This window comes from Falco peregrinus, chromosome 5, assembly GCF_023634155.1.
Source record: "Falco peregrinus isolate bFalPer1 chromosome 5, bFalPer1.pri, whole genome shotgun sequence".
Taxonomy (NCBI): Eukaryota; Metazoa; Chordata; class Aves; order Falconiformes; family Falconidae; genus Falco; species Falco peregrinus.
Window position 1 is genome coordinate 47686879 of NC_073725.1, and position 60948 is coordinate 47747826.

Below are 60948 nucleotides of genomic sequence, written 5' to 3' on the forward strand. Positions count from 1 at the left end.
AAGGTGCAGATGGCCAGTGTCCTGGGAGCTGCAGCAGAGAGGGAGTTGCACCAGGGCTGCACCCTGACCCCAGCTGCTGAACCACCCTTTCAGTCACGGTTGGGTCATTTTCTGGAAAAAGACTCTTTTGGTAGAGCTGAGAGCAGAGAGGATTCATTGCCCCCTGCAAACATGGCTCATACACTGCAAGGCTCAGCTGTCGGGACACTGCTCTGCAGTACCCTGGGGAAATGCATCAGTGAGCCGTGCATGTGCTGTTATCACCAGGTTGGTATCAGCATGGCTTTGGGTAAGGCTGGTGGTCACAGGTGACAGCCCCAACACTTGCTCTGGTTTTCCCCAGAAGTGGAAACCCAAACCACACAACCCCTCTACCCTCTGCCACTGTTCATAAGCCAGGTGTCTTTCATAAAACATGCTGTCGGATAATTTGAGATAGTTTTATGGGGTTTTCTGTTACCTTTTCTCATTTCTCTTGGCAACCCAAGTGTGTTAGCACCCACCAAGCATCTAATTGCGACATGGTTGAGCTCTGGAAATCCTGGAACATCACAGAAGCACATTTCTGTGTTTCTAAGGTGGTGTTATGGAAAGAGAATGAAACCACATTGTGTCCCTCCCAACACACTGATTAAACTGGTAACAGGAGCCAAAAGGCAGGGCCAGCCCACCAGGGGAGTGGGAAGAGGCACATCTTGGTGGCACAAGGGCTGGGTACGGTACAGAAGCCATTGATGGGGGGAGCATCAAGGAGGGCAAAGATGTGACAGAAAGTCACATCTGGTGTGGCTGCAAGGGCAGAGGGCTACCTCGAAAGGCAGGGGCTGGTGCACCAGAAATTCACCCACTGGCTGGGATGGGCTCCTGCCAGGCCAAGGGTGCTGCTGGGCACTCCCCATGGTTCCAGATGGTTGTCTGAGGGAAAGCCAGGATTGCACCACCTGCTTCTCCTACCAATGAAACCACTCACAAAGCCCTGCTTACCCTGACAGGGCTTCAGGCTGAGCTAGCAAGCAGTTTTCTGCCAAAACAAGGAGCTTGGGATCAAATGTCCCCCTCTCTGCACTGAGGCAAGGTCCTGATAGGGGGATTTCCCTGGGAATTCCTCCCTGAAGGACATGTGTACCTGGTAAAAAGGGGGAAGGAAATTCTCACAAGCTCCAAAGCTGTGTCTTGGCCATTCATAGTCAGTGTCACAGATTCACATTTAATCCCTGCATCTGGATGGGCAGTCTCCAGCCAGGCTGGAGGCAGTTAACCTGGCCTTTACCCCATGCCCTGCCAGAAATAACTGCAGCTGCACCAGCCTCCTCCCTTCAGGCTCCACTGAAAGCTCAGAGCAATCTGGGAAGTTCTAGCTTTCTTTTTTCTTTTTTTCTTTTCTTTTGGTAGTTCAAAGGAGTAAATGTAATTGTCTTTCTCCTGTCACCACTGTTTTCATGTGTGCTGAAGCTTCTGGTTTCCAGTTACCACCAAAAGCAGAAGTGAAAAACAGTAAGAAAAGCTGTTCTCAGGCTATTTTAGGTTCAAGCAAAGTCAGGAGGTTTTGGAAACAAAACAGGGGCAATATGAGATAATTTGGTTTGTGATTAGCTAAAGGAAAACCAAACTTTGACACTTGCCTATCCCTGTGAATCAGCCACATACTTTCTCCGCCCTGTTAAATACCCACTTGGTATCAGCATCCGCATCTCGGTTCCAGTTTTGCCTAGTAGAAAATCTTTATGAGAAATAGCGTTTTGCTGTTCAGACAGAATTCCTGTCTGAAGGTTTCAAAATAACTACAAAATTTTGATTTTGCCAAAGAGCTGAGGAACAACAGATTCTTTGAACACAAGGCCTTACCTGACTTGCCTAAACTTATGCTGTGTTTCTCGATTAGAGACCAACTATCTTGTTTCCTTAAGTATGTAATATTTCTTCATATTTTCCTTCATCAAGTGGCCGTAGTTTGATATAGGTAGTAACTGTCCCTTTTTTGTAGTCACTCTTTTGTACAGATTTGGTGTTAGTCATCCAGGGAGGCAGTGCAGAGCTGAGAAAGATGCTGGAGTCCCTTAACCTGAGGCACAGCCGTGCTTCTGCCCTTCACACACCTTTCCCAGGTGTCCTCCTGCTATGGACCAAGGATGCGTGGGGAGGGCCAGGTCTTGCTACTGCAAGCGCTTCATCCTGGAATAGGTCAGCACAGCTACAGCGGACAATGGAAGATGCTTCAAGTAAAGAAGTTTTAGGTGATGTCTGGTGGAGTTTTCTGGCCACAGAAACAGAGTACAAAGTCTGACTGTACAGTGGAAACAGAGATGTTTCAAGATTCTGTGCTATAAGGACAATCTGGGGGTGTGAGACCTCAGAGACGTTCACAGCATGAAATCTATATAACTGAAAGACTAGCCTTTAGGGGCTGGATCTGGCCCAGCTGATCCTAGCAGATACTTCAAGTTTAAAACAAAAAAAAGAAAAAAGGAAAGAAACCTTTGAAACAGATCTGGGCAGGGCAGTTCCTCTTGCAGCCTATGGTCAGAGCAACTTCCCATTCAGCTCCAAGTTTCAACTGTTGAAAAAGCTTTGTTTGCTGTGCCTAGTCTTACTAGACAGGAAGAGAAAAGTAAGATAGAGTAGAAGATACAAGAAGTCTAGTGGGCAGTAGAATATGCATCAAGGAGAAAGGAAGTAATCATGCTGATAAGGACAGTTAATAAGGAAACATTGCAGTAAATGAGAGAATTTTTCCTGTTTCCGCTAAGAAATATGGTGATGTCAGACAGAAAGACAAAATAAAAAACCTAGGAAATCGAGAGGAACATACATAAATGCCAGCAGCCCAGGCAATTAAATGAAGGGATATCTTAATCTTTCAGTGAAAGGCATGAAATTAGCTTGTACAGAGATAACAGCAGCAGGAATGTCACCCTGTGTTTTAGAGTTGATAGCAAGCAGTAAAGAGAACGGTACTGGGGAGGGGATGGAAAGATTTCCTCACTTTGGAAATGGGAAAGAAAACAATTCTGATCTGTGTAAAAATCAATCTGTTGAACCAGTCATAAAGAATTGCTAGCAGGGCAGTGTTGGGAACCTGTTATAAGTTCCTTAAGGTCAAATTTGCATTGTGATAGCACTCTCCGGAGAGGAGGGTAACAACGACAGTTCTGGAGACCAGCAGGTTTTTTCCTCATGGACTTGATGCACGTGGGTGCAGGGCCAGCATGTGGCGTCCCTCCTTGTGGCAGAACCAGACATGTGCCTGCCTCACAGCCATGGCACACTTGCCCACATCTTCCAGGTGTATGGATGGGCAGCTGTCCTGTGCCTAAGAGGTCTCCATTTGGTTGCATGACAGATGCACACAGGTCACATAGGAGACAAAAAACCACAGAGCCCTTGGTAGTCAAAGCAGGAGGAAATGGGCCGTGGGCTGGCAGGGCAATTGCCTGTCCAAGTGTAAGTGTTGACAAGCTTATGGGCTATATGTTATCCAAATCTCCACCAAGCAGAAGATGCAGAAGCTGTTTGGAGAAACACCCTTCAAGAGAAAGAAGAAAGTGTGGAAAGGCTCCATCCCTAATGGGGTGAGCTAGCAGCTGAGTAGGGGTTTCAGGTGTAAGCAGGAGCCTACAGAGGCTGGGAAAAGGGACTGAGCAGCCGAGGTCATGCCTTGAATGTCTCAGAGTGCAAGGGGAAAGCAAAAGCTGTCATGAGGCAAGTTGATTCAGTAAAAGGACATCAAAACAAACAGCAAAGTACGGGTTAAATGAAGTGGAGAAAGAACTCACCGCAGGAACTCTTCCTGTTTTGTGCAAGGTCTGCTGCACCCTGCAGCAGTGCCCGGGGCTGTTACGAAAACCAGCACGATTATATAGACATTTTCCCTGACAGTAGTTTTACTACATCCTCTTAGTTTCTTCTTAGTTCTAGTTTCCCCCCAGTTTCTAGGGAAGTCTAGGCATAAAGAAAAAATAAATAGCGAACCTTTAGACGTGATCAAGGGCTGGCATCAGCTGATCAGGTGCTGGACTTCAGTTCCTATGTCATTTTTAGGACATGGCTCCAGACATCTTCTTCCTTTAAGCTCTCAGGAAATCCCCAAGCTAGAAGGGCTGAAAATAAAACTAGCCTAGGCTTACCAGAGTACAAAAAGGCACCTAAAAATGTAACAGAAAAAGAGCTTTTCTCTGCATTCAGATAAGTCTGAAAGTGTTTTTTAAAGTAAGCTTTTACCAGTGCCAGCTCATTTCTGCACTGTTCTCGTGCATAAGGAAACATCAGGCTGAGACAGACTTTTCCAAGAAAGTTGTCAAGGGAATGCAAATTGGAAGCAGCTCCCCACTGGGGGATCACCTCCCTTTCCTTGCATTCACACGGGCTTGCAGTGCCCAAGGACGGTCAGAGGCTGTGACATGTGGGTCACGGGGAAGGTGGGCAGGGGAATACCAATGCTTCAGTGCCCATGGATGCTCCCAGGGTGACTCACCCAGAAGCAAGTACATGTAGCACCCTCTGGCTTCAGAGAGGGCACCAAAAACCATTGGGCACCAAGTGGCAGTCTGGGCAAGGAAGGGGGCAAAGTCTGGGGCTCGTTGGTCTGTGCAGGAGAAGGATGAGAGCAAAGTAGTCTGGGATCGCAAAGATGTGAAGACACTGGATGAGGCAGTTGAAGGCATAGGCAAGGATGTGGCTCCTAGGGTGGCTACCATCATGCTGGGGGCACAGGATGGACCAGAGCCAGTAGCCAGCTTGTGTCCTTCTGACATAGCACTTCCCACTGCCACCAGCAGAGACAGGAGAGGACTATCTGCTGCAGGTGTCCCAGCCCAGGGGTGCTCACAGTGCTCACACTGCCCGGCCCTGCTCAGCGGTCCTGCTGCGCTCCTCTGCTCACACCAGAAATCCACGTAGCTCATGTCTGTGAGGCCAGTTTTCACAGCTGGTATCACTCAGCCATGGCATTTGGGTCTTCTCATATTCCTAAAGTACTTCATCTACCACTCTCCACCCCTTCCGCTCCAGGGAGCAAGGCAGGGCAGAGGAGCTGGAGGAGTTTCTGCGAAGAGTCTTTTAGCTGGTGTTATGCAAAAAGTTAGACAAGATTATAATAATCCCTTTCAGTTTTAAGGTTTATGAGCCATTTCCTCTCTCTGTCTCATGTGTCTGCTCTGTTCATCTTGCCCCAAACTAGAGCTTTCTCCTCTGCTCGAGCTGGTCTGCATCAAGGTCTGATCTCCAGGGCATCTCCACCAGCCCTGCTGGGACTCCACAAAACCTCGCTGTGGAAAACACCTCAAAGGCTGGGGAACCACGGCGGAGGAAGGCACAAGACAGAGAGCATGCCATTGTCGAAATGCCCAGCCCAAACTGGGGGAGCTGCATTCCCTCCTGCAGTCCCAGGGGCCGTGGCTTTCCTCTGTGTGAGTGCGGCAGGCTGTGAGCTCTGCCTCACATGGGGCATGGGGACACACTGCTCTCCGGACATAAGCCTTTCCTTCCCACACCCTGTGAAAGGTGAGACAAGCTTCAGGTACAAAGAAATAAACGTTATATCATGCTTGGATCTCAACAGCAAGGAAATACACTGAGGGATCCAGCACACATGGCTGAGAAACCATTTACCAACCAGGACAAATGCAGGAAGATAGTCTGTCCCTGGCAGCGTGCCCGTACAGTCACTGGCGTGACACCGGGAGTCAGCTACGCACCAGGACTGAGTCCGTGGGAGTTGTGGAGGTTGTGAATAACCCTGCATGCACCACCCTGGGATGGAAAGCTATGCGAAGCTCATCACTAGCAGCAACATAGCTCCTTAAATATATGTGACTGCCTGTTGTCCTGGCAGATGCGGGACAGATGTGCTCCATATGGGGTTTCTACAGTGCATGTCTGGGACTACACTACTGGCTGCTTAGGAGGAGGTGGAGATAATTATAAGGACCCTGCCATAAATGAGTATTTCCGAGCTCAGGTGTCTGAGTGACAGGAGGCAACTCAGCTGCTGGGGCAGGAGCAGGCTCACTGTATGCAGGCAACTTTCCTGTTTTGCTGGCTAGATAGCTCCATATAGACTGTGTGAGTCTTGGGCAGACACCAGGCAAGGGGCACGAAAGCATCAGCCTAGCAAAGCTGCAAGTGTCTTAGGGTACCTGAGGGCAGGGTGACACAAATCAGACTGTTCAGAGGAGAGGAGAGATTTAAATTTGGAAACACAGCCTGCTCAGCAAGGTGCGGAGAGAGCACTTTTAGCTAGTGTCCTGCAAAACAGGGAGGCACGTATTAGATAAAAGTCTGGAAAAGACTTATTTCAGAGAACAGAGAAACGTGTGTGCTTGTTATGCATAAATGCACTAGGCAAATTAAATATGGTCAGACTACACCCCATGTCTCTGGTCAGCTTCTGCATCCCCAGTGCCCTTCTGGTGCATGCATCATTCTATGGCCTTGAGTCATGAGCTGGCAGTGGAATGGCTTTGGGTTTACTGTCTCGTGCCCTGAGAGGAGACGAGGTGGAGGCACTGACATCGCTCGGAAAGTAGAAATAATCTTTAAGCTTTCCACTCCGTATTATAGCAATACACTGGTGCTCCCACAGGAGACATGCTGGATGCCATGCTCAGCACCAGCTGGTGGGTGGCACAGGACCCGTTCCCATAGCCGTCAGGTTCCCAAAGTAGCTGACATCTAAGTCGGCCCAGGACTGCTAGCATGCTGGCTCAGACACACAGAGTACAGGCCACCTCTGCTCTTCAGCACATTTTGGTGACAGTACAGCTATGCCAAGTATTGTCCTCTGCTGAAGGGTTGAACCCTTCCAGGCTTTCTGCCTGGCTCCTCTCCCAGTAAAACCTTCCCTTGCAGAGGCTGGCAGAAGAGAGGAAAGCAACCCTCATATCACAGTGCTAGTGCTTAGGTGGACTTTTCTGCTCAGAAAGGCCCTGAGGTCCTGGTAGTCCCTCTCCCAGCAACCTTAGAGGAGAGGGGACAGAACTCTGAGAACTAGACTGAGACAGGCAGGGGGAAGCATGAGGGGACAGTGCCCCGCAGCACAATAAAAGTTGTCTGGATGGGTGAAACAAGGCTTCCTTCTGTAGTTTCTCCCAAGCACAAGGAATAACCTGGGAGAGCTGCAGGGACAGGGAGTAAAAGACACTGTGTCATAAGGAGGTGGACATTATAAAAGTTATTCCCAAGAGCTTGCAAGACTGGGAAGGGGAGAGCAGTAAGCAAGCAGGGCAAAAGGAAGGGTGCTATTGCTCTGGGACTTTCTCCTGCTGCTGCTGCCCCTCAAGGTTCAGGTCCACGTAGAGCAGGAGGTGTCTCTAGTCCAACACCTGCTCCACACAGGGCAGACTGCAAAGTCACACTCGGTTATTTGGGCTGTCCCATTCAAGCTCTGAAACTATGTCTCTCTCTCTCTGTAAAAAATACCAATTTACAAACTTAAGGCAATTGAACTTATAAATTAGACTTGAAATCGTGCATGCAGTCTTACGCACCCAGCTGGTTGTTTGTATTCTCAAAACTATGGTCTGAAACTGTTCTATCACTGCAAGTGCGTGACTTCAGCTGAATAATCACAGCTTCACGGGACTTGGAGGAGCACCCAGCAGGGAGTTTTACAAAGATGAGTCATCCTCAACAGGCCGATATTTAATAGCTGGACATGTTTCCCTGGTGTCTAACCTCTGCCTTGTTTCATAATCTTTCAGGGGCAGAGGTGATGTTGCCTGAGACTACATTTGCAAATACAACACTGACAATACCATTTTGGAGAAGGTGATCTGTCTTCATGGCTTCTGGTACTAATTGCTCCTGTAAGAAGCTTGACGCTATCACGATGACTTTTCACATAGTAGCACTATCCAGTTCACTAAAAACACTTCATAGATAAGACCTTTTCTGACTAAAAAGGCACAGTGAAGTACTGTAATCGTCACTATTGCAAAATCTAGAATAGTATCTACTGAAATATGAAGGCTGGGCATGCAAAACATTAAAGTCTAAGAGAAGGCAAATTCCAGCTTACAACAGCTGGAGTTAGCTGAAATTTCCAAGGAGCTGAAGTCTGCAATTTCCTAACACCGCATTTCCTAGCCTAAATCCATAATTTTCCTCTTTTCCTCATTGCTTTCCTACCATGCTGGTTTCATCTCCCATGTGTCCTAACAAGTGGTCTGGAGGCATGCATAAAAAAGTGGCTCTTGCCCAAGACCTGCTTATTCAGGGGTTTGCTGGGTGGTACCTCCTGTCCTCTGGCATGCCAGGACATGAGGTGTGCAGGGATGCTCGCTGACAGACACATGCACTAATTCTGGCTTCGGGTGTCTGAATATGCAACAGTGCCCGAGCGTCCACCTGATAAATTAGTGTTGGAAGTCACCCCCCCCTTCATCATGGAAGAAGGAATGCTTCTGGCCCCATTTACAAATTTCATGGGGTGCAGGAGGAAATACCACACCTCTTTTTAATATACGCACGCTCGGAGACACACCTTGAGGCCTCCTTCCAGGTAATTTCTGACTTCTTTATCAAATCTGCACTTGTTCATGTGCACTACAGGGAAGACTAAGAGAAGATGTCACAGTCAATACTGTGGTCTTGCTGCAAGGCTGGAAAATACAACCTTGCTGGGGTAGTAGTTGCATAAAACAGTGCAGAAAGGGAGCCAGACCTTCCAGAACATTTTTAACATTATTTGGGTCATTTCCCTTCCCTGAAATGTTGCTCTTTTGGCAAGATAACTTATTGACATGTTGCAGTCAAAGATGTTTCCCTATTTCTGGGGAAGAGCCAACTTAAATTCAAAGAGTACTCCTTGCTTGCTTGAAAAGATCTTTCCTTACACAGAAAATGGTTCCATTTCCCTTGAAATAACCAAGTGCGTACATGAAAACGGTGTTTGAATAACTCTGCCTGAGACAGCAAAACCTAGTTTTCTGTTCTTCCAAAACCACCTACACACAAACTCACATGGATGAAGCATACATGACCCTCTACAGCAGGTCTGTAGGGTCAGCAGGAAGCCAGTTAGATCAGACATCATTACATGGGGGTTTTGGACCAGTTTTCAAAGACATCCCTGAGTGGGAGCCTTTGCCAGCATCCCTGTGCCATGTCTGTATGCCAGAAAGTGCAGCCATGGTCCTCGCAGTGGCTGGCTCCAGTGTCCCAGCAGGGGCTCACCTGGTGGATGCTCCCAGGGGTCCAGGTTGTCCCTGGGCCAGGAGTACCTGGAGAATGGGAGCACAGTGCCTCTGGGCTGCTGCCATCCCCAGGGCATGGCCATGCTCCTGGTCCTGCCCAGGGCAGCAGCTGAAACCCACCACTTCCAGGTGCTGTAGCAGGAGCTCAGCAGGCAAAGGAGTCAGGGGTCCCCAAACAACTCCACCTGTGCCACTAGCAACAGTCAAGTCACCTCTAAGAAGCTGGTGACCCAGCACAGAGGCAGAGACGTGGTGCCAGCCTCCCCCAGCATCCCTCTGTGCCTGTGCCAGAAGGCCACCAGGCTGCTTGCCACCGCAGGATGTGCTGTGCACATGGTGACTCACAGGGACTAGTGGTGGTGTTGCAGAGGGAGGGCAAATGCTGTGGGATGGGAGGGAAGCTGGCACAGGTTATGGGGACACCAAGTTTGTCTTGGAAAATAGTATAATTTCAGTTTGTTGCGCACAAATCCAAGGCACAACAGCTCAGTGGGTGGAAGAGATCATACCACTGGTGGGTAAAGGCTCCTGAAGCAGCATCTGCACTGATGGCGTGATACAGGCATAGGCTCTGCTCCGGTCAGCTCCATCATGAGTTTATATGTACTGGGATCAAAAGCAGCAGCTCTTGCTCATCTTCAGTTTAGGCAGGTGAGAGTGGAGCTGACAAAGTGAAAAGACCTGCACTGGGAATTCACACACCAGTTTTGAAGACTTGCTTTTTGAGCAAATTATGGTTTTAATTTCTTTTGGCGGGGGGCAGGGGTGTGTGCGCAGAGGAAGAAGGATAGTTGACTTTGGCTTACTGTAAGTGAGAGTTACAGGGGAAGGCAACCCTTTGCACTGCCAGCAGCTTCAACAAGCCCCCAGGCTGCTCCCTGCTCCCTGGCACTTTGACTCCAGAGGTTTGATGGACACCTTCCTACCGCCCCCTCCTCTCTGGCTCACATATGCCCTGCCAAGTCCTTCCCTGCCCGTCTCTCATTTCCACCCCTCACCTTTCTCTAGTTGTGTGGTGCTTCAGCATATGACTTGCTATCAGCACGAGTAGGGACTTAAAACTTCTCAAACATTACCATTTAATTTGACTTTTTCACATTGGCAAAGCTATGCCAAGTGTCATAGCCTGCAAGTGGGCATTGTCCCTCTCTGCATGGACACTATAGTAGCATCCTTCCTCTGAAACTGGCTCCTGCTGAAATAAGGTTCACACTTGAGACCAGATTTATGTATGAGCATGATGCTGCTATTGCATATAGCTTTGATGAGAATCTGCTATGCACAGCTCTTTCCTCTCGCACACCTCACTCTGGAGCGTCCCTGGCTCCCCTCCCTCTGACAGCCTCTCTCTGGACAAACCCACCTTCTCCTGGACACACTCAGACTGACCCCATGGCCATGACACCCCACTGCTCAGGTGACATGAGGTGTGCGCGCAGGTGAGCAAAGGCTGTTGTGGCAGCTCACTCCTCCCTGGTGAGTCACTGTGCCCCAGTATCAGTCGCCAGGGCTATTTCTGGTGTCCAGCCTGAAGCAGCACGAGTGCATCCATGGGACTATAATGAGCCACTCCCAAGGTCCAGCTGTATGTTTTTGGGCGTTGCTCAGTTTGGCCAGCACACACCATTTATAAAGGACTTGTTTTCCCTTTGTCCAAATGATTGGCTTTGGATGGTGACAGTTTTAGAAATGGACCTTGCTGGCCCTTTCCTGTAAGGAAAAGAAAAGGATGCTTGGGCTCCAGATAGTGCTTTGGTACTCGTTTACTGGGAATTTGCAAAGTCCTTTCTCCCTGGGCACAGGATGCAAAGCAAAGTGTAGGAATCAAAGTTCTCGCCCATGGTGCCTGAACCTGCCCTGGAGGCAGCTAGTACAGTCCCAAGCCATACAAACCTTCCCAGTTTTGGCCACAGGGCACCCCGCAGCTCCCTATGCCCCAGCCCTTCCCAGCCGAGCCATTTGGTATTCCCAGCTGCTGCGGTGACACCTCCAGTGCCCCTTCCCCAGCTGCTTCTTTGCTTCTGCCATCTAGCCAGAAAAGCACCATACCATTTTCCCCAGGGTCCCAACAAAGGGACTAGTGCTTGGCCAAGGGCCTCTCACCCCATCCCCACCAGCATCACTCACTGGGAGGGCTTGGCAGAAGCTCCGTAATTCTACTGCAACTTCTCTCAAACTTCCATTTGGGTTAACAGGGAAGTTAATTTAACCTGCAGGCAAGAAACCCCTTATTTCTACTTCTTCCAGTTGCTCCTCCCAGTCTCTTCTGTCCACTGACACATGATTAGAAAAACAAGGGCCTGAATTTAGGACTAGTTAAGAAACCTCCGGAAACCAGGGAGCGAGTGAAACCCTCTTGCTTGCAGAACACATGGGAGACAGGACAGGGGGCAGTGGATGCAAAGAAGCAGCAGCTACAAGAAAATGGGAAAAAAGGGACTTAAGACTTCTTTCCCTCCCCCCATGCTGTTTCAAAGGCATGACCTAAACTCAAACCTTGTTCATGAACAGAGTGGGGAGCTCAGCATGTCTTCAAATGATCTCCATAACCACTGTATGCTGCTCATACCAGGAAGCCCTGCAGAGGTGCATGGTAGTGGGCTCAGTCTCAGGGTCACAGACTGATCTGAGGATGGAAAACCTGCTAAGCCCAGGGGTGGAGAAGGCACCTCTGGCTCCTTCATTTCATCAGTTACTGCAAGCGGTGGGTTTCTCCACACACTTGTATTTTCCTCTGCAGTTAGCATGAGTCTCAGTATTTCCCCCAAGAGAGAATGAAACTACGCACCAGAAGTCAACACAGAGGCAAACCATTTGCAAAATCCCACAGCTCAGTGTAGACCAGCCATCCCCTTGAGGCTTGGGCTGGCAGGGTTTTCCCACCACCCCTTTTTGTTCCCTCCCCCTCATATCCACCCTTGATTACTCCGAGACCACAGCTACTCAGGCAACCAGATGAGAGGAACTTTCTTCCCCCTCCCAGGTTATTTCTAATCCAGTTCATTTGCACAACCTTGTCCCCCAGGCAGTGGCACAAACAGGTGAAACTACACGACTCAGGGCTGAACCACTGTGGGATACATTTGAGAGATGTGATATGCTTGGGATATTGTTTATTGCTCCAGAGGGAAATCCCTGGTTAGCTGCAGCCTGAGGCTCACCTGAAAAATAGTCCTCAGCAATTAGAAAGCTCACAGAGCTAGCAGCAGAGCTTGGTGTTCACTATACCTTCAGTATACTTGTTGATTGTGTACCAGTCCTCTGAAGTGATGTTTATCATGAAGACTCATACTGTTTAGACTTGTGGATGTGCCTATAAAGAGCTATTGGTTCACTCAGCCAAACCTTACCACCTACATCCAGCAATACATAAACCATAACTACTTTGGATAACCTGGTCACTTATTACTTGTGTACTGTAAAGATATACAACAGCCATATCCTAGGAACGAGTATCTAATAGTGAGCTGTTCCCATATGCAGATTGCCATGCTAAATCATTTAACTGCATGGGGAAGAGGAGGATGGCATTAAAGAAAAAAAAATAGAAGAAAAATCAGTGTAATGTTTTTCAGGCAATAGTAAAAGCCCGTAATTCTGACATGGATCTCATTGTTGAAGGATCTAGGCACTTGATAAGCATCTGCATAACACCTAGCCACTATTTGGTGAGGATAAACGCCTTAAATTTATAGAAAGGAAACTGGGGAAGGGATTTTAAACCCACCTCCATTACCTGAAAAGCCGCTTCCTACTAATTCTATGAATCTCATTAAAGATCTAAAGCCACCAGCAGAAGATCAGAAAATTGAACCCAGGTCTCTGAAGGCAAAGATGAGCATCCAAACCATTAGGTCATGTTTTCTTTCAGTCAGCTACACTGAAAGTCTGATCCCTAAATACCCTGATCACTACAGCCACTATAAATATGAAGGCAGCTCCCCCGTACAGCTCTCCTCATAAATTTTGCACAAAGTACTGGAGCAGGTGGGTTATTCCCAACAGGATTTTTGGCAACAATTAACATCAGGACTGAAGAGCTGCATGTTGTACACAAACCACTGTGCAACATGCAGGCAGTCCGGAAGGAGTGCTGGGGTCTGAGAATGAGATTTTGTCAGAAACCCTCATCATCTGTTACCAAAGCCCAAAATCCATCAACAACGACCTTCACTCACCTCCCCAACAAGTGGAACAATACGTGTAGCGCACCGAGGCCACGGCAGGGGATGTTAGCCCAAATACAGTCACAGCCTCATGGTGTTTTCAAAAGGGAAAGAACAGAGTGACCACGTCTCAAGGCACTGAGCTGGATTTATTTGACCATATCAGTATCAAACTAGAAATCATCTGTTTAAGACCATGTGTTAGACAAGAGCAGCATTAAATATCAGATGTATGAAAAAGAGACTGTGCTTCAGGAAAGATTCAGTGTACAACATACATAGTATGCCATTTTAACGCAAATGCTTATAAAGAGTCATTCTAAGCATCAAAGAAAGTTTTATAAAAGTTTACGTTCTCATCCCATGGGATGTACAGAACTATGCAGTTTACATAGTTTTACTATCATCCAAAACATCATGTTTCAAATGTACGAGGCACAGCAAGAACAATAATACAATTCCATTTCCATAGGAACATAAACACAGCTTGTCACTTCTGACATGCTTTCCAAACCACAGCACTCACGACAATTACACGTGTACAATTTTTGAAGTATTAAGAAGCATGAGTCTGGAGCCTGCCCACTGTTACCGATTGGGAATAACATTTGATCGACCCTTGAAAACTACTCAAGATACCCTTGCAGTAGCTGTAACACAGGAAGCCACTGCCATGCTTTCTCAGGGCCAGCTTGCTGTGCTATTCCCGAAGATGACCAACACTGCCAGTGAAGGATTACCTCCACCCACAAAGGGGGACAGTGCCCTGATTAGCTCCGACAGTCCAGGGAAGATGCAAAGTTAAAACACATCTTTAATCAAGTGATGCTTTGGCTCCAGAGATAGCTGATAGAAATTAGCTCTGCTTAAGAGAGGCCCTGATTTCCATTAAGCATGACCAGAGACTGGTCAAGCCTCAAAGACAAAACAAGACTGAACCACTCTAACTGGTTAAATCAAGAACTTTTTTTTTTTTTTTAAGGTTTCCTCTAAGGACAGCTTAGAGAGACTGAATCTTACAGCCCACATGCTCAATTACTATTATTCTTTTTCATGGAAGTACTTGCAAGCAATATATATATTATAAGTTTTATAAAAGTGCAAGGCCCAGCACAGGAAGATATCCTGGATTAAGACATCCCAGCAGTGTTCTTTTTGCCATCTTCTTGTTGGTCAACCAACAAATGCACAAAGGTCATTGCTTGGGATCAGCTTATCAGAGCCCCTAAGGGTTTAGCTTAACCGTCTGTGCAATTAAACACTATTCACATTTGACAGCCTACAATGGCAATATTTTTATGTACAAATTTGAAAATCAAGTCTTAAAATCCATTTTTAAGAGGTAGAGGTCCATTTCTGACCTGCCAACATAAAATGTTACTGGGTCAGTTGTATTCTAAGGCTGGTGGTCCCCTAACAATATTGAAGTAACCAGCTAGAGCTCCAAGGTCTATGTAGAGTGATCTTTGCCTCTTTAGCAGGTCCGACTCTTCCATACTCCCAGTACACAACGAGGAATCTAAAAAGAAAAGAGAAAAAGCATGTCATTGTTGCACAAATAGCCACACTAGTTCTGTTTCATGGTTGTAGACACTACAACCAATATTTGCTTTTATCTATCTGTGGTTTAGAAAGCTTCATTTTTAAGGACAACATAACATAATGCTCATGTAAAATAAAATAAAATAAAAGACAACAAATCAATCCACAACACTAGTGCAAAGAAAATTAAGCAGTTTGCTACTGAAAACTCCAAGTGTGTTCAACTATTTAAAAAAAAAAACCTCCCTCAGCTGGGACAGCTAGGCAGAGCTTCCTCATCCATCGAGCTATAGTGCTAAGGGAGAGTTTGATGCAAGAAAAAACCCCAACTGCTAACTTTCTGCCAGCTGAGAATTCCCCTTCATTATAAAGCAATTTTAATCTAAACAGATAATATCCTCTTTAAGTCACTGGGTGTGACAATACTGAATAAATATGGGACCATCAGTCTCAAGATGATTTTTTTTCCTTTTAAATCAAGGTCTGAAGAAACCAGACCTAGTTTGCAACAGCAGAACTCCCCTGAATACTTGTATAATGACTGTCCTGGAATCTCAAACATCTAAAGTTTCAGTTTAATGCTCAAGTATTTTTTCATCTTCAAAAGAATTGATCCAGATGGCCTGAGCCAGTCAAAGGGTTATGCACCCACAAAGCAAAATCCAGAAGGAGCAATGCCATTCTAGATGCAAAGGCTGTGATCAATTTAAATTTAAATGCTAAGTGGATTTGTTGCAACAACTATGCATTACAGCACACAAAACTTTGCATAGGTATCTTTTCGAATACTTACCACAATCAAATAAACCACTTGTCTGGGGTCAGTTTTTAAATGCCCTTTGTTATGCCTCTCCTAACAGAAATGTTAGACAGAACAAAAGCATTTTGAAGTCTGTTAATAGGCTGCTGGCACTAAATCTCCCTTGGGCTTGGTATTATCTGAGGACACACCGAGTTTCCTAACTGGTTCATGTATTATCCTTCATAAAGCACTTATTAATGCACAAGAACTATGTTCTATTCTACAGTCATTTTTGGTTTTAAAACGAAAGGCTTGTACTGCTGACACTCAACAGTACTACAGTTATGGTTTTGTGTGTATCTTTTTCTTTGAGAAGGCAAAAAGCTTTGGATTTGGTGGTCGTGGTGGTTGTTGGACTTTTTATTTTGTTGTTGTTAACAAATCACTAGTGTCAATAAAACACCGCTACTACTGTGGCAAATTAAGGCAATTTAGGACAGCAACCTACACTTTGCAAAGTGCCCTGAACGACTGCCAGGGCTTTTTCATGAGCCAGCCTTTCTGGAGCTGCAGAATTCAGGCTGTTCTTCCCCTGCTGAAGTCAATGGGCGTTTTACGTAACACTTAATGAGCTCTGGGTCTGATCTCATCTGACTGGGATTTTTACTGGTCTCTTTCCAGCAGCTTTTTGAGTTTCGTTTGTTTCTAAACACTCACTCAAATCAAGTTTTGACACAAAGTAAAATCTACAAGGTGCAAGGTAAGTAAACCGGGTACCATTACCTGTAATGTTTTCTGGCAACTGCAGCTCCTTCCTCGCGAGTAGTCTTTTCCTTTCAAACAGTGCTGAGTCCAGGCTCTGGCACCGCGGCTGCTCTTCTGGGGGTGGGTGTAAGGCTCCGTGTTTCAGTAAGTCTGCTGCAGACAGCCTATGATTAGGATTCCTTTCTAGAGCTGCTTCTAGCAACTCTCTCATGGAAGTGCTGCAGTCTTCAGCTATGTCCTCTAAGGGGGGCGCTTGCTTGTGTATCTGTTGGAATAAAAAGAACGTTGAAACAGTTATTCCATAAAACAATGGAAGGGGAAGTCACAGATAACCACGAGTGGTCTGGGAATTCCCCACTTACAACTCATCACCTCCCTAAGCTGGGCTGGTCAGTTACAACAGAACATGTAACTGCACAAAAATCCACCTTTTCAAATTCAAATTTTACCATAAATTTAAAAACTCAAATCAACGCCAGGCAAGCCTAAAATCTGGTGCAATGTAAATTTACCAGATTTCTGTACACACTGGAAGAATCAGAGAATTAAATTTGTGAGACTCCAGTTTTTATCTGCAACTCCTAGGCAAAACAAACAAGTAGGGCTTGTTTCAATCAAGTTTCACACTGTTCTAACACCGTCCTTGCAGTACACCGAAGGCCTGTAAATGGTAACACAAACCACAGAGATGACACCAGCTCAGCCTCTGTCTTCCCCTAAACACTCAAACCCCCACTTCTTCCCTCCTTCCCCTGAAGCAAAAAGTATGATATCACCTCTCTGACAAAGATTTTGATAGTTTTTATATGACTGGAGCTTTCCAAACAAGGCTACCTTAAACCCTTCAACTGAAACTGAGCTATGGCTTTGCTAAGGACACTTACAATATAGAGGTAGGATGGATATGCAGAACGAGGATATCTGTTCACCCAGGGCGGGATGCCAGTTTGCATATGAATAATAGTAGCTCCCATACTGTAGATATCTGCTTTTGTTGTGTGGCCTCTGCAGAGGATAACTTCAGGGCTCATGTAAATCTGGGAAGAACAGTCAAAAAAAGATTAATCAATAGAGGGAAACAACAGGCAAAGACAAATTGTGACATTTTGTGATCCAGGAAACCCCCCTCTAAAGGGATGCACCCTACTAGCACCACTAGCACCTGCAGCCTAAAGACCAAGCACCACCTAGAAAATATGATTTTTTTCTGCTCTGCACATTACCACAATCACAGAGATTTTCTGGTCTGGCACCTGGACAAACTCATATTCCAGGTTTGCTCTCTCCAGACAGGCCACAGCTCAGTGGCTATGGGACTTCGCTCAGCTGTGAGAGGCTGAGGTTCAGGCCATAACTCTGCTTCGTTCAGTTGGGTAGCAGGAACCTCATCCTTCCACAGCAAAAGAAGCAAGGTGCCTGAATTGCCAGTTTATTTTGTGGGGCACTGCTGGGACCGCTCCATTCTGCCTGAACAACATAGGCGCGTGCTAGGCTAAAGAGAGAGGGTTGACCCCCACTGCTAGCCACCCCGCTGGGGGTAGGAGTCCATTCTCTCACATCCCTTGCATTGGATACTACACAACTCTTCTGAGAAGAACTGACAGATGCACACTTTCCTGCCTTACTTACTCTTCTCCTCTCAACCCTTTATCCAATAACCTGCATGTCGGGGCATCATCCTAAGAAATGGGATAGTGAGGAACAAGCCAGGTTTAAGGCAATGCATAAATTAAAAGTCAGGTCTCTTATGTCCTGCTGCATGCCCTTTCCACCTGGTTACCCCCAGAGCAGCTATTTTGAGGCAAGCATCCCTCTTCCACCCTGCGGGGTTTTTTTAACCAAAAATTCTAATCTCATCTAAACCAAAATACAGTCTCCACCCAAACATTTCACTGAAACATTTGGATTTGTAAAGACCCTGAAGAAGGATCTGGTGGGAAGCTCCTACCAGCTACAGGCAGCTGGGAACCAGACAGGCAGGATGGCGGTGGCACACCCCGCGGCTGGCAGGAGCTGCCAGCACAGCTCTGCCTCCGCCACTGGCCCAGCGAGCAGGTTTCAACACAGCGTGGGCACAGCCCAACACACCAGGTTAGCAAGCCACCCTATTTGCTGCTGGTTTCTACTTTTCCCTCACCCAATTTCCCTCTAAAGGAGCCAAACAGAACTTTAATTAGTTCAAGTCATCCTGCCACAAAGAATCACATTAAAAGCTATTAACTGACACAAGAGCAGGAAGTTAAGTCATCATCACATGGGTTTACTGCTTATTACCATAGATTGAGCACAGCTGTAGGGCTCAGGCAAATTCTGAGGAGTATTTCCCAGTAAATCACGTATGATACCTGCAAACAGAGCTTCCAACTGGAAGCATGTGCAAAGGTTCAGCAGGCATCTACAGGTGCTACTTACTCCTATCACTGCTTTCCTCAGGGCTAAGATAGAACAAGTACATCTGCACCTGCCACCTTTAAAGTCTCTTAAGGAGCAAAGAACAGAATTTCTACGTTTGTTAAAAAAAAAAAAAACCAACCAAAAAAACCCACAAAAAAAAAAAAAGGCATTAGCAAATACAGGCAACTTGAGTGAAAGTTGCATAAACAAAAAGCAGCTGCCTTGCTGAGGAAGAAAGAATGCTGGAACAAGAACCTGTCTGCAGTTATAGTCAAAGTGTAAAAATCGTCAAGATGCACCTCCACTGCACAAGGACAAAAAGCAAAAGTTAGATGTGCACCAATGCTATGATTTCAGACTGATTTAGACTAGCCTAAAACTACCAAAACAGGCAGCACAAGCTCTGAATACTTTCCCATTCTCACTCCTTCCTACTGCTGGGCTGGCACTTGTCTGCCATTCAGACCAGAGACATAACCCAGCTAAAAACCAGTCCTTTTCTTCATGCTATGCTACTTTTAGTTTAGCGTTCCTGCAAATTAATTACACCTTCCACATTTAATAAAACTTAACAGACAACTTTTTTCTCCCCTCAGATAGTTTTAACTGAAGCTTACATATTTTAACAGTGACAGAAACATAACAAAGCATAGCAAATACCTAGCAAATATATTTCCTGCAGAGCAGTTTCATCACAACCCTAGTATACTGTGTCGCATGCCTTATGCATACACTGTTCAGAAAAGCCAGGTTTGTCATGCTACACCAACTAAATAGAATTTAACTCTCTTTCAATCATTCTGCCCAGAATTGCAACTATTCATTTTCATAAACACAAAGAAGATTCACTACATTCAGATCACCTGTGCTATAGACACAAATAGAAATCCTACCCCCCCAAACAAGAACATGCACAGGAGAAAGGTAACTCCAACTGCCACTTCCTTTGTGGACACGAGTCCCTGCCAATACCAGATGTAAGAGAAATCAGTCAGTCCACAGGCACGACGCTGCATGGTGGTGATGATAGAGCCCTAACAAGGGGTTGCACAACCACATGCAGAAACAACACTCCTGGACAGCTGCACCACTTCTTAAGGCTGCTTTATAGAGGGTGAAAAACTCAGGAGGGCTTTGGAGAATCAAAATCTTACTTTGAAAAAAATCAAGAAAGCCAGCACAATAAAGACTGTAAAGCACATTTGTGGGTGACTGGATTCGGCACCCCACAAGGCTGAACAAAGGCACTGTGGACAGGAAGATGCCTAGGAGGAAGACTGTGAGCAGAAAAACCTATACGCTAGCATTCATGATGCTCCTGTAAGTCTGTCACTGGTATTCGAAAATCTCCTTTCCCAGTGCCCTCTCTGCAACCTTACTTCTGGCCTGTGATGCTGCGACAGAGCAGCAGGACTGCTGGTTCCAAGGACTGGCTACCTGTCCCCTGAGACAGCAAACACCAAGCACTGCCACGTTTCATGGTTGTGGGGATTATCCGCTTTCTGAAGACATAACTGCAGATGCTCAACAGTGTGGAATAATTTTCTCCCTACTAAATCAAGAACTAAGTGTTTTTCACAGTAGGTCAGTCCTCCAACTAGACGTGGATCATCACCAGTCCACTCCACAAACCTGGAAATTTCCTGTTTACACACATCTCCATCCTTGTGAAATACCTTACCACAGCCTTCAATTCATTCCCACCATTTTTCTTATTCTTATTAACATCACACAAAAGCCCCTTAAACAAACAAACAAAAAACTTCAAACTAAACCAAAACAACCCCCCCCACAAAGCATGTACATTAAATGCCAGAAAGCATGTTGCTTCCAGTACAGTAAGCATTTTAAGCTTTTAATTCCCCTGACTAGAAAGACAGTGAAAAAAAATGTTCAAGTATTTTCCCAAATATCTTGGAAAAAAATAAACAAACAAGCCTCATGTTCTGTGAAATCTTGGTTTATCCTACCCTTCCAAGGAGTTAAATACTTTTTGTCAGTTATACAAGTATCTCCTCTAAACACATGCCTATGCTGTGGAAGACTATCAAAATTGTAAGCACCAACGTTTCAGCTGAAGCGTTTCCTGTAAACAACTTCCTCCAGCAACACAGAGCACACAAACCCACATTTGCAGCAACTATCCAAGCTACTTGCTGCTGCCTGGTTGTTTGCTAAAGCACCAGCCCTGGGAACACCTTGGCATGATTGTAGCCCAAATGGTGTGCAGGACCTCAGTGCACGTTCAGAGTCAAAGTTATAGAGAACGTTTAAAAGGCCCCCACCTCCATCACTGTAATGTCTAAGCAAGTTTAATAGATAAATCAACTGTGCCATACGTAACCCCCAAAGGACAAGTGCATTACATGTAGATGGGGAAAAGGGCTTAGAAATGCTAAGGGACTAAACCCAGAGGTCTGTAATTTCTGCAGTTTCAAAGGAGGAATCAAACTACTGTGTTGGGCAGGTCACCCCAGTCCATAACTGGTATCTCAGAAGAAATCTTTGCTAGAGCAAAGAACAAATTCCTGTCTGAAGTGTCTCTAACCAGCAGCTGATCCACTGCAAACAACCTTCTTTTGACTTCAGTGAACCCTGATTTCTCTTTGACTTCATATTTAATAATCTAACAAACGGGACTGCAGAGAAAGTGACATGGCTTTCAAAGTGTAACACCTGATCCTCTATTCTGCAAGTTGAAATTAAAAATATAATTGAGATTATATTGATGTTTGTTTGTAACTTTTTGAGAAGTTATTACAAAACTCTTTTGCCCAAACTTCTACCCTCAAACTCCACATTTGAGCCTAAGCATCACAACCATGGCAGTAACACAGCATAAGGGCTTTTGTCCCTTCAGCTTCTTACCTCTGTTCCTCTAAGGTCTTTGGGGTAGTAAATGTCTCCAGTCATTTGAACACTTAGGCCAAAATCCACCAAAACAGCCTTAGTTGACATAAAGACAATGTTGCTTGCTAAAAGAAAAGCAAAAATAACAGCATGTAAGTTTCTAGCATGTTTGGCATTTATTCTACAGCATGCCTGTTTCATTTGGATGTTAGCCTGAAAAGGGAGATTAGCACAACCAGCCTCTATAGCTGACAGTCCCTCTCCTACCCAAAACGGGACTGCTAGTGATTGGGTCCAATTTTAAAATCACACCTTAAAAATCAAACTGGAATGGCTTATGTAAAAGAAGAATCAACATTTGGTCATTTTCCAGAGAGAGAGAGAGAGAGAGTGAGAGGCTGAGGGTAAGGGATGAGGGTGGAAGACTGGTAGGCACCTCAGCACAGTGAGGCTTGCCCTGAAGAAGTTTTATGGTCTCCAAGGTGAAGAGCATGCTGTGCAGGTCTGGCTATAAACAACATAACTGTTGGTCACCAAGAAGTTTCTCTACATTAATGATTTAAATGAAGACAGAAGCAGAAAGTAACTGAGGCCCCTCCACAGCAGCCACACCAGCCTCCTGCATGGGTCAGCAAGAGCAGCTCAGTGTGACAACAGAGCACAGACTATGGCTGCAAAAGTAATAAAAGACACAGTGTTCCAAAATCCCACTGAATCGCAGCAGTATCCAGGAGCTTTCCTTTCACTTTCCTTCATAACACTCGGCCTAAGGCACAACTTTGTACTCAAGAGGCTTTCTTTGCAGTTGTATTTCCAATCAAATATTTATGAAGGTAGTGCTCCGTGTAAGCCCTGAGAAATTCCTGTTTGCCGTTTCAGAAGACGTGGATGAATGAAGTCTCCAAGTTACACAACAGAAATGCATTTTTGCCCAGAGGAAACCGTGTGTCATTTTCTGTCCTGACAGTGCCCATCCTGACCCGCCAGTGGGAAGACGCAGGTCTGATTTCAGCAGCACTGACTCCTGAAGCAATACTTCACGCAGCTGCCTCCTTACCACTGCTATGAAACTACGTACATGAATCTGTAATTTTAGGGGTACCTTTGAAGATATGGATTTTAAACACCACATAAAGGACGGTGCAGAGGGCCAGACTACCACAGCGCAGCAGGCTCTGCTGCCTGTTCGGGACCACACCATCCCCAGCTTCGGCTGGTTTTGGACTGAAGTTCCACCCCCTACCAAATAGCCTCATGATTTAACCGCTTTCCAGCCAAGGGCTAAAATGAGTAGCAGCGCCAAAATGCTCCAGAGAGCCAACAGAAAGTCCTCCTCCCTTCCTGGCTCAGAGCAGTCTTTCTGTCAACGAAATCCTCTCCTGGGCCAGCAGGACAGACTCAATGGCAGCCCATGCAGCAAGGAAGAAATCGGGGATGGTCAGGAACGGCCCTTTCTATTGAATTCCGCCTGGTGAGGGAAGACACACACCTCGACTCTGCTAGAGTGGAGGGCACAGCTGCCATTAAGGGCCTGCCCCCCTCACACAAAGCGCAGGCTGCAGGCGGGTGCGTGGCCTGGCAGCCATCGGCCAGCTCCACCCCAGCTCCTGCCCTCCATCCCACAGGGCTGAAAAAGGCTGGGAGAAGCAAAACACACTCACATCCACCACATTCACAACAGGCTGGTTCTCCTATCCACTATCAAAGATGTAGTGGGATGGGTTTTGGCTGATTTGGTTTTTAAACCATTTTATCAATGTCACTGTTACTGCCAATTACGATAAACCCATCGGAAAGGCTCTTACCACAAGTGAGAAAGAACAACTAAGGGGAAAATAAAGCAGTTTTATAGTTGTCAGAATCTCAAAGGTTTACATCTAAAGTACTGACCTGTATCAACTACAAAAAATATGCAAAACAGATTTAAAAAAAATAGCAATTCCTGATAATCATCTTCTGTCAAACTATTTATTTTAACTCTTTGCTTTGAATAATTCCAGTTTAAACTCTCAAGTTTAGCAAAAATGAACTCACAGAAGAGATACATCTTCATTAGAAGTACTGTTACTAGAAAGGCAGAATTTATCTGTGGGGGAAGGTAATGCTGGGAGAAAGGGGGAAGGTAATGCTGGGAGAAATGGTATTTTAAATTAAATTTTAAAGCCATTTTATATTAATGTATTTAATTTAGGTTTAATATCAAAATATTTTGATTATTTATAAATGTTAATACCCAGAGCTTTTGAAAAGCAAATATATACTAAAATTTGGAGTAATTGTTTAAATTAAAAAAAACGCACCAGTACAAATTACGTATTTAGTTCTCAAGTGTCTCAAACTGAGTAACGGCCACGCAGAAACATAAAAACTAAAAGAAGGTGCAAGTGGAAGGTGGGCATGGAAGCACTCAAGATGAATTTACACAGAAAGAGGGAAGCTTCTAGCTTAACATAGACTGATAATTTCTCTCATTCTGTTCAGGTTTTTATTTCAAATTGAGTTGCTCAAGAAAGGCAAAGGAACTATGACTTTCAAATCATCCTCTCCACTGAGTGTATTAATGAAAAGCGTAAAGATCAATTATTTACGCTATTAATGAATAGCGTAAATAACAGGACCTGACCTTGTCCTTTTTTAAGATTATCCATCCCTCCCTCCTCGAGATGCAAGGCTACATGCCCCAGTGGAGTCCTAGGATCTCCACTGGAGTCCCAGTCCAGCCTGGACTAGAAAGCATCCCAAGGAATCACACATACGTACGTTTGATATCATGGTGGATAATCCGCTTGGAGTGGAGAAAGTCAAGTCCTTTCAGAATATGCTTTGTCACCCAAATGATTTCAAATTCTCTCATAGGACCACAACTCTCCAGCTTTTCCATGACAGATCCTCCCTCTCCAGCTTCCATGAAGAGATGGATCGTCTCATCCCACAAAATGGCACCATATAATTCAGCAATGTTTTCGTGACGGAAACATGCCTGTATTTCAACATCCGATGGTTTGAACTGTTCCACTGGAACCTAGAACATTGAAACAAAACCACAAAAAAGCAGCTCAAAAACCAAGTTATCCACACTAACACTAGCTGTCCTATAGATTAAAATGGAAGGAGGAAGCAAAGCACTCCTATGCACTTGTTAAAATACAGAGCTTTATTTTGATGCTGTGACTTGTTCTTCCTTTCTGGTTGAGATACATCCTGTTTAAAGCTGAGAGAGTTTCTGGAATCATGCCCAAATAAAAAGTGCAAACTTCCAGAAAAAGCAATGTAGCAAGAGTTATTCCTGTCAGAACCCAGTGGTTACGCAAAAGCTCTATGCAAACTTCCTGGTGAGGGAGATAAAAATCCACCGCTTTTTCCATTAGCTTTGCACAGTCTCATCTGCTCTACAAGAACTATACACCCACCTGACACATGGATCAGTGCTCAGCACAGTCTACAGACTAGCCATGCTCAGGGCCACCACTGACCTCAACTCAATCCTTATCAGCACTGTTTTACAGCTTACAAGAGATGAAACCTCTCTCAAAGCGAGCACCTGGCAAGCACTATATTTCTTGAAAAAAGTACTGACGGCAGATTGCTAAGCCAATAAAAGCAGTGTTTGCTTACACATGGAAAGGCTACTACCACTGCTTTTATTCTCCTCCCCTCAGACTTGTGGCTGTAAACCAAATAAGAGGCTAATATTTTCATTGCAATGAGAAATACTATTTATATTTTCAGAAGCATCAGGATGTTTTAATTCTGCAGCAGGTTATGCAATCTGTCCCCACGTGGATACGTTGGCTGCAAGGGAAGGACATACAACTGTCTTTCCAACTTTTTCACACACAGAAGTAATACAGGTACTTATTCACGAGCTGGTATACATAGAGCAGTGTCCCAGCTGAGCTTTTACTGGCCCTAAATATTTACCGCTCAATTCAGAATAGTATGTGGAAAAGTAAAGTTGAAAGAAAATGTTGGCTTGCATGAAAATAGGGAGGGTGCTTAACAGTTTTCTTGAAACATCTCACAGCCTTAAACTCAGTCAGTGCCCAAAACACAATGAGAGCTGCACATAAGCTGAGCCCTCTGGGACACTAATGGCATTGGGAGTGAAGAAAACTTAAGTCTCAGGATCACAGTTAAAGGATGAGATCCTAAAACCACCTGCAGCAATGGGGTTTTGCTATCATGTTCAGCAGGGATGTGATCTCACGCTGGTTATTTTACCACCATGAGTACAGCAGAAAGTTGTCTACCTCAGCACCACAGCTCATGTGGCAGTTACACAGGCTTCCAGATACTTTCAAAATGCAGAAACTTTTGCAGTCTCAGAGCCAAAAAATTAAAAGAAACTAACAATTAAAACCATGCATTTTTCCTACCTTGTGTAGCCCAGCAAAACCAAGATGATCATCAGCCTAACAGTAGAATTTGATGCAGACATATTTGAAAATATACTTTATGTACTGTGTCATAAAATATTTGCTCAGAGAGAAAAATACTCAACTAACATACCAGTTTGCATGCCATTCTTTTCTTGGTTTCTCTGTCTTGGGCTAAGTACACCTTCCCAAAAGCTCCCCGAGGAATAAAATCAGAGCCAATGTTCCTGTAAGTCAGCTTCCACGGAAACAGAAGAACATCCGAGTCAATTTGATAGCGCCCATTCTTGGGTGTGATCTGTGGAGTTGAAAAAACCACAATCAAACAAAAAGAACTCACAATGAAGTTAAAACTACTCCAAGCCTAATTAATTCTATACATGTAGTGAGAAAGAAAAAATTTCATATATACGTGCACGATGCATGCAATCTATTCAGCAGTCTTTATTTAGAAACACCAAATGGGAACAGCATGTGAGGTGTGGCATTCAATCACAGCCCAGGCATCCACGTTTCTCTCTAGTGACTAACTTACCAAGTGTAAGTTGCAATTAATTGTCTTGAAACAACAACAACAGCAGCTGGGTTAATGAAATTACCCACCTCTTCTTATTAGATTTACCTGCACATGTTTGTCCTTCCTGTAATCTGCTAACTTGTTATGCCACATACCTGTTACTCACAAGCTATCTTACATGATGTGAGCAAGAGTTTCAGCATTTCCTAATATCACATGTACTGCTAGGGGAATATATTTTGATTTTCCATCTTGTTTCTGCTGCTTAGTAAAAGATCAAAGAAGTCTGCCACGATTTTACCAGCTACCTTCTAGTTTTATACTATAGTTAAAAAAAAAAAAAGAATAGGAAGCACACTGTCCATTTTTGGTAGGTAATGTTGGGAGCTTTGGTCCTCTATATCATCAACAAGGCAAGGAGGGCTCCTCCAGGAAGCAATTCAGAGCATCTAAGTCAGTATCTTGTTCTAAATCTTCCCTCTGCAAATGTCAGAGAGAGACCAAACTCCTGACTACAGCCATGTGAGTACTGCTTGAGGTTTGATGTTATTTCTTCAGCCTCTTAATATTCTTGCAGCTAAAGAATTAATCTTTCCTGTGAATATGCTTTTAAGTCATTCGTGTATATACAGTACTGTCAGTATCTGGAGTATGATTAACCTACTTAGAGCTACTTTATTGAGATTCTTGAATATATGTAAAAGCATATCAAGGATATTTATCACTTCACATCTGTCACATGGCCTCACATACCGAGCTCTTCAGCTACATTTTTTAAGATAACAGCATATTAGGAAGATTATTTGGTTTAGATTTCTTTTTAAGATGTAACACAATCTTTTTGTGCTTTAACCACCTTCATGTTTTTCAATTGGGAAAGTAACTTCTTGGCTGCTAAAGCTGTCATCTGTGACTAGTATGTACATGAAATAAGTTCATTCTTCAAAGTTCTTAATTTTGGGGATGATAAGTTCTTAACTATTGAGGGGCAGTATCTTTTATTAAAGGTATTTTGCTTAGGAGATGCAGAATGAGCCTTCCCTCTACTTATCAGAACCAAGCTAAAGCCTAGTAATCCATACATTTTGCCTGCTCGCTTCTGCATTTCAAGGGGTTGAGACTAGCCAATCCATAGGGGTTACACCTATCCTGGAAAGAAACACTGACTGAGTGGAGCAGACTTGCTGAGGGAGAGCGCAACAATCACCACACAGGAGGTTTTCAGGACTAGTTCCTAGCCTGCTCATGGAGTGAATGCTCATTTGTGGCTGTAACGCATCCTCCAGCTTCAGTTTCAAATGAAAGAAATCCAGTTTGTGTGCTCCAAGACCCTTTGTGATGCAAGCCACAGTGTGGGTCACCAGGCAATCAGCAACACTCCTGATCCTAACTAAAATGCTGTAGATATTTACAATGTAGATGCACTTGCTGAAATGCACATACAGGTAATGTCCTGCCTCCAGTCCTCAGCTGCTTAATGGGATCACATGCACCTAATAGTACTTGGTTCACAGCAATTGTATGTATCTGTAGAAACAACATGCAAGCAAAACAACCACGAGTATGTAGAACAGTGTCTGTCCTAAGTAAAGGAAACATTTAATACTCCTAGGTGTCATTTCAACATTAGAGTTTAAAACTGACTCTTTTGCAATACTGCAATGCTCCCTCCAAATCAGAATAAGGCGATACTTTGTACTGTTTCAAACCCCAGTAACCAGTAGGACTCAAGCAACAAATGTTCACATATAAAACATATTACATGCAAGATATTTAAGTTGATAGAAGCAGAACACTTTAAGAAAATAGAGCAGCAGCACAAATATATTTGAATAAACTTCCCTTTCATAATCGCTTCCAGAGCAACTGATTTTCAATAGAAGTCCAACGACCCTAATATCTACAGGTGCTTATAGAACACAATTTTAGGGAAAAAATGAACATATCTCTAAGCAATGAATCTATACTTGAATTCAGCAGTGTGTGATATCATATAATATTGTAGCTCTGAAAGTCACAGTTCATACTATATGCTTTTTCTCCTTATCTTGCTTTTTTACACTTTGTGAAGATAAAGTGAATTCAGTAACTACACCAAAATAGATCCTAGACTTTTATTTGGGAGTTTTTCATAATGAACTCTTTACTGCACGAAGTAAAGGCACTGGGAAACCCTTAGCATCTCCTGAACCTCTAAGCCATCATAGTTGTGGCTTTTGCTTTTTTACTATGCGTCTTAAGTTTGTATTGGGAAATTTTTTGTAATTTCAAGGGATACCAAGAGCCTGTTAACCTATAGTCAGCCTTTCTAAACAACAGTCCTTTCTCCATAGCTGCCTGAGCCTGCATGGGCTAGACTTGATGACTTCAGAGATCCCCTCCATTCCCCAGTTTGCACAAAGAACAACAGCCTGTTACTCCTGGGACTGGGGGTGATCTTCGTTTAGGTTCAGTAAAACCTTCTAACTCCTAAGGTTTACTAATTTTCAAGTGAAAAGAAGAGAGACATACCATATTCAGGAGGATTCCAGATTCTTGCTGTCTGCATCCTTTAAATTGTTTTGCAGTGTTAGATACCTGATTTGCAAAAGCAAGCAGGTCTTCCACAGTCCCGTATTTGACAGAGGACATCAAAGAAACCTCCCTTTCACAAAACAGTAAAGATTCTGTACGTTCTTCATTTTGATTTGACTCTTCACACATTGTAAGTAAGCTGTCTTTATAGACTGCAAGGTCTCCACCTGGATAAAGGTTTTCCATGATGTCTATCACCTCAGACATATTTAAATTAGTTAGCAACAAGTCAATCTCCTCTTTGCTATCACTCCCCGTGCTCATATACTCCATTACTGTCCACTTTGCAAAACCACTCCTGCAAAAAAACAAACAAACAAACCTGAAAACACTTTTCATCTAAATTTTTTTTAGCAAATGAATGTTTTAGAAAGAAAAGAAGTAAGTGTGGTGATAGACAGCTCATCATTACACAGTTAAGATTTAAAATTATTAATCTGGATTATGAAGAAAATAATAATTAGTAGACTGGATGAAGAGGAAATGGAGAAAAAGTCTTTGCTAATGAAATTCTATTTAGAAGTTATTAGTGAACTTCCTCTGTCACTCATTCTTGGAATTTACTTTGATAAAGCTTTTTATTAAAGGAACTGGCACAGTAAGGTAGCACGAACTAGTTATATTTTGCTGGATATGCAAAAATAAGGAGCAACCTCAATAAAAATGAAGAAATTCATTACTTGGAAATGAACGACAGAAATAGATATCAACATACTCAATTAGTTTATCCCTAAGTTTTTATGAGCAATTTATGCGATGTGTCCAGGAAAAGGAGAAGGTCATGGAGCAAGATCATTCCACTAGTAATAAGCACCTATTAGTATCGTTGCATAAAGCACAAGTAAGTCACCACCTGAGATACACGAACCATCATTTCTGCAAATACTTGATCAGAACTAGACTTGAACCGAAATTTTCACCAGTTTCAGAAGACAATCAGAAATTGAGTTATCACAAAAGCTTTGAAGCAGTTTCCAGCAGTCTGTTCTGCCCTCACTAGTCCTAACAAAAATTTTTGAAGATAAATCTTGACCATTTTGCTGAAGTGGACTTTCACTACAAAACTGGGTTCAACTTCTCATAAAGTCCCTTCCTATCTCAGGTTCCTACTTCAAGTCAGAGTTACTCTATTCATGTTAGAAACATATGCATGGTCGGTCATTAAAATACTTATACAAATAGTTTTCAATATGCGAATGTCTAGAACACTTACCTTGTATTTATCCAGGTTACATCACACAAAACCATCAATAATGTCTCAATATAATCCCTAAAGTCATCATGTTTCTTGAACCTGTATTTACCACCGATGATAATTTCACAGCGTTCTGTAGTAGTCTATTAAAAAAAGCAAAACAAATAAAGCCATGGCATACCAGCTCAGGCAGAAGGACTGGTTTATACTCATATGACCATTTGCTTCACAGACTTCACGGAAAGGAAAACTAGTAATCACAAGGCTGAGATAACAGGGGATTTTCTGCAGAAAAAGATGACAGCTCAAATAAAGAATCAAGCTACTGCATGATCATTCAGATTTCCAAGTAGTAGTGAAAAATAGTTTTTCCATGGTTAGATCCTGAGTTTTATTCTCCCTGCCTCACACTTACCAAGAGCAGAGAAGGATCTCCTTTTTCTCTAGCAAAACCCAGTAGAGCATGCCCTATTTAGAGAGCTCTCATTTCCCTTTTTTATAATCCACTGCAATCATCTACTCTGAGCAAAAGATAACATCCAAACAAAAAGATACTTCCAAAAAACGAGGAAAAGAAAAAGGAAAAAGAAAAGCAGCAAGCTCACAACCCATTTATCTCAAGGTCCAGCAGCAGACTGTCCCCTGAGGACACGAAGCAATGCCATTTACCCAGGTACAGTTTCTGGTTATGATCATTATCTTTCTTACCCTCCCCACAAGGATGTGGAAGCTTTGCGGCACATATTTCTCATGGGTTAGAGTATTTACGTCAGCAATAACGTTGAAGAAAACAGAGTAAAATGATGCGGCTGACTTGGCAAAGAAACTCTGACCACGTGCAGCGAGTTTGAAAGGCAGGACAGGACAGCTCAGCAGATGCTGCATAGGAGGAAAAGGCAAGGGGAGTGCCTGCGGTGCAACACGCTCCTTTTCAAAACCCCAGGGTGACAGTGGCAGAGCACCACTGTGCCCCCCGAAGACAGACACAACGACTTTCACCAGCACTCTACACCAGTTCACCCAGCCTCCAGTCAGCCTGATGGCACCCGTAGCATCAGGGCAGCCAGGTAGGAAACCTTGCAGTCACTAGCACTACTTGAGTGGGGAGCACCCAGGCTTTGTATTCCAGGTGCTGAGCGAGGTCAGGGTTTTCCAGCCTACACAAGAAATAAAAGATGCTAGGGGTGTTTCCTAACACCTAGCATATCATTTTCCTGCTCTATGCCCAAGCTGAAGGCTGTTAACAAAGCCCGAAGATGTTCATTATAAATGAGATTTCTGTTTTCCCCCACAGCAGGACTTCTACTCGTTGCCTTTTTTTTAGTGCTGAATTAGTGGTGGTAGAGAGAAGAAGCAGTCCAGTCGTAAAAGGAACCAAGAAACTGCATGCACAAAGTGAGGTAAAGTTAGAAACTAGTCCTGAGGGACTTTCTGAAGAAAAACATGAGCCTCTAGATGCTCTAGTCTTTTGTGGATAAAGGCAAGTACATACCACGATTAAATTAATTCACTCTCTGATAATGTTTTCATGCATAAGGCTTTTGCACAGTTAGGACAAAATGCAGCTTTCTGTAAGTACCAGCTCTGCTCTGTTCCTCAAAATGTTCCCAAACTACAGTGCAATACTAATAATACTCTTGACAGTTTCACTACTACCCAAAAAAGTAACTAAGTATTAAATGTTTACATAAAGAGAACAGTGTCTAGTCCACCTAAAGCTGATTTTTTAAATGATGCAGCAATATATATATTTCCACCACTGGCAAAAATGGTGTACATTTGCCAACAGGGAATTCATTCTTCCTCTTTATTCCTAAATCCTGCACTAGTATCTGTGGTGGACACTCAAGTAATGTTCTAAATCATTCCATACAAACCAGGTACACAGAGAAATTACATCACTAAGTATGCTTTGCTTAAGTTCTCAGTTAAAAAAGTGGTTTTACATGCAGTGGAAAAATAAAACTAAATATAAGCACTTAAGTCAGCTGCTAAAGCACAAGACTCTTTCTCCAGTTCTGCCATTATTTCAACATCATCACATGAGTAATTTCCAAGCCAAAGGTTTATTTCTCTATTTATCATGAATGGCTTTTCCTTAAACCCCTTCTCCTGAGAAGTGTGCTGCTTCAGAGCATCCTTCTATCCACCATGTTAAACTAAGAGTAACCAGATACCGGACTTCTGAGCCTCTGTGGGATTTTTCTCTGTCAAAAATCAACAAATCAAGAAAACAAAGAAAACTTACAATAATGAAAAAAAAAAAGACACCTAACCAAAAACTGCACAGACTGGCTTAACAAAATCATATACATATAATAAAGGTTTCTTGTGCTGCTTTCAGGGAATAATTTTCTGGTCTAAATAGCAAGTAATTGTCCACCAGTGATGAAAAAAACCCTCCTGATTTGTTTTTAAGCAAAGTTATCAACAAACCTTGAAAAACACAATCCCCTTGGGAGAAAAAAAAAAAAAGTTCTGCTGTTGAGGGACAAAGAATATCAACAACTTCAACTCCACCTCATTTCAGATTTTCACTTGAGAAAAAGAAACCCCCCCGAACCTCCCGGCGCTGACAGTGGCAAAGAGCCCCCCCCCCCGCGCTGCGCCCCCCCTCCGGCAGCCCCGGGGCCAGCGCAGGTGCTACGGAGCGACGGACCCCGCGGCAGCTGAGCGCAGCCGGGCACCGCTACAGCCCCCGCACCCCATCCGCTGCCGCCAGCCGCCTCCGCCGCGGCGCAGCCCCGTGCCGTGCCACCGGGGCTCTCCGGCCCCTCTCCCCAGCGCTGCCCGCCGCCCGCGCCCCCCGTCCCCGCTTACCCGCGGAGCGCCGGGAGAGGCCGCGCGCCCGCCCGCAGCCAGCGCCGGGGCCACTCGGCCGGGTCCCGCGGGAAACTCCCGGGGGCGGGGAAGGGCGCAGGTAGCGCCGCCCGCCCTGCCGAGGGCGGGGCACCGGGGCGGCCCCGGCCGAGGTTTCCATTTCGTTTCCTGGAAGGCGGGAGCGAGCGCCGCCCTGCCCCGGGCGCACGGAGCGCGGCCCCGGCGGCAGCTGCCTGTGGCTGGAGGCCCCGGGATCCGCTCCCGCTGCCCCCGCCTTCCCCCGCGCACCGAGCGGGCGCCCCACCAGCCTCCCGTGCACGCCTGGTTTCAGCGTTATCTGAATAACGCTTCCGCTGAAGCTCCGGTGGAATTTAGGACAACAACGCGAAGGATTTGTCAGTGGCAGTAGGATTAAAATACTCTGGGTAACAGTGGCGTGAACTTGGTCATTGCTAAAATTGGGCAGGACTACATTTTATTTCTCGTCCAAAAGGCAGTGACTCTGGTGGGACTGCTGCCCCACTGCTCCTCTTCAGTGAATCGGTTTTCAACCACAGAAGTGGCACCTCTCAAGCACCAAAACAAGCTGCCGCAACACTGGGACCTGATGAGCTGGGCCTGTCTCAAGGTCTCGTGAGACACCAACTTTATTCTCTGTTTTATTATCTGCACAAATGACTATTTGCTTACTGAAGTTAAAACTTTCATTATAAAGATTCAGGACACTCACTCACCTTAGGCTTCAGTGTTTATTACCAGTAATACAACTCCTTTTCCTGGTTACGTTACCAGATGGACTGACTCCCTTCTTTGAAGGTTTTCTGTTTGCTACCTCTCCTATGTTGTTCAGAATTGTCCAAAGTATGGCACAAATAATATTCTGAAATGTGCAGGCATTCAGACAGACTCACTACCTGATTTTGTTCTCCTTAGCCTTGTAACTTAGTATGTGGAACACTGCTAGCAGAGTTAACGTCAGTTCATACGTGGTTTCTTTTCCAAAATACACAGCAGACAAATATATTGGTAAACCTCCATAAAGAAAGATGTGTCGTCATCTCTGTTGAGGTTGACCTTGTTCACGTGCATTACTCTGTGCGTTTGCTAAGAAATGTCTGTGAAAAAAATGCAAGAAAGCTGAAGATGATTAAAGGGAAAAAAAAAACAAACAGTAAGGAAATTAAGGGGATTGGGGAAGAAGGTAGGTTACAGAGAGGTAAAAAGGAGAGAGGCCAGGCCAAGGAGAGGGTGGAATTGGCAGCACCTTGAGAGTGGGAGGGTAAGCGTGAGTAATGCATCTTTAACATGTAGCAGCTCTCACGCTAGTTCTCTTTCAGGAACTTGCATGGGTTATTATTTTTTTCTAAACCCACAATTAATTTTAATGAAACCATTTTCTTTTTTTAGATCAGCCTCAAAGGGGAAAAGAGGAGGAGTTTCTCTTCCCTCCACATCAATGAATTTAAGAAGGACAAGTCATAGGATTCCAGAGGAAACTCGCCATGGAGAGATGGAGGAAACACAAGTTTCTGCTCCATGACATGCATACGTAGGATATAAATTGCAGTATTTTAAAAGCAGTCTACTCTGTCTTCAGGATTATCCTGGGATACAAACCCAAGATAATTAGGTCACTGCAATTACTTACACACCCTGACTTACCAGGAGGCTACCAAGAGTAAAGCTCTGCAGTGAAGACCTGCTAATGCACGAAGTAGCCACGTGGCCCCTGACGTACACTACAGGTGCTCCCACAGTTCTTACCTAAGTGACTGTTTTTAAATACTAAGGAAAACAACATCTTCTTCAGTCTGTACCTGGGGAACCATGCTGTAGGCTGAACCATGCTCTAGGCCTGCGCCTGCTTCCCGGGCTCCCTGCAGCTGAGCCCTAACCGCTGCACTCCTGGTCCCGCAGGACGTGCACGCTGACTCCTCTACAGCCACTCGGCATTCGCGCCCCTGGCACGGGACCAGGCAATCGTTCCATTTCCCCTCCTCAAATAGCCAGCCTGCCAAAAGCGAGATTCCAGCCTCCATGATCCCGGCCGCCGGCCCCTTGGGGCTCATGTCTCTGCCCACCTTCGCCCTGCGGTCCCCGGCTGGCGGGGTGGATGCGAGCAGTGCCCGCGGGCACTGGCAGCTGGACTCGCAGGGGGCCGGGGCCGCCGTGCGCCTCCTCGCTCGGGGCAGGCAGCTGCCCGCACCCACCGCCTCGGCCCGGCCGGGTCGGATCCCCACGCCAGCTCGCACACGCCTCGGCGGCGGCAGCCGCCCTTCCCGGCCCGGCAAACGTCGCGGGCGTCACCCCAGGGCGGCCCAGCGCGCCGGGCGGAGGAAGGCTGAGCCTTGCCAGCTGCCGTCCAACGCCCCGGCCGGCGCCTGCGCAGAGGCCGCTGCCGGCGGCGCTGCCTGGTAATGGCGCACCGCGCGGGCGGGCGGGCGCTCTGCCTGCTGCGCGGCCGCCTGCGCCTCCCCGGGCCGGCCCGCCTCGGCTCCTCCGGCGCCGCGGTGCAGAGGGCGCCGCAGGCAGCCGGCGCCGAGGAGGCGGGAGAAGGTAGGGGTCTGCGGGCCGCGCCGCCTTCCCCTCAGCGCCTCGCTGCCGTGAGGGGCCGCGGCGGCCCGATGGTTCTCCCGGGGGACGGTGCGGTCAGGCGGGGGCGGGGGGAGTGGAGTGGCCCGCCTGTGGTGTTTCGGGCGGCCGGCTCAGCTCCGGGAGAGGCGCCTGAGCATTGCCGGCGTTCCGGCGTGAGAGCCCGGGGAGCCCCGGCCGGGGCCGCCCCCACGGCAGCGAGGCCGGCCTGTGCGTTCCCGGCCGCACCGTCAGGGTGCAGGCCAGACCCCGCTGTCGTTTCCTAGGCCTGAGTTATTAAACGCAGATATCAGCTAGGGGTAAGCGAAGTGATAATGGTTATCCTGAGAGACCCCCTTAACAGGACACGGGAAGCTTTTGGTTGGTGCTGTGTCTTTAGCCAAGAACTGGTGAGGGCTGTCTGTAATTGATGGACTTGGGTGTAGCGTGTAACTTAATGCATTTGTGAGCCTCTTGGCTCATGGCTTACGTCCATGTTTTGGAGCTTGAAAAATGTTAGGTAGAAAGCTTTTCTTAAAGAGAGGAGAAGATCAGGCTGTATTATCACAGTTTCATAAAACTAACAGTCTTTAGCTCTTCATGTCCTTGTACTAACAAATATGCAGCAATTGGATTAAGGAACAATTCCAAATTCCAGTTACTCTTGTTTTGGTGTATACCTTTGATCATTAGTCTCGCCTGGTTTGCTACATGACTAGGTGAATGCTTGCATTTGCATCAGCATGCAGAGGGCAGCATTAGAATGTGCGTGAGCACCGTGCAGGGATGAGGCTTGTTCTTCCAGCAGCAGTATTGGTGTATATCTGTTCGAAATAATTGTGAAATTCTGCCATTAGCTGGAAGTGTTGTATGGAACAGGGGAAGAAAGTGAACTGCCTTTCATGCATTTAAAATGTTTAGAGCCACCGTTTGGATGTGGTCGTCTGTGCCATCCTCAGACTGCAAATGACAGCAGAGCCAGGAGGAGATGTCAGGGCACATCTGCTATAGTAAATAAGCATGCACAGGTACAGGAGTGAGAAGATCTGGGTTCATCTCCTGATTGTGTCACTCATCCATGGGACTTGACTTGTCCTTTCTGCATCGCATTCATTTCACACTTCTCTGCCCCTACAGAAAGTAGGATATTTATTGTCTTCATAAAGTGTTTCTTTGGTCTTCTAATGAAGAAAGCTATATAATATAAACTAAGGTATTGAAACAACTGCTTTGGTAATTTTTTACAAGCCTGTGTGAGAACTCAATAGACCTGTAAAACAAAAGATTTTTAAATAATAATAATAAATACGAGTGTCATTAGATGAGAGTTAAGATTTTTTTGACGCCAAAATATGGTGTGGGTTCCTCAAAATCAAAAGCATAGAATAAAGAGCTCTCTGCTGAATCTTTCTGTAGCAGATAGTGGTTGCAGGGAAATAACTGAATGTTCTCTAGGTCCCCAATCTGAATTACAGGTGGAAATATTAACAGGTAGCAGCTTCACAGGCTCTAGTAATGTGGTAGTCAGTTGGATGTGATATTGGATTAGTTTCAGAGTTATGCAGGGAAATGATTATGATTTCTAATTTGGGACATTGCCCCTTTGCATGTATGCAATCAAGAAAAAGGTTTCTGTGTTTCTGGATGTTCCAGCATGTCTCATTTCCATGTTAATTCTGTAGGCTGTCAGCAACAATGTAAATTTCCAGTAGTGTGGCAAGATATGAGTGATCTGTGGGTTTATTGTAGTAGAGTAAATGAAAGTATAGTATTAATCAAAAACTTTGAGTAGGAGTTTACTGTAAAAGAAGGTGGTGAGTTGTAAAAATAAGTGTGTTGAATTGTTCCAAAGGTGAAAGTGCTGGTTTTGTGGTAGCTGAGAGAGATTATCCCTTCAATGCAGCTTGACAATGGTCTGGCTCTGCCTCATACCCTAGCTGATATCTCCAGGCTTGTGTGTAGAGTCTGACTCTGTGTGCTGAGTTTTATGGTGAACAGCAAATCGAAGAACAAAGATTCCTTGTATCATCAAGCTTCCTGTGGCATCAAGGGAAGTCAGTATTGTTTTCTTCCTACATTTCCTATGCCTTGTTCTTATAAATGTATGCATTTGTGAGGGAAATACACTTAGGTTTGTGTCTTTCATTCATTCTTGTTTGTTTTCTCTTTTGCTATAAACCTCTTAAAGAGCCAGGACAAGCATTTGTTCAGTTGTTCAGTCCAGAGGAAGAGATTAAGTGTACTAAAATCAGTGTTAAATCTTTCTGTTCATATAGAAAATTTGCTACGGAAGATTCATCAAGAATGAATGGTATTCATTTCTTCTCACAGATGCTGGAATCAGTGCCAGAAAGAAGACATTCACAGAGGTCCAAACAGAACGATTGGAGCAAGCAGAACAGACGGTTTTAATTAAGTGCCCGCCAAAAATTAATGAAAAAAAATTATTGCAATATTTATCCAGTCATGGAAACATTAAGAGTCATTTCTTTTTTGAAAATCATGTAAGTAATTAGCAATGTAAACTAAGATCGAGACATAGACAAAAAGAAATAACAGGATTTGGTCAAGGCCTCATACATACAAGTTAAGCAAATTCTGTATAATTAGTATATTAAATTATTTTTTAACTTTGGTAATGTGTATAAGTTGCTTTGCAAGAGATTTTTATTCATAAGTCAGCTAAGCAACATCTTTAAGGGATAGCTAGCAACCTGTTTTGCACTAAATCTTTGAAACTTTTACATAGCACTGTTCATTGTTCTAACAGTAGAGCTAACAGTATTTCTTGAGCATTACAGTTCTAAAGATAAATAGATTTTACAACTTTTATGTTTAGTGCTTACTGCCAAGAATACCGTATTTTAAATATTTTTTACTTCTTTTGAAAAAGTGTCTAAAAAGTGTTGAGGTGCAGAACCTAGCATCCAGCTTCAGGACTGTCATATTAAACTGTTTCAATACTCCCAGGAACATCTGAATAATATCAGTACAATCGTATTCAAGGCTTATATGCATTTATCTAACTTTGTCTGTTTCCATTCTTAATGTTTTAGGGTATCCATGCTTTAGTAGAATTTTCGGAAAAGAACAGTATAGCCTCACTGCAGGATGCTATTGGAATCCCAAGTACTGCAGAGCATTATGTTGTCCCATTTAAATCTAGACTTTTTACTTTCAAGTTGAAAAACCCAGTGAGTCAAGCTGCTGAAGAGACACCTGTTCATCTCTCTCCTCAGTCTCACATTCCAGTGAACGAGCTTATTCAAAAGCTTTGTTGTGCAGACAGTGTAAGTAGAGGTTTCTGGATCTCTCTCAATTAAAAATGAACCACATCCATTTCAGGTTTACAAGTGGTCATGTGCAACTTATAAAGCAATTTATTAATTTATTTTTTTTTAAAAAAAGGAACTCTTGGTAGAATTTTGTGTGAGTGGTTCTATATTGAAATAAATAGATGAAATTAGTAATTTTAATTGACAAAATCATTTTTTCTGCATGAAATAAACCTGTTTGAGATTTTTAAACAAATCTTCTAATTGTAATGATACTAAATAGATTAATATACATGTTAATAGATAGAAAATGGGTCATTGTATTTTTACAGCATTTATTGTCTTTACTAGATAAGCACTCAGATGTACATTCTACTGAATGAGTATCAGCTTACAGAAGAAAATATCAAGCTCCGATTTCTGGCCTGTTCTCTGGTTCGGGATTTTGCACGTGCGTTTTTTCCAGACAGCACAGTAAAGCCATTTGGCTCTTCAGTCAACACCTTTGGCAAATTGGGATGTGATGTGGACATGTTTCTGGACTTCCATGATATACAAAAGCACGCTACAATGATGGTAAGATTATGCTATGCATCTTCAGTCTGTTGGATTTCTTCAACAGAGCAGTTCATTTGCTGTTTCACAGATGGGAATCAGTTTGTTTATACTTAGGTTTTACATGAGCTCATACTAGAGATTGTGAACAAGTTTGTTTGGATTTGAAGACTTCCAAAAACTGGATGTGACATGAAAGAGGTCTTCCTTGCAATAGGAAGAAAATGATTTGGTGTTTTCATAGACTTTGCACTGTTAGGATTATTTTCATGGTGAAAAAACCCCCTCATACTCTGAAATTGATTCACCAGTGTCAGACCTTCCCATCCTACTGATGTGTTTTATTCTGTGGAGCTGCTGGGCTTCATCCATGCTGGTTTAAAGCTTAGCTTTGATTTTTCGGTTCCTCTGTGTTCTAAAGTATAATAATTGTGTGTGTGTGTGTGTGCGTGCACGTGTGTTTTGGGAGTGTTGTCAGGTTCTTAGTTGGAAGAGTTGACTTCATACTATAGAAAAGTTACTGAACTATGTACTGAAGTGGATATATGTAAGAATACATATATATACACACACACAAGAGCGTGTGGAGGTGTGAAAATTTAAGACCTGTGATAGTGTTGGTGAATAGTTGCAGGTGGCACACATGCTCATATTTGTGTTGTCTGTCCAGAGAAAATTACCATGTTAACAGCACTTGATTTGCATTGCGAAGGGAATTAGTTGGCTTACCCCTGATGGGAACCTGAGGATAAGCTGATATGTGTGAGCTACAGATGTTTTGGGACCAGGACCCAGGAGCAAAACAGGATCAACAGTGCAGATACTTGCAGTTGTCAGACTTCCTGTAAGATACTTCATAATTATTTGAATGCCTTATTGATAATGCACCAGGACAAGTGGTGATTACTAAGGAAGTGTAGAGGCTCAAAACTGAAATACACTTACTTGAATTTGCTAACCAAAGTACAGAATTTACATCACTACCTTGAGAAGCTGGAGGGTTACAAGACTGCCAGCAAACAATATTCAGTCAACAGGTATTGAATTTTTCAATGCATATACTAAATTTCATCTTGATCATGCCTTTATCCATATTACTATTTGGAAATCTGCACTATGTAACCAAGTTCACATGTTCACTGTTGGTATTTGGGCAGCTTCAAATCAAAAGGTTTATGTAGAGTAGGTTGTGTCTCAGTCCTTGTGTGTGTATGCATAAACAATGGGAAAGGGCTAGACAAGGCATTTTTGGAAGGATCTTGTCTCTTGGTGCGGCTTTTTGACTGTGGGCAGTGTAAATATCCTTTTGTCTTGGAGATCGAGATATGAGAGAGATGAGAATCAGGATAGGAAGAAGGAGAGTTGGATCAGAAATACCCTGTAGAGAAGTTGGGATTCTTCATGGATTCTGTATGGGCAATTAAGTGATTCTGGTGTTTTGAAAACTTTTCTTTTTATTTGTATAGCAACAAATAGTTCAGGAAAAATTAGCTTTGTTTTCCTTAAAAAAAAAAAGCAACACCAAAAAATAACCACAAGGAGCTTAAGCTTTTGAAGATTGAAAATTAACTCAGCTTTTCTTTACAGTTTGTATATTGCCATGTACATTACTTTTAAAGAGATAGCCCTTCAAACATACAGAGTTTTTAGTATTACTGCAGTGATCAAACAAAATGACAGCAAGTGCATCAGCTGAAGAGTAGGATCAGTGTGTTTGTGTGTGTGTTTGTGTGTGTGAAGTGTTTAAATCTAGGAACCCTTTGTATGTCAACAGTAAAGTTGCCTCTTAAATTTTGAGGGGAAAAAATCTTTCAAGTAGAAAATGTCTATTTTGAAAGCATGTTTTGCAACAAGCTCTTTTCTTTAGCATTCATCCTCTTTAGAAATAGAAGTTCTATTGTGAACTTTGAGGTATTCAATGATGGATGAGGGTTACTAGCAGTTGTGATTACTTGTGGGTGGTTGACAGACTTATTACTATGGGGATGCTGCAGCAGAAGCCAGCAGGGAAACTATCTGTGTATCTTCAGGTTATATGGTAGGTTAATAGGCTGCGTGGCACACTTACACTCTGTGTATTCAGTGAGGCTTTTGTCTTGTGTGCAAGCAGTCTTTATACGCTAAAGATGATGATCTTGTTAATTTTATTTAAATATTGGAGCATTAAAACATGGGCACATCTGCTGCATCGATGTGAAAGTATGTACAAAAATAAGGTATGTTAGAGCATTGTCCTGTAAAGAAGTGTAAAAATCATTATCGCAACTCTTGTGTCTTGCTTGATTCAAGCATAGTCAAAGTGGGAGACGAAGGCTCTAGCACCTAGAGAGCTTTGTGCTTTGTAGGTGTGGTGGGTTAACCTTGGCTGGCCTCCAGCTGCCTAGCCAGTTGGTCTGTCACTACCCCCCTCCTCAAGAACACAAGGAGAGAAAATAAGATGAAAAAAGCTCATGGGTTGAGGTTAAAACAGGGAGATCACTTACCGATTAACATCACAGGCAAAACAGACTCAACTTGGGGAGGAGTAATTTAATTTATTGCCAGTTAACAACAGAGTAGCATAGTGAGAAATAAATTAAAAAACCAGAATTAAAACCACCTTCTCATCACACACCCTTCTTCACAAGCTCAACTTCACTCCCAACACTTTTTTCTCCTTCCCCCAAGTTGCACAGGAGGATGGGGAATGGAGGTTGCAGTCAGCTCATAATGCTTCATCTCTGCTGCTCTTTCTTCCTCATGCTGTTCCCTTGCTCCAGTGTGGGGTCCCTCCCAGGAGCTGCAGCTCTTCAAGAACTGCTCCAGCATGGGTCCTACCCACGGGGTACAGTCCTTCAGGAACAGACTGCTCCAGCATGGATTCTTCATGAGGTAACAGGTCCTGCCAGAAAACCTGCGCCATAGAGACTATGGCCTGCACCTCCTGCCACGAGCCTGATCCGTGTGGGCTTTCCACAGGCTGCAGCTTCCTTCAGGGCATATCCACCTGCTCTGGCATGGGGTCCTCCATGGGCTGCAGGGTGCGTGTCTGTTCCACTGTGGTCCTCCATGGGCTGCAGGAGGGCAGCCTGCATCACCGTTGTCTTTTAGGGAATATTTGCTCTGGTACGTGGAGCACCTCCTCCTCCTCCTTCTTCACTGACCTTGGTGTCTGCGGTGTTGTTTCTCTCGCTCTCCCAGCTGCTGTGCAGCACTTTTTATCCTTTCTTACAGAGGTGTCGGCATTGCTGATGGACTCAGCTTTGGCCAGCGGCTGGTCCATCATGGAACTGGCTGGAACTGTCTCTGTCCAACATTAGGAGCAGCTTCTAGTGTCTACTTAAAGAAGCCACCCCTGTAGCTCCCCCACTACCAAAGCCTTGCCACATAAACCCAATATGGTAGGAAAATAAGATGTTGTGTATATCTCCTGTGATGGGGAACAGATAAAACACTTCAGAGGAAGGCAAAAGTCTCATATAGTTGGCAGTGTGATTTATAGGGATAATGTTATCCTTCTTGGCAAATTGTGTTACTAATATGCGTAAGATGACTGTCTTAGAACAAGTGACAACAAGGGAAGGTAGCTTTAGTTATAACATGATATAGCAGCAGTAGAGAGAGTATCTTCTGATTTCTGTGCTATTGCAGCCTTTCAGGAGGTACCAGATATGGAGGAGGACCAGGCATTTTAGCACCTATTTACATTAAATAACGTTTTTTGAGTCTTAGGGCAAACTGATTACTAATTGTGAATTAAAAAAGCAGTGAAATGGGAGCAATCTTTAGCAAGAGTGGATTATCAATACCATATTTGACCACAGATCAAGGTGTTTTTAACATGCGGGCAGTTTGGAAGATTAGTTAATGACTTAAAACTGAGTTTTGTGATATTTTTAGAGTCGTAGTTTTTGAGTTAAAACAGGTATGCTTCTTGCTTAGGGCACTCTATCAGTTTATCCCGAAGCAGTAGTTTATCGACATTTGCTGTTTTGAGTGACATGGCAAGAATAGCGGGAGAACCACAGGGTTGGGACAAGTGTTTTAGTGCTTCATTCCCCACAGCTGGCACCAAAGCTATATATGAAGGTCCTATCAATTATTAATTGTGGCTGTTTTGTCATTACAAAAAAAGTCTTCATTCAGCTTTTGAGAGCTATTAAGCTGCTGTCTGGGAAGTCACAATGATGAAAAGTCATTGTGATTTTTGTCACGAATATAAAGGTCCGAATACAAGCACACCTACATGTCAGCCAGTCCCTGTCTTTTTCTCTCCTGTTACCTACCTCAGTGTTGATATTTATGGGCTCCTTTCACTTTGAGCCAGCCCTGCTGTAGCATGCAGCTACACAGCTAAATGGGATTAGGGATCTCTGTCCTGGTATGTTCAAACACGCATGCTGTCTGGAGAACTGTTGGCAAGAGGAGAGCAGCAACAGTCGCCTCAACGATTGCCAGAGTGACTCAGAAAATCAGGACCTAAAGTGAGTTTATGGGAAAGGTTGCAAGGTCCATAACTTCTGTTTTGCCTGTCTGTGACAGCATGTTTTCTTTACACTAACCGAAAGTAATCACCTCTGTGTCTCAGAGGACCAGTTAGGTCACTGTGTAATGCTGTTTGTATAGTATACATTCACACATGACATGTTTCAAGGGGGAGGATAAGTCAGTGTTAAGTATTGGATTAGCAAGCAAAATTAGCTGAGGCTTAAAACCAGAGACTATAAAGAGAACAGAGATTTCATAGGTGTAAGTTATTTTATTGGGGTATAAATTACAAATATGACAACTCAAAATACAAAGTCCTACAGGAAAATTAATTTCTGATGTTGTCAGAATACATCTTCACAAGTTTTCTATTTGTCAGAAAAACTGTATGTGATGTGAAGTTAAGTCTTACAGAAGCTTATCTTAATTTTGAAGGATTAAGTCATTTGCATACTAACATTTATTTTTTTTTTAAATGAAAAAGGCGTTTTCCTTTACACTGCTACTTGATTCACTAGTAGCACATTGTTCTTTGAGGATTTGAAATGGAATTAATGGTGGTTTGAAATTAACGGTGGTTTGGTTGTATTTTGCCTCTCTTTAATTTAATTGTGTGCTCCTCTTTTCCATCAGAGCATACACACTCTCTTGGGAATTCCATAATTACTTGTTTTGGGCAATAGTGAGATGTAGCAGTATTATACCGTCATCTGAATGGGTAACTTTACAGTAAGTTGATCACTATTAACCTGGAAAAATTGAATCACTGAAAAATAACATAAACCAGAAAGCAATATGTTTTTACCTTTTTTAAGTTCTGCGGGCTGCTTTAAATAGTTCATGTCTTTCAATCTCTTAATTGTTCAAACTCCTTTGCAAATTATTGCAGCCTTTCAGAAGTGTTCTTAAATGTCTCTTTGGTTCCAGAGTTAACAGTTTACTTTGAAATTTCTGTGTTAGAAAAAAGGTCCCTTTGAAATGGAGTATCAGATGAAAAGATTACCATCTGAAAGATTAGCAACTCAGAAAATTCTTTCTGTGATTGGTGATTGCCTTGATAATTTTGGTCCTGGGTGTTCGAGTGTACAGAAGATACTGCATGCTCGCTGCCCGCTGGTGAAATTTTCCCATCAACCAACAGGATTCCAGTGTGATCTGTCAGTGAGCAACAGGTGAGACCTGGTTTTAAAAAGTTTAAGAAGAATACTAATGTACTTATGTTCTGAAAAGCTGTAATGGAATGTTCAGTTTACTCTTTTCTGTGTTCTTAACAAATGTGAGTGTTGGCTCTGAAAGTAAAAAGGATATTTATGACTTCTAGAGCTTAAAGTTTTGATATGCTTAAGGTGTCTTTCTCCAGCATAGGAAACACTTGCTAGTTGAAAATGAAGACTTGAAAACCACTGTATACAATAAGATTGGCTTATAAGGAATTGAAAGAAGGCAGTGTTAGTTTGTTACTACTTCCTTTCGTGTGTATGTACATATGCACATCCTTCTTTTGATTGCTCTTCCGATTAAGCAGCTCTGTTGTGTCGATTTTCAGTGATTTGTCATCTAGTTATTTTGGAGTCCTTTTTTCCTTCTTAAGAGCCTGCATACACCTATTTGCTGACAAGTTATCTTGAATGCTGAATTAATTAACTGCATCAGAAGACAGTTTGAAACTTTACTGTCATGCAGGACCTTTTGCAGCAGTGCCCAATAGAGGGAGCAGGCTTCTTACAAATACCTCTTTGCTATTTTTCCTCTTTCAGCTTGCTCTCATTTGGTTGATAGTAAAGCATATAATTTGTTTTGCTGTCGCTCATTTTATGAAGAAATACCCACCTTAATCCAGAATACATCCATAACCCTGGCATAAGGATACATAATAAAAAATTACTTACTTACCCTTTTCACTGTTGTTAGGGAACAGTATAATATAAATCATTATCTTCAAAAATGCTTTTGATATAACTTTTAGTGGCGATTGTCTACATCAGATGCAATCAGATCCTAGACTGAATCTTCTAAATTACTGAAAGTCCTGTCTCAGAACATGCAGGAGTTGTCGAGGCAGTGCTGAACAAATGTCTTAGAATAAAATTACTTTTGTGTGTGTAGCCACAGTGAAAGTCAGCATGCAGTTCTGTGCAAACTTCCTTGTAATTTTGTGCTCACTGTTTGACTGGTTGGGACTGTGTGCGTTGTCTTCATCATTTGGAGTAATAACAAACCTCTGTGGATACAAGGAAGCACTTCACAGTTGAAATTTTAGATGTCCAGGTGTTACAACAAAACTTTGATGTGGTAAAATTCCCCAGAATGCCATGGTGGATTTTTAGAAGAATTCAGTGCAAGATTGGGAGTAAAAACTCCTGTAACTGTAGTTCAACAAGCACTTTAGACTAAAACTGAATCCAGAGTAAGGTTTGCTCTCATACTGTGCTTTCTTTTCCGCCCCCCCCCCCCCCCCCGTCCTTTTTCTTGCCTTCCCATTTGTACACTGCATGAATGTACAACCGTGTGATGAAACAGATCAAAACCTGATCCATCTGAAAACCTTTATCCTTCCAGATTAGGTTTTTTTTTTCAGCAGGACCAAACATTAGTCATTTGGCAATTACCAGATAGGCTTGTTTTGCAGAATTCATCGTGTCTCTGTGCTTCATGTATTTTTCAGTGTGTTATTTTATTCCTTTTTAAAGTTGTAAGAGAATTTCTAGTTATATTTTATTATATATTAGGATAGAGATATTATCTAATGTACCTCAAAGGCAGTTGTGGTTAAATTACATTTTCTGCCTTGATTTTGCATAGTTTCAACTCCTGAGTACTTGCTGGTGATTTTTTTGGTTTTGTTTTGGGTTTTTTTTCTCCCACTGTGGTACCAAACAGGAGATAGTGCTAATGCGGTGTTATTATTTACCCATAACTGTATACTTTGTACTGTGGAAAACTACCAGGTATTTCATCCTGGACAATTTCAGGCATTCTCTTCTATTTCTTTAAAATGCATAAAAGTAAAATTTTTTTATGGATACCCTTATAACTGATGCTGTAGGGCTGAACAACAAACGCTGCATCTGGTACTTTACAATTCTCTCATTATTTACCTGTCTTTTACTTCTCATTTCTTCTTCAGCATTGCTATAAGAAGTTCAGAACTCTTGTATATCTATGGCTGTCTGGATTCCCGTGTGAGAGCACTGGTGTTCAGCGTACGATGTTGGGCCCGTGTTCATGGACTGACAAATAGTGTTCCTGGTACCTGGATTACAAACTTCTCTCTGACCATGATGGTCATGTTTTTTCTGCAAAAGAGATCTCCACCTATCATTCCAACACTAAACCAACTTAAAGAATTGGCAGGTAAGGACAGCTGTTTATGTGTTCATTGATGTGACTTTGACATTTGTTTTCTGTGATGAATAAACCCAAGTAATTTCTTTATGTTCTCAAATGCTAATGCATATTATGTCTACCTTAATTTTAAGGGACTCTACAAGTTTTACTTTTTTTTTTTTTGGTGTGTGAAAATAATGTCTTTTTAAAGGCAAAATAAATCCATTTTCAATACAATACTAATTTCTATTTAGAGGGGTTAGGCCTGTTGTATGCCTCAGCTAATTAAAAGTCATTTATTTGCTCAGTTCTTCCATACTGGCTGTTTTTTGGTTATTTCGTATTTTGTGGTTTTAGAAGATTCGTAGGGTTTCCAACGTCTCTGTAGTTGCTAAGGTTTTTGTGCAGATTGATAAGTGTATTGTTTTCTAGATGCCAAGTGTTTAAAAGTAAGGCTATAGTTTTTAGTCGCAATTTTTATTTTATCCTTGAGACTATTCAGGCAACCTGCAAATAATTCTTATCTCTTCACAAACAAGGTGTTCAGGCTGCTTCATATGTAGCTTTCAAGGTGTATTACCTTCAGTAATCTTATGAAAGTGTAGAGAATGACAGGTTCTTGATTCCTCACTTATGCCTTCTGCTTATTGATATGCTTCCTTGAAAACACTGAGTGATTTGAGTGGAGAAAAAGATCTGTGTTCAGTTGGTTTAAAATCAGTTTAAACTATTTGAACTATTATTTCTATCAGAATTCTGTAGGATTTTTATACATAAACCAAAAACACCTGGCCCAAAATTTTACAAGAATATTCCTAATTCTCTTTAAGGTTTTCAGGAAAAGATGGTGGACACTTTGAGTCTTTGGTTTTTTTAACCCTCATATAGGTATTGATCTCAGAGATTTGTGCTGTTTAGTGTGTGATAAGGCTCTGCATGTAGAGGTATTAGGTTTGTTCCTTAAAAGAAGTAACCAGACGTCCTGGGATGTCCTACACCTTATTCCTGTAAACTTTTGAAAATAAGCCATTTACTCATGCGTCTTTTCCTTTGCCAGTCCATAGAATTTTTTTCTTTTTAAATCTTACACCGTTTAAGCTGAATCTTAACCTGAAACCTCACTTGTGAATTACTGATTTGATTTACTCTAATATGATAGCATTCATTGAATTCATTAATGTCTGTTAATCTGAATTATATTAAATACAATGGCATTTTATTGTTTATCACTTCAAAATATGCCCCCCATTTTTATTTCAGGTGAAAAAGACAAGCATGTAATTGGAGGATATGATTGCTCATTTGTTAGTGATTTAAGCAAGATTAAACCTACAAAAAATACAGAAACACTTGGTAAGTAAATCTTCATCAACTTTTTTTTTTATTATTTTGACAAGCATATTGAAAATAAAGTTTTCCTTGGTATTACTGATGGCTGCTGTTTTTCTTTCCCTTAGATGTATTATTGGGTGACTTTTTTGAGTATTTTGGAAACTTTGATTTTAGAAAGAATTCCATAAATCTTCGAAAGGTAAATGAATTTTAATCTCTCATCGTTATTAACTGAATTTCTTTGCTGTTTGACAAACTATGTATGTTAAGCAACAATTTGTGTCATTTTTAATTGTATGTACAAAGTACATTTAAATTGGCTGTATCCGGAAACTGAGTCCTTTCTGTGAAAGAGTAGAGTTTTCCTCTCAGAGCCTAATCATTTACAGCATCATTAAGAACATTTACAGTGTCATTACCTGAATATGCTGGAAAGCACAAACTCAGATGCTAAGCCTGTATGATTTTTCTTGAAAACCGTGTAATAAAAGTGGCAGTTTAAAAAAGTAGAAGCTGTTTTGCCTCTGTGAGAGGAAAACTTTTAAAATGTTATGATGTATGTCATAACAGAAGTCTATGGCAAACCCTGTATGCCGCTTTGTGTTTGAAGTTGGAAGTCCAGACCCAAACAGTGTCTGCATTAAAATTTACAACTGAGTTGTGAAACTTGGTTTTGGCACTCGAGTTTTCTACTGCAGTTTATATCAGCCTACAGTAAGTGTAGTTACAATTCAGTAAGTGTGACAGTTAACATGATCCTTCTGTGCTGTCACTTTGGTTCAATTTATATGTTTAAGTCATGCTATTTATTGATACATGTGTGTATGCAATTATAATAGAAATATATACAAATGTTACTACCTTAACTTGCACCTGTTCCTGCTGGACTGCTGCCAGGATGGGAGGTTTCAGTGCCCTGTTGCTGTGTGGACACCTGTTTGTTTTCTGTTTCCTGCTTGTATACTTCTGGATTACTGGCCTAAGAGCCCTTTTTGCCACTGCCGGTTGATCCTAGAAACTGATTCATTAAGCTGGAGAAACTTTTGTTTGCCACTGAGCCTTAAAAAAACCCAAGGGAAAACACACAGGTATTGGAGCCTGAGGTAATCAGGAGAAATGTCTGTGCTGATGATATTTTTCTGTTTAACTAAGTCCTCTTGGCCCTGGGGCAAGAGTGTGTAGCATGTACACGGACACTTCCAGGAATAGCAGTAGGTGGTAGGTTCCTGCTAGAGCTTCTGCTGGAAGGCTTGAAGAGTTTCTGTAATACAGCGCAGATCAGCTAAGTAGCAGTGATAAGCACCGAGATGGAAGTGTGTTTAAATAGCAAACTACATAGTTGTCAACAACTTGCATTGTACTATACCAAGTGCCCGAAAGTGGACCATGACCTAAATAGCTCTGTATGTAAAAGACAGAGTGAACTGTGAGGAATTTCAGCCAAGGCAGTAGTCTTGTTTTGTTACACTAGCTCTTAATGAGCACTGAGAGAGGAATGGTTTGAGCAGTTCAAGTGCTTGTACTAGTATTATCAAACTGGGCTATGCAGGTTAATAGACACACTCTTGCTGCCATGCACAAAGGGAGGTAGGGGTAGGAGGTTGCAGTGAGTGAAGTCTGAGGTTTGTGGAAAAGCAGATGGGAGAACAGCCAAAAAGACAGGCTAAGCTGTAGTTGTGTGTTCTTTGCCTTGAAGGAAATCTAAACTGAACGTGGCAAGGAAAACCACCACTAAGAGGATTCAGAGAACAGGAGTCATACAGTCAGGCTGACAGGAAAATGAACTTGATTAATAATGACAGGGTTTTTTGCAAAAAGTTCTCTACTAGGTCAAAATACTTTTACTCTTAATACTAATGTAATAACTCAAGTGATTTGTTATTTGCTCAGCCTATAATGTACATATGCAACTTTTGCTTTTTCTTTACACTGTCTGCAGGGAAAGGAAGTAAATAAACCTGAGTCGTCTCCTCTTTATATCTGGAATCCCTTTGAACAAGACCTTAATATCAGCAAGAATGTTAATCAGCCGCAGCTGGAGAAATTTGTAGCTATGGCCAGAGAAAGTGCCTGGATTTTACAGAAGGAAGATAAAACTCAGCGAAAGATCAATAAAGAGCCTTGGGGACTGGCAGCCATACTGATACCATTTGGAAAAAGTAATCCCAGCAAGATGAAAAATAGGATGAAAGGAATAGGAAGTGAAACAATCAGAAGCCTCTTGGACTCTTTAAAGTTAAATACTGCAAACACTGTACAGAAAGCAGCAGGAAAGTGACTTTCAGCAAAGAAACACGGTAGCTGATACTCTGTTTTAGGAATTGAATGTGACAGTCTGAAGAACATTACTTCTGGTATTTCTGTTGTGGCGAAACAAGAGTCAAATGACCTCTGTTTTCCATCGTTATGCTTTTTGTACAGGTCTGCTTTCTTTCTGTACATTTTTTTCCTCCTTACTCTTCACTTTTTTCCATCTGTTGTATGAATGAAGAGCATTCAAATTCAAGTTTTACAATACATTTTGGAAGTACCCTTCAGTTGGGCATGGTTTTAAAAAAGAAGTCTTGACAGGAGAGGCATGGGAAAAAATTGCCTTTGGGAATTCTGTTGGCTAACATACAAATGATATGCTAGGCAAAAGTTCAAGAAGCAACCACCTTTCAGTGAAACCACAGTTTGAAAGAAGATGAATGTATTAAAACTATTGCTTCCAATCCAGTTGTGTTCTGGAAGTCAGTAAAACCAAAGCACATGTATATTTTTTTGCAGTTGTTTTCCATACACATAGATAGTGCCGAGACAAAATAAAGATAATGGAATTAGATAGTGGGGTTTGCAGTTTCGTAATGAATTGCTCTCAGAGGGTAGTGCAACTGTGCTCTGTTGGAGAAGTGATTTTGCTGTCGTGTTTACCACCTGATCTCAGATTTCTTCAGTCAGCTCTCTTTGTTTTCTGTAGCCACAGGACTGGTTCCCACCCACACTTGTATATACACTCATGTTTCTCATTTTATCTTTGACTTCATTTTAAACCTGTATTTCAGGTTCAGGCAGGGGCTTTTGCATGCCCTTCTTGCCTCATCACTCTCCTCAAAGCTGCTGCCTACCAGGTGACACCAGAACCTTCCTCCTACCGACCTTTGCAGAGGGATCTGTTCCTTGCAGAGATCCACAGAGAATCATATCCTGAGGTCCTGTTTCCAGTCTTGCCTTGTTTTTTAGCTATTCAGCAGAACAGTGACTGTCCCCCTTCCAGATCAGTTGGGCCAGTGAGAGTCAGTGCTTCTCACTGACTTAAAGCATTGAGTTCTTTACCCATCTGCCACAAAAGAGTGTTTTCAGAGGAAGGGGAACAGGGGAGGGAAGTCAGAAGGGGAGATGGAGAGCAGGCAAATGTCAGACAGATTTTCCAGGTACGTTTGTGAGTATTCTACCTGTCCAGTTTGAGAACCACGTGTGCATTAAAACTAAGTGGCAACAGTGATAACTACAGACTGTTGTCTTTATTCTTAACAGAAATTCTGTACAAGAAATTACTGTAACACAGATTATCATACAGATGCAACATTGATGTTTACTGGTTTTGTTTTCAGTATTTTTAGATTCTTTAATGTTGCAGTGGTATATGATTTTGTGTAGGCTTTCTTTCTAATGTTTTCTGAACAGTTTAAAAGTGTGTTTTCTCTTTTCCCTGAGCTATTGTTTGTTGGAAGTACTGTGAGCAGTAATGCATACTTCCCAAATACTTGTAAAAACAAGGCAAGGAAAAGTACTGTCCAGCAGTTCGCAGACTAAAGGGTTAGACCTTGAGATCAATTCCATATTAGTTTATTCAGAGTTTAAAATAATACTCATATGTGTCCATTTCTGATTCATAATTGTTTTCTCAAATAATGACTCACATAGTCAGTATCTTGGTCACAGGTATTAATTCTTGTATTAACTTCTTCAGGATTGAGCCTTGAATTTCAAACTTAGTTTTCTACCTAAATCCTGGTGCTAGTGTGTGAACTTCTTTTTAGAGGTTGATACGAAGTTTATTGTAGCTTGTTACTGGTGCTAAGCCAAAGGCTTTGATAGCAAGCTTGGCCCAGATGCTGTAAGGAGCCTATTGCTACCTTAATCTTTACAGAACCTAGAGATGTATTTTATGCTGCTTCTCCAGCAATAGACTTTGAAGCTTTTTGAGGATTAGGGCAGTACTCGAGTACTTGTGAGTTTTCTTTTTTCCAGCTAAACAAAATGGGTAGTACTGCGGTGCAGTGAGTTATCAGGGACAGAAGCATATAGCAGAATGGTGGCAGTGTGTATGTACTTGCATTATATTCCCAGTGACATAGATAGGAAACATAAGAATTTTGACACAGATGCAGGATGCTTGTAGTCAAATAGCAATAAACTTTGTAGTTCGGTTGTACAGTTGAGCCACACTGAACCACATGATTCATTTGTAAATGGGTACAGGCGTTCAAGCTGCTCAGTGTTCCTTAAAAGGCAGGGCAGAACATGGTTGCTGTACATGCAGCGCCTTTCAGCGTCACTTTTCTGTTTAGGCTGCCTGTCCCTTTTGGGAGTAGTTCTGAACCCTTGTTATGGCTGCAGGCCAACTTCTGAAAAGAAAAGAAAGAGTCCAAAAGCAGGGTTGTAGCAATGGAAATGCACAGCTGATTGTTTCAGATGTCTGCCTGTCCACGGAGCTGGAGACCAGCTGCTGAGTGAAGCCTAGAGGATTCAAGGAGCAGCTATCGTTGATGATATCGATAAGCCCAATGGGCAGCTTTCATAGAGGAGGCTGCTAGCTGGGGCTGGAGGGCTGACTGAAAGCTTTCCCGGAGCACGAGCTGAGAGAAGAGCTGCGTGACACTGGTGGAACTGAAGCTACCTGTGGAAGAGAACCAGACAGAGGAGAGGAGGACCAAGATTTGAGGGGGTATAGTTAGCAAATCAAGAGAGATGGTGTGATTATAATTTCCTGAAGGCAGCAGCCTTATCGTATTGAAGATGGTTAGAAGCAATCAATATGGTTCTGTCAGTAAAAACAAGGGTTGGATATTTGTCAAGAAAGGACTATGGTGGTGGTCTGTGTTTTAGAGGGAGTTCATAAGGTCCAAAACCATGAAAACAATGTCTCTGAAAGAATGAGGCAGTAAGTTTTAGTTACTCCTCAAACTTGGCACTGGTATGCTATATTGTAGGGTAGAACTACTGGGGAGGCCACGTGTAAGGAACATCAGTGAATTAAAAGCATTTTGGCCTGTCTGCCCCTTCCCCTCACTGGGAATACTTTTTAATACAGTCTCACATTCCCTGGTTCTTAAGTGGTTGGGGAAACTGAAAACATGTAGAACTTCCTTGCCCTGAGAAAATGCTCTTTGAGACAATAACTTCAGGTTAACATTTGTTGCCAGGGATTATCTTCCCCCCTGCCCCCGCCCCCCCCCCCCCCCCCCGATGTTTGTTGTTCACAAGAGTTGCAGGAATGGGTTCTGCTGCAACTGCAATTGCTCCATCATTCCTCTAGCTTCCTGGAAAACTGCAGCTTCGGTCTACAGTTGGCTGCTGGGTCAGTACCTGTGTGTGATGCTCATAGCTAAGACGCAGTCACAAAACAGACTTCTTGGCTGGTAGCAGGTGCTCTCTTTCTCTGCCTCAATTTCAGATCTACAGTTCCTTCTTGGGATTGTGTCCTTTAGGCGTCGGATCACAGTATGATTCAGGTTGGGAGTGACTTCTGGACCTAGTCCAGCTGCTGCCTCAAGTGGAATCAACTGTCAGATTAGACAAGGTTCCTCAGAGCTTTACCTAGTCAGGCCTTGAAAATCTCCAATGATGGAAACCACACAGCCTCTCTGGACAACTTGTTCCAGTGCTTGGCTGTCTTCATCACCCTGGGAGCTGGTCTGCAATACCCTCCCATATCCTTGTCACTGGCTTCTTTCCCGATGCTCACCCGCACTCTCAATCAGACTGGCATCCATCACAAATGTTCAAGCTGCTCCTTCATGTAAAGAGCCTGCCCAGTCTTCCTTTCTTCCTTCCTGTCTTCCCTGAAGGGGTGGTACCCATCCATCACAGTGCTCCCACCATCATATCTGCTATTCCAACAGTGCTGTAGTAACAGCATGAGGAGCTCTAGTTCCTTCTTGTTCCTCAGGCCGCCCCGTGTTTGTATCTGTACATTTGAGGTGGGTACCTGTTGATCCTTTTTATTCATGAGGTCCCTTTTGGTTCCCATCACCCTGTATCCTTTGATTTCAGTCCGTGTTCATTGCTGCATCCCTTAACTGTGGGTTAAAGTTGTCCTCCCTTACTGTTCCTGGAAGCCTTGATATGGCCACTGCTCTTACCCAGCTTATGAAGTCCCCTGGTGCATCTGCAGAGAAGCACACAACACCATGCAGACACTCGTGTGGGTGTGGAGCAGGGTTCTGCTGCCCGGCAGAGCTTGTCAGCTTGGGTTTGGCACGTTGCTGGTGCTGTGTTACTTGTGGGTCCACAGCAGGCAGGCCCCCAGCTGCAGCGTAGCTGTAGTCCATGGTCATGCTGGGTCTGTGGTCATTGAGGAAGCGTGTTCTTAAAACAGCATGTCCTTGTTCTTGCAAATTTATTTCCAAGTTTAATTTCATTTATACTCTCTGGGGGGTATAGGCTATGTTTTTACTTGACACAATCTTGTACCTTTGGAAAAAGGAAAGATGGACAAAGAACCTTTATGTAAATAATTCTGCCAACATGCTAGTTAAAGGTCCATGCCAAGTTCAACTGTAGCAAGTTTAGGATTTCCCATCTGGGCTGCTTTGGAGATCCAATCAATCAACAATTAGGAAGTTTTTCAAAGTGAAATCATCTTGCTCACAGGAAAGCTCTCTCATCCAAATGCTTTGTCTTAGCACAAAATTATCACCAAGGTTCTCTTCTAGAACAAAATTCCTTTTAATGTCACAGGTAATTTGGGGTCAGCTTGTTTGAAACAAGGGTTAGGATTTATACAAGGCTAACCTGTGCCTGGAGATAAAATCTCTTCCTCTATAAATCCTCTCAGTTGAAAGTCTTGATTCACTGCTTTTGCAGACCTGTTTCTCATACTTTCTTCAAGTAGAGGTTGGTTTGCTTATTTTGCAGGACCCTCCTGCTTCTTTTCCCCCTCCCCATTGTCTTTTCATCAAATCTCTGATCTGATCTGTAAAAAACAGTGTGTCATTTGGCCCATAGTGTTTTGTGGAGCAGTAGTGAATACAGCTGTATTCAAAAAACAGGTATTTTTTAAAACATGGCTCTCATATTGCAATGTAACTTCTTCCAACTGCTTTATTTCTGGTATAGTTTGCTTCTCCATACTATCTTTTCCATGGCTTATAGAAGGATCAGTTAGCTGGGCTTGATGGGCCTCACCTACACTGTTCACATATTTTTTGGAAGTCTGTTCGTTTAAGAGACTTAACACGGTCTGTAGTATTAGAAAGCAGAAGTTCCCTGCAACATTTTTGGTAGACACTTTACCCTTCAAAATTATTTCTGGTTTTGCCTGTTGTTATGGGGAAGATGATGTTCAATTTGTTTCACAGAAAGACTTCAGAGATAGGTTTTTGTTCCCATGCTTAGCTCTCTTATGCATACAGATTTGTAGTCAATGTAAACAGTGCAGCCCTGTACAGGAATTTTGCATGGAACAGCTCCCAGAATATGTCTTCTAGGTATTATCCTTGCAGCCCGAGGGGAGAGGTAAAAGCCCCATGAATTACCAAGGCATAGCCTCCCAATTGTATTGCTGACTCCAGAGGATGGAACAATTCCCGTTATTCCGCATTGCTTTTTCTCATGCTGGACACAGGCAAAACTCTACTTTCCTGCAGAGAAAAGGTACGTATTGTTAGGTTGAAAAGCAGTGTTACTTAAATTCTTTCTGACTATTTACATCTTAAGTTTGATTTTCTAAAGTCCTTATCTAGGAACTATTGCTAGAGACTTTCGGAGTGAGAGAAAGAACTGGGAGAATACATAAAGGCTTCATATTTCGAGTAATTAGAGAAATGGTAGTAACTATTAGATTAATTATAAAAAATAATTACATAGTGGAAAGTAATACATGTAACAATTCAGCAATAACAAGGAACACTGCCTTACCTCTTGGAACCAATTTTCCTCCCCTAATTTTCTGTAGTCCTCCCAGTGGTGCACTACTTTTATAAAAGAATGGGCTTTGAGAAATTGTACTGAATGGAGATTAAAATATCCGATAGATGGGAAGGTGAGTGAGTATTTAGCCATCGCAGTAAATAAAAAAAAGCATTATTGACTCCACCATAAAATGAGATTCAGAGATTTCGTGACTCCAAAAATACAATATAGAGAACTGTTCTGTGGATCTTTAGGTGATTCATACTTCCTTTTGAAAATTATCTTTGGACACCTATCAAAAGAGGGTTTGCTGTAATTGCTTGATATCTGAGCTTGCAAAGTAAGATCTCATTTGAAATGACCATGATCTGTTTTCTTGAGACACAAAAGACCTTGGCTATTACAGTTCTGCACTAAAATCCATGTTTAAGAGGGTTTGCATTGCAGTTGGTTTAGAAACATGGAATGTTATAATTTTCAGTTATCCTAAAAATGCACATGCTTACAGATAGCAACAGACTTTCACACTTCTACTTGGGCTGTATGATTTTAGTTCCCTTTTTTCACTGTAGACAATGCTTTCAATCTTTGAAACATTTTGCAGCAATTAATTTTATATTTCTTCTAGAAGATAAATAATAAAGTCAAAGATCTCTTCTGTATTTGTTCAGTAAGTTGCTGTTCCATTGTGCTGCTGAAGTCTTTGATGAGATAAAGAATGGCGTATCTGGAGCTTTCCTTCCTCAGATGCAGGCGGAGGTTTGTTGCATACCGAAATGAGGATGCATTTCATAGAGCAGTGTTTTTGAACTCTGAACCCCTCAGTGTCCAGGGAACTACGTCTGAAGAACTCACCAAAAAAAGCAAGAAAAAAAAACCTGAAAAAGCCAATCTAATGGTCAGCCAGCTTCAATTCACCCAACAGAGGTTTTTAAATTTGGGGATTTTTTCCAAACAAAATAGAGGTCATACCAAATGCTGTTGAGTCATGGTTGGAGATGTAGCATTTCTTGCATTCCAGCATCACTTTATGATTAATAATCTGTTTAATTAAGTGGTGGTCTGTGAAGAGTATGTCTCTGTTGCTTACAAAACATGGTTTCTAATGAAAAGAGCAGAAGTAATATCTTGGATGTCTGACAAACTCTGAAAGATATTTCTTAATGAGGGGAGAAGAAACGTTTTCTAGCAGGATATCTAAAGTTCCTGAACCCTGCCCTGGCAAAAACATTGCCTTTTACCCTTATAAATTATAAAGGGGGAATATGGGTGTCTCAGTTTGTCATGATCTAATTTTATCCCACATGTATAGGGTTACAAGTATGTGGCAGTTAGGCATAAGCAATAGGATTTTATGCTCCAAATGCTGTTGGGAGAGAAGCCTGAACATCACATAGGTTAATGCAGGCTTGATTCAGACACCTGGTCCAAATCTCCTACACTGTTCTAGACCCCACCCACTGTGGCAGCAGAAGACTATAAATAATAACTACTGCCAGCTGCTTGCTCCCAGTGGGGATGCCTTCCCCTGGAGTTAATCTTTCTGATTCAGTTGCCAAGTTGACCCAGGGACTTCTGAAGCCTGAGAAGGCAAAGAACAGTTTGTCATCCCCATGCCCCATTCCTAGCAAGATTTTTTTTCTCCTCCTGACTCCAGTAACAGCAGGACACAACCCTAAAATTCCTCTCAGATACAGAAAGAGAGGACAATGATGTTGTAGCATGGCCATTTCTGTTCCTCAGATTTATGCAATTTATATAGTTGCAAGGGGATGGACATTTTTATCTAGAATCTGTATTTTGTTTTTCAAAAAAGATTGATGAAAAGATATTTTTTTCTCCCCCTGGAGTTTAATAAGCTAGAGCTTTCAGAGTTGTGCTTCACTTCCTCCCGTGTTTGTCCTGGCAAAGAGCAAAATTTAGAGCTGAGCCTTTTTCTGCTGAGTGTTTTTCTTTTCCGTGATAAACACAAAATATGCCATTGGTGTCATAAGAGCAGTAGGTGCGGGATTCAACTGATGCTTCCCAGCAGAAAGCTCTCCATCTTGCCAGGCCATTGAGGAGACGTGACAATGATTCATTTCAGTGATAACGCTGCAGGAACACAAGTCCAATTGTTTGCTTTGTAGGTCAGAATGGGGGGTGTTGGCATCTCTGTTCGCAGACTTTACAAAGAAGTCTGGGAATGGAAAGCATGGCCAGAAAAACCCTATTCTGATACTACTTAAATTGTTCCCCTGGCAGAGGTAGGCTATAAACAGCTTGCTGTCAAATACTTGCTGTCTAGCTGGCATAGCTGGACACTGTCTATATGAGGAGGTTTAATTTTTCAGATTTAACAGCTCATTTACTCTTTACCCAAGCTCTGCGATTGAAGTCTTGGTCTGTGTCAAGGAGAAGGCCCTTGGAAATAGTCAGGCTGCTCCAGTGTGAGTTCCTGACAGCAGCTCATGTTCATGTAGATATGTCATGTACTTCAGAGCCAGGGGAAATTGCCAGGTAACTTGGTTAACTCAGGGCTTTTCTTGCAGCCCTGTGTCTTCTAATATCTGTAATAGTACTTCAGACACTTGTTCACCGGTGTGTTTGGGTTTTGCCTGTTAGTCAGCATGGGCTTTGCAAACTGGCAGGAGATGAAGTTCTTGGGGACATAATTTTGTGTAACACATTACAATATTTTATTGCACATCATGACGACCCGTCTTATTGTGGGAGTCTACCAGCTCTCACCTGATGTCTCTTCCTTCCAGGAAAGCCTCTGCTTACTGACGAAGAAGAACCAAGATTTCATCTCTCTCCCTGTGTGAGTACTCCAAGGGAGGGACCTGGGCCTGTCTCTTTGGCAGGTTTGGACAGTAACACGCACCCTTCGGAGGATGGTGTGTCTCTGCACGTGCCCATGCAAACACCTCAAGCTCTAGTTTCCAAGTTTGTCCCTCTGGTCCTCCATTGCTGTTATGTAGAGAAAACAGCAGCACTACAGCTAATACTGCTCTGTAGCTAGGAGAAGCTGAGGCACGTGTTGTGCCTTCCTGTTTTGGGGAGAGTAACTCTTTCCCAAATGATGCATCTCCTTGAAACTGACTGTTAGCTGCTTCTCACACCAGTGAGTGGGAGAAATGTGCAATGCCTTACAGCATGGATCGAATATATATTATGGCAAACATTACAGCCAAAACCATATTTTTTTACGTTCCACACCACACACATTCAAGGAGAAATTTATTCTCTTTGTCCTATATCTTGAGAGCTGAATAGATTTTTGAAGGAGTTGGAGACAGTGTTCCAAGATCAGATCATGTACCTTTTTTTTTTTTCCTCTGGAAAGAAGGAAATAAATCCTGATGGCTGGACATGATGTTGTCTAATGATCATACCTTTTCTTGGCATGTTTATTAGCACAATGTGGACTCTGATGAGACTGTTTTCTTCCTTCCATCAGTCCTAACCATTTATAGCAATTCTTTTCTCTGGGGTTCAGTTAACTTACGAAAATGTCTCATACAGGAAAGATACCAAGTCAGGTGATTATAATAAGTTTGGAATAAAGATATGTGCAATCAAAGATTTTAAGTTGCAGCACAATTCAGAAGTGGTGTGGGTGGTAATTGATGTTTTAATTTCAGCCTCATCATGAGAATGTGATTTAATATTTTTTTTTTTTTCTTGCTGGTGAGGCTTAATTTAAAAAAAAAAAAAAACCAGGGAAATTTTGTCTACCTGCCTAAAGGTCAGATTTCTCTTCTAGTAGGGCTAAAGCTCTATCCAGTATTTGTATAAGTAGCTTAATGGCTTTCAACAGAAGTCACTAGCTGAGGATCTTCATTGTTCTTGATTATGAATAAAGGCATAGAGAATAATAATGGAATGGGATTTTGATTTCTGCTGCTGCACTGTTACATGAAATGCATGCAAGCACAGAGCAGAACACCACGTTCTGACATAGAGAAGCATCTGTATGTAAATGCAACATGAATTTTCAAAGGGCTCCAGTGTTGAATCCCAAATCTTTTCCGCATCTTTAAAAAATCGCTGAAAAATCAATTGCACAACAGTTTATGCTGGGAAGAAGAAACGGAGCATAAAGCATCACACTGTGATGAATGGCCAGTAGGTCTGGTGAGCCAGCCGACCATTCCAGTCCAGTCTTTGTTCCTGTAAATGAGCCAGT

The 60948-nt window shown here is 42.9% G+C and overlaps 2 protein-coding genes and 1 long non-coding RNA gene across 3 annotated transcripts; 2 read left to right on the forward strand and 1 right to left on the reverse strand.

Moving 5' to 3' along the window:
• Positions 1 to 13487: 13487 nt before the first annotated feature.
• On the reverse strand, positions 13488 to 33294 carry MAP3K8 (mitogen-activated protein kinase kinase kinase 8). The gene is made up of 9 exons (XM_055803801.1): positions 33133 to 33294; positions 30331 to 30455; positions 29055 to 29415; positions 26160 to 26324; positions 24411 to 24672; positions 21669 to 21775; positions 17291 to 17443; positions 16425 to 16671; positions 13488 to 14876 (listed from the first exon to the last, which is right to left on the reverse strand). Exons 2-9 carry the CDS (start codon positions 30363 to 30365, stop codon positions 14743 to 14745), a joined length of 1464 nt encoding a protein of 487 aa, XP_055659776.1. The 5' UTR covers positions 30366 to 30455; positions 33133 to 33294; the 3' UTR covers positions 13488 to 14742.
• A 2217-nt stretch (positions 33295 to 35511) lies between these two features.
• Positions 35512 to 51483, forward strand: MTPAP (mitochondrial poly(A) polymerase). Its single transcript, XM_055803800.1, has 9 exons — positions 35512 to 35688; positions 38035 to 38207; positions 38760 to 38993; positions 39330 to 39554; positions 44961 to 45172; positions 47128 to 47354; positions 48588 to 48680; positions 48785 to 48858; positions 50599 to 51483. Exons 1-9 carry the CDS (start codon positions 35550 to 35552, stop codon positions 50935 to 50937), a joined length of 1716 nt encoding a protein of 571 aa, XP_055659775.1. The 5' UTR covers positions 35512 to 35549; the 3' UTR covers positions 50938 to 51483.
• On the forward strand, positions 39561 to 43996 carry LOC129784451 (uncharacterized). Its single transcript, XR_008747195.1, has 2 exons — positions 39561 to 42638; positions 42747 to 43996. It is a non-coding gene; the product is annotated as an uncharacterized LOC129784451 (long non-coding RNA).
• Positions 51484 to 60948: the final 9465 nt, after the last annotated feature.

Coding starts and splice junctions, on each gene's coding strand:
- MAP3K8 (XM_055803801.1), bottom strand. CDS start 30,365: ATGGTTTTGTGTGATGTAACCTGGATAAATACAAG. Junction 21,776..24,410: donor TATCCACCATGATATCAAAC/GTACGTATGTGT, acceptor CTTTTCTTTTAG/CAAGCAACATTGTCTTTATG. Junction 14,877..16,424: donor GTTGCCAGAAAACATTACAG/GTAATGGTACCC, acceptor TTTTCTTTTTAG/ATTCCTCGTTGTGTACTGGG.
- MTPAP (XM_055803800.1), top strand. CDS start 35,550: ATGGCGCACCGCGCGGGCGGGCGGGCGCTCTGCCTGCTGCGCGGCCGC. Junction 38,208..38,759: donor ATTTCTTTTTTGAAAATCAT/GTAAGTAATTAG, acceptor TTAATGTTTTAG/GGTATCCATGCTTTAGTAGA. Junction 47,355..48,587: donor CCAACTTAAAGAATTGGCAG/GTAAGGACAGCT, acceptor TTTTTATTTCAG/GTGAAAAAGACAAGCATGTA.